The sequence below is a fragment of the Leiobunum rupestre genome, chromosome 4 (genome assembly GCF_980474605.1).
Source record: "Leiobunum rupestre chromosome 4, qqLeiRupe1.1.hap1, whole genome shotgun sequence".
Taxonomy (NCBI): domain Eukaryota; kingdom Metazoa; phylum Arthropoda; class Arachnida; order Opiliones; family Sclerosomatidae; genus Leiobunum; species Leiobunum rupestre.
Genome location: NC_143387.1, coordinates 42,033,125 through 42,105,213, shown reverse-complemented (window position 1 = coordinate 42,105,213; position 72,089 = coordinate 42,033,125). Strand labels below are relative to the sequence as shown.

The window sequence follows — 72,089 nt, the reverse complement described above, 5'->3', positions numbered from 1 at the left end:
AGTCTTATAGTTTCAGGAAAGGCGCTATTTCAATAATAACATGGTCCGATTGCCGAAAAGTAAACCGACTTTTAGAATACTTCTTTTTATTTTTCTCGAGGATGATTGAGGTTCCTCGTGCCAAAGATAATTTAAGCTCGTACCCTAGAGAGCTTTCCCATTGACGGTTTTGTTACGAAGCGTTTACCCTTTTCCGGCACGTGACCTCAGAAAAATCGGGCTCCATCGGTTGCGGTAAGGCGCAAACCATCGAGCGAATTTTTTCTGAGTTCCGGCGGGAAGTGGGTAAACGCTATCGGCAACGCGCGAGAGAGTGATTTCGAATCTAGGGTACGAGTTTAAATTATCTTTGCTCGTGTCATCGCGGCAAAAAAAAAAAAAAAAAAAAAAAACACACACACACACACACAACGATCCCTCTTCATTTAGGGTTGAGTTCTTAAATTTTCAACCAAAAGCTTTTTAAATTAGGCTATTTCGTTGAATTAGAATTTTTATTGACTTTTTTAAGAAAATAAATAAATCGTCATTTTGAAAGAGAGGGAACTATAATTTCGTCTTTGACAAATGTATCAGTTAAAAAACCCGAATAGCGCAGTCTACAATTTTGTTTGTCCAAATTGAACGATGTGGATCGCTCACGATAGAGCCATGGTTCCGAGGAACTTATACAGGGTGGAAGCTTCAGCCGTGGTCCAGCCTTGGTACTTCTCCTAGTACACCAGAGTGCTGCGGGTCGAACACTTCTACAGGCGCTGGTATTCCAAAAATAGATTAGAAGCGCATCTTTATCCAATCTTTGTAAGATGCGCTTCTAATTCTTCCATTGGTCTATTTTTAGACTAGGAAAAGTACTGAGGCTGGAAACGGCTGAGGCATCCAATTCTCCCATTGGTCTATTTTTGGCCTACCAGCGCCTGTAGAAGTGTTCCATCCGCAGCACTCTGGTGAACTAGGAGAAGTTTCAAGGCTGGACCACCCTGTATACATTTAGATTTATATTTGTTCGGAGATAGACAAAATAGCTAACGCTATATATTCTCTATTAGTAACCTGGTTTTATTTCTTTACAGATTTTCGCAATTAACGTTGTAGTTTCTTTAGGAAAAGCCAATTTTCTCAGAAATACGGAAATAAATATTTAAATTCCAAATACTTGAAAAATATTTACGTAAATCGGCACATCTCTGACGTCTAAAAGTCGATTCGCGATAGCGATAATTTTTCGTTATCTGGTTTTTCTCAATTAACTTTCCGCCTACAGAGAGAAGATAATAACCAGATTTAACTTCGTTAGGCTTAAGAAATACGTTTATTAAAGCCAAAAAAATGCTTAACATTTAATAATCAGCTAGGCTAATACCCAGGGCATTCGTTTCCGGATTATAAAATATTAATGCAGATACGTTAAAATTTAATGAAATTTTAAGTGAAGAAAAATTTTAATTTACGCTAGATATTATCTTACTTCGTGCCGAGTCACTAATATCCACCCAAAATAAAATGTGTTTTAAAATTTTAATTCGCCTTCAGCGAAGACTCGGAAAGTAATGAAAAAAGGGGTTATAAACATTAACGCGCGCCGGTTGGAAATCACCTTATTTTTCGCTAAAAATAATATTGTAAAATATTTTAATAAGGTCTAGATATTCAATGTCTCTGACATTTTCTATTAACGTCAAACAAATCGGGTAGACCTCCGAGAAATATCGGTGATACAGGGTGTTAGCCAAAAAAAAAAGCTATACAAGGCCAATAAGTCAAAATGTGTTTTAGCTAGGAATTTGAAATTTTCAGTACACATAGAACAAGGGAGTCACTTGACCCCGGAAATTTCCATGACCTTGAACCGTGTTTTCAAGGTCATTAAAAATGTATCTCGAGAACCATTAGAGATACAAAGTTGGTTTCAATTAGAAACGTGATCCCCGTCACACTTTAGGACTAAATAGCTTTGGACCCAACTAATTTGACCAATAACAAGTCGACGTAATTTAGACAAAAACCGGTAGGTCGAGATGAAAATAATGTTCCAGAGACCAGGTTGAAAGGCTGATAACTCGAAAAGTGCACATGCTAAAGTATCAAAATTTGCTAGACAAACTCATCTAGTAGGGGTCTTTAGAATTTTCAAGGTCATGAAAATTTTCGTTGTCAAGTGACCCCCTGCGTGTTAAAATTTCAAATTCCTAGGTGAAACAAATTTTGAGTTATTGGCCCTGTATCGTTTTTAGTTAACACCCTGTATATATATAAACTAAAGTCCAAACAGGAAAACTGGGTTTCATCAAGTCAGGGCGCGGAGAAAGGCTTGAAATCATAAAATCGCTCGCGGGGAAAGGTCCTCGTACTTATTTGTTCCTATGCCAGCAATTTCGAATTCAAATTCAATTTCCGACGCGTAGAGACAGATTCCTAGATCAGACTTTCGTCGACGAGCGGAAAGTAGAAAATACGCCGGCAGTTTGGGAAGCTATGGCGACTGGGAAGAAATCCAGAGCTCTTCTTGGAACCTTACTTTCATCGCGCGATTTTGTATAAGAAGTAAGAAGGAGAAGGGTACAACGAAGGGGCCATTTTCAACCCCTCCCCCCCCTACATTTTCGCGCGGACAATCTTGAATGTAAACCGTAATTTAAAGAGTCGGCCGACTTTGCGTATGACATTATAGCGTACTTGAATAGAGCAAACCACGTCAGAGACTCGAACGAAACAAGTCGAAGCGTTCTATCTCGTGCTGGGCTCATCTTGACAGAAAATGAGAGTAAAAAGTGGATTTTCAACATAAAAAAAGTATAAGCTTCGATAGAACGTTTTTGCAAGTATGCCAGGAAATTATTGGATGTTCAGAGGCCATATTTAGGATAATAATAATCAGCTGGGCTAATACCCAAGGCACCACCTTAGGCCTAAGTCATCAAGCGACTTTTGAAGCCATTAATTCAGCGATGATGCTATTTAGCGGGTATGTTGAAGCATTTTTTTAATTTTTCGAGGCTATTTTCCAGGTGACCTCAGGTCATTTTCAGGATATAATTCGAACCTTTTAAGGATATTTTAAACTTTTTTTGGGTATTTTGAAATTATTTTTTGGTATTTTTTTAAATAATTTACAGAATTTTTTTATTTTTTGGTTTTTTATAAATAATTTTTTTTTGGTATTTTGAAATTAGTTTTTGGGTATTTTGAAATTATTTTTAGGATATTTTTAAATTATTTTTAGGATATTTTTAAATTATTTTTAGGATATTTTTAAATTATTTTTAGGATATTTTGAAATTATTTTTAGGATATTTTGAAATTATTTTTAGGATATTTTGAAATAATTTTTAGGATATTTTGAAATTATTTTTAGGATATTTTGAAATAATTTTTAGGATATTTTGAAATTGTTTTTAGGATATTTTGAAATTATTTTTAGGATATTTTGAAATAATTTTTAGGATATTTGGAAATAATTTTTAGGATTTTTTGAAATAATTTTTAGGATATTTTGAATTAATTTTTAGGATTTTGAAATTATTTTTAGGATATTTTTAAATTATTTTTAGGATATTTTGAAATTATTTTTAGGATATTTTGAAAATATTTTTGGGATATTTTGAAATTATTTTTGGGATATTTTGAAATTATTTTTAGGATATTTTGAAATTATTTTTAGGATATTTTGAAATAATTTTTAGGATATTTTGAAATTGTTTTTAGGATATTTTGAAATTATTTTTAGGATATTTTGAAATTATTTTTAGGATATTTTGAAAATATTTTTGGGATATTTTTAAATTATTTTTGGGATATTTTGAAATTATTTTTAGGATATTTTGAAATTATTTTTAGGATATTTTGAAATAATTTTTAGGATATTTTGAAATTGTTTTTAGGATATTTTGAAATTATTTTTAGGATATTTTGAAATAATTTTTAGGATTTTTTGAAATAACTTTTAGGATATTTTGAAATAATTTTTAGGATTTTTTGAAATAACTTTTAGGATATTTTGAAATTATTTTTAGGATATTTTGAAAATATTTTTAGGATATTTTGAAATTATTTTTAGGATATTTTGAAAATATTTTTGGGATATTTTTAAATTATTTTTGGGATATTTTGAAATTATTTTTAGGATATTTTGAAATTATTTTTAGGATATTTTGAAATAATTTTTAGGATATTTTGAAATTGTTTTTAGGATATTTTGAAATTATTTTTAGGATATTTTGAAATAATTTTTAGGATTTTTTGAAATAACTTTTAGGATATTTTGAAATTATTTTTAGGATATTTTGAAATAATTTTTAGGATATTTTGAAATAATTTTTAGGATATTTTGAAATAATTTTTAGGATATTTTGAAATAATTTTTAGGATATTTTGAAATAATTTTTAGGATATTTTGAAATTATTTTTAGGATATTTTGAAATAATTTTTAGGATATTTTGAAATAATTTTTAGGATATTTTGAAATTATTTTTAGGATATTTTGAAATTATTTTTAGGATATTTTGAAATTATTTTTAGGATATTTTGAAATTATTTTTAGGATATTTTGAAATTATTTTTAGGATATTTTTTGGGTAGTTTGAAATTAATTTTGGGATATTTTGAGGATTTCTTTTTAAATATTTTGAGACTATTTTAGAGTTACTTTGAGGTCATTTTGGGGATATTTTTCAGTTATTTTTAGAATATTTTGAATTTGTTTTCAGGATATTTCGAATTTATTTTCAGGATATTTCGAATTTGTTTTCAGGATAATTTAAGGCTATTTTTAGGATATATTGACTCTATTATCCGGGTATTTTGTGGCCCATTAAAAGGGTATTTTGAGGGTCGTTTAAATATGAACTTAAGATACAGCCTATCTTAGCCAGCCTTTAGTGGCGCCACTGTTAGAGTAGTTGTAGCAAAGTATGACAAATTCAAACGCCAGATTTTTACTGTAACGCTGATATTTATTGAATGAACACTACAGAGTCGGAACTTCTGACATCGTTAACTATAATAACACGTGTTGTATCTAACTTGGAAGTATTTTTCGGAAAAAAGAAATTCTAAACTTATCAATTATTGAGTTAATAATAATTAGAATTATTTGTCAATGGTGGAAACGGGTAGTATTAAAAAAATGACCCGGATATAATAGACCAATGCCCATTTGACATGGGAGAAGATCGTTTCAGAGGTGTACGCCATTAGAGGTCGATTTTTAAACACTCTAAGTGTTACCAGATGGCGCCCGCCGTCTCAAACGAAAATTTTTACATTAAGGGGGAAGAATACAGTAAAAGCCTCTTTTTCGTTCAAGCTGAACGTTTCTGATTTAACAATTACATAATTGAATTATATTTTTTTATTAGGCTGAACCTTCCTCTAGTGCTTAAAATAATTTTGATCATTCTAATATTAATAGTTAACGAGATATAAGGTCCTAACTAAAGGGTAGTTTGGGCGCTTGCCCAACTTGTTTAGCTCCGGGGGTCCGAATTAAAACGTAATAACTTAATTACTTTTAAATTTAAAATTGTCAAAATTATTTTAGGCACTAAACCAGAGGCTGTTTTACACTGAAATATTAATTTTTTAAGTTACAATACAAAATTAAAAGAGTTCAGCTTGAAATAGCGCGAAAGTAGACAATGACCACTGTAGTCTTCCCCCTTAACCAAAAAAATACGAAAAATATTATTTGTTTTTCGTGTTTCTTTCTTACGCTTAATTTTTCTGGGTTTAACTTTTGATTTTTATTATTTACACAAAAATCTCTTACAATAGTGTTAGACTAAATAAAAGCATTAGAATCAAACGTTGGTTTCCTTCTAAGCAATTTGTGAATCGATCTATAACAATAAAAACAAGAGTTGATATTACACTTAAGGTTAATTACGTTACTTAAGCTAAGCTAATACCCTAGGCACCAAGGTAGCAAGCCATTTTTAATGCCAATAGCTGTGGTTGCAATGTGGCAAGCCCTTCATGCCACGCTTGCCAACAGCTCCCTACACTCACTAGCAGGGTTGTACATAAGGATTTTTTAGTAGTCAGCCAGACTAATTTATTTTAGTATTCACTGACTAGTGGGGGTAAAAATGGGGTATAAAAACAAGAAGGACAGCCAACATTTTGCTTTACCCGTCAGATTTAAAATAAGAGTATATTATCACTTCAGTTACATGACTTTGGCCGATCATCATTTTTTAACGACGAGTCATTGACTAGTTGAAAAGGTCTGGGTCCGATGGCCCGAAGACCAACCGATCGAATGGGGGTCCAACGGACCGAAGTCCATCCAATCGAAGGAAAGCACTAACCGACCGAAAATTAAGAAATTCCTTTTTTATGAGTTAATTTCAGAAGGTTTCAACGGACCGAAATATATATTTTTAAAAAGCTGAAAAAAACGTTACTATAATTGAAACCAGGTGGATTATGTTGGCATTATCTGTTAAAAATAAATATCAAAACAAGAACACGCAAAGCAGACCACCTTGAAAGGGCAAAAAATATACACCCCACAAGAAATTGAACGCGCGCGCGTTTTTGTTTTTCACTCTAAGGCCTTTCCTTTCGAATAGTAATTAAGAATTGTAATTTAATGCAATAATTTTGCTTTGGGCCCATTCGACCGAAATCCAATTCGTTGGAAAACGATTTAACATTGAGTTCCAATCGATCGAAAATACCCCAATTGTGCAGTTTACAGCCCAATTTTGCACCTTTATATTTTTTTAGTACATTGAATTAAGGTTTTTTTTTATAGATATATATAAGTCACGGACGTATCCAACGGTGCCTACGCGCCTTCGGCGCGCGTATATAACCTAACCTTTGCGCGCTTACCTAACCTAACCTAACTTAATCTAATCTAAAACGTTTTTCGCGTACCCTGCTATATCTCGGGGCAGAAGTAAAAAACAAAACAGTAAACTTGAACAGTAAAAAAGTTATTTTAATTTTTATTTAACGATATACAACTTTTCGGTCCGTTGAAACCTTTTCCCTTTTGTTGCTATAAAAAACGTATGTTAAATTTCGGTCGGTTGGTCCTTTTTTTTCGGACCGTGAGTTTTCGATCCGTTGGACCCCTTCGATCAGTTGGTCTTCGGCCCATCGGACTTACCCCGTTTAAAATATGCTCATTGATAATATTATCAAATGATGGACTAATTTGAGATAGAGATTCTGAATCAGTCTATCAGAACTTGGGAGATTTTTTTTAATTAAAATGGGATAGATGAATGATACGCCATATTCGTCATTAATTATGAATATTTAGATAAATTTTTCACTAGTCAAATTGACTAGTGAGCTCCCAGATTTCGATTAATTTTAGTAGTTATAGAGCATTTATTTTAGTAGTCAAATGTCGTCCAACCCTTATCACTAGTACCTTAAATCTCAACAGGTTTTTATGGAAAAGGGTAAAGGAAGAACGTGGAGGAAAACCAGGACTCGCATACTCAACGCGGAAAGAGTTGTTCCGAGTGTTCACCCAGTGCCATAAGCTAGGATTGAACCCGACTCATCTCGCTGCGAGGCGAAAGTGCTAACCACTCTGTCACCCCACCGTACGTAACAAAATCCGATAAGGGTAAATTTGGTCGTTGATGAGCCCTATACAGTGGCAGACTTTTCGGTATTGCCAAGTTTCAATGAAGATATAATGATTGAGGCCGAAAGATTGCCAACAGGGGACGCCAGCATCGTCGAATCTTCTTATACGCGGATAAAAAACAACTATAAAATAAACAGCGAGTGAGTGGCTTTGGCAATTCTTTTGAAAAGTGGGACAGACATAGTGTCCATCTCGAGGGGTTGGTCTAAAGGCTCGAAAAAGGTAAAATATGAATGGCAAGAATTTGTAACTCTCTAGAGAGAGAGGGAAAAGTACGAAAACAATACGGTTTTCGGGTAAAAGTTCAGCGACTTCGCAAGCAGGCAGTGTTCTCTTAAAAGCTCGCTACAACGAGAAATATCTACGATATAAATCATCTTAAGTTGACGGGTTTTTCGGGATAAAAGGCAACAGTCTCATCTTTCAAAGAAGAACTTTAAAAAAGGAGCGAATGGCGCATTATCCTTTCTCCGTTGCTCCTTTGAACGCTACCGCCACGAGAAGAAAGAAATCTTTAAAAAAATTGCGCTTCTCCATCGCCCCAACAGAGGGCGCCAAAACTTGATTACGGCATAACTGATGAACTATAGAGTTGTTAAATTATTTAAAGAATACAGTTGCTATCTGGGAAGACACGAAGAAGTTTGTTCTCCTAGATCGGCGCCATTGCGGGAAATAGGATCAAATCGGGAAAGAACAACCAACACCTGAACCGAAAATAGGGATCTTGGACGTTGGATTTGGTTTCAATTCGTTTTGATTAAGGACTTGTTTTTACACGAAATTCCCCGAAATAGAGGTAACCTTCACAAATTTCGCGAAATATACAGATACCGCGCGCTACCTGAGAGCAAAAGTCAAGTAAGTCGAGATACGTGACTATTAAAAGAAATTCAAAATAAGAATCCTTGAGTGTTTTTAAATTATGGTGACTCAGTACAAAATTTTCAATATATATTTTCACTCTATTTTAATCGATTTTCATTATTAGATTATAATTGCGCGTATAATTGTTATTATGCTAGATTTCGAACTTAAAACTCGTTTTTCTCAAATAGGGGTTTTCAGACTTACTTGACTCTTGCTCTAAGGTAGCGCGCAAAATAGCTCGATGTCATTTTCGGATTAGGCAAAAAAAACCACACAGAATCACTAATCACAGTACCAGGGTTGTCCAATAGCATTTTGAAAATACAAAATGCAAAATACCATACTATTTTGCATGCCACATTTTACATTTTGTAGGTTTGATATGTGGAAAAACATTTTCAAAATGTTTTTATTCTGGTACTATCATCGCAGCTCTTGTATAGAAAGTTAAAAATAGCGATACTCAGTTACTGACTTACTCAAAAGCAGACGAACATTCGTACAGTGCCCCAACGCTTTATTTCCTACGCTGGCAGCGAGAATGGTTTTGAAATCTCTACGTAATTATTATTAATTACTAATTACTAATATTATTAATTAAAATTATTAATTATTAATTGTTAATTATTAATTGTTAATTATTAGTTAAAATTATTTATTATTAATTAAAATTATTAATTATTAATGGTTAATTAATAACTAAAATAATTTATTATTAATTGTTAATTATTAATTAAAATAATTTATTATTAATTGTTAATTATTAATTAAAATAATTTATTATTAATTGTTAATTATTAATTAAAATAATTTATTATTAATTGTTAATTATTAATTAAAATAATTTATTATTAATTGTTAATTATCAATTAAAATAATTTATTATTAATTGTTAATTATCAATTAAAATAATTTATTATTAATTAAAATTATTTATTATTAATTGTTAATTATTAATTAAAATTATTTTTTATTAATTGTTAATTATTAATTAAAATTATTTATTATTAATTGTTAATTATTAATTAATTAATTATTATTAATTGTTAATTATTAATTAAAATTATTTATTATTAATTAAAACTATTAATTATTAATTATTAAAATTATTTATTATTAATTATTAAAATTATTTATTATTAATTATTAATTAAAATTATTAATTAAAATTATTAATTATTAATTAAAATTATTAATTATTAATTATTAAAATTATTTATTATTAATTATTAATTAAAATTATTTATTATTAATTATTAATTGTTAATTGTTAATTAAATCTATAGAAAGCGGATCATTATCACGTGTTAATAATACTCTTGGCACGTTTACTATTTTTTAACTGTTTCTCTAAGAGCTCCAAGAACCATCTACTGACAAAATTTTAATCTGGGAGCCTACTCTAGCATTTAATACAAGCGTCGGGTCCGGTTTCAATTTTCTCGGGCCGGGCCTGGTCGGGTTTTAACTTTGGCGAGCCGCGAGCCGTGTCTCTAACTACCTCGGATACGACCATTGGGAATAATACTGCTAGAATTACAATTACGATTTCGGTTGCCATGGTTACGCGGGACCTGTTCATCTTTATAATTAGGCGGTAGCGCCATCTATATTTTGTGAAGTTATATGATTTGCGCAAAAATTCAATTGAAATATAGTTGGCACCACTAGAGACAGATGCCGCCACGGTTGAAAAAGTCTCCATATTGAACGAAATTGGTCCCGCGCCAGCCAGATTTAGTTGTACCTCTATTTATTCCCAACTCAAGGGATACGACGAAATAAATTCTGAGCGAAGTGTCTTCCCCTTATTGAAGTGGCGTAGCGACATATCTCCCCCCCCCCCCCCCCACCCCGCGCCAAGAAAGGGTAAAGGGCTCCTAGGCAGGAGCGTAGCGAATGGTCTCCCATTGAAGGGAAGGAAATGAACGTTTGCCAACTCAAGAGGGGGGGATTGATGAAACATCAATGAGGGGGCTTGCGAAGGGGTTCGCTGAATCAACTGAGTATTTTCCAACTATCCTAATAGTTGGTGGGAATAGCTTCCCCCCAAACCCCCCTTAGCTACGTCCCTAGGAATGTCTTCAAGATTATCTCCCCTCGCAGTAAATAGAATTCGCATTTTTAAATTAAACTTTTCAGATTTTTTGCTTTTCAAAACAACTCTAGAAAGAATACTTTACAAATATTACTATATAATAATATATAATAAACATATATAACACTCTATAGTTAATAGCTGTATTTTGTAGATGATTAAGAAAAATATTCTCTAATTAGAGCCTAAAGCTGTGTTTTTTTATCGCTTTAAGCGCTGCGGATTCATCAATGAGAATGAATACCTCCATTAATTGGGCGTCTTCCGCTTCAATATTCAACAGAGCTAATGATGATAATCGACCAATTTCATTGGTTTCCCCTTTCCCTAAATACGTGTAGAAGTTACAGGTAATAGTTAGTGTAGAGAGCTGTTGGCTCACGTGGCATGAAGGGCTGGCCACCACCCTCCAAAGCATTGTAATCCAGCCACCTTTCTTAAAGGCATTAAAAGTAAATCGATGGCTTTGGCCTAAGGTGGTGGCTCGGGTTATTATAAAAAGAGAACCAAGGTGAAAAGATTACACAAAGAAACTACGTGGAAGGATGTGGTTTTTCTTCCGGGAAATACGAGACAAACAACGTGTTGACCACATATTATCCGTTCACCCGAATTCTTGGTAAAGTAAATCATTTTCAGACAAAGTACTTTAAAATGGCGTGTAAATATTTTTCAGCATCGAAAAACCTTCAAATGGCTTTTTTTCTAAGGAGTCTTCGCCTTTTTGGTATTTGAAGCAAATTTGAAAAGCTAGTTTTATTCGCAAAACTCGTCCAGACCCAAGTAGGCACCCGTCACTTTATTAAAAGCATAGCGACAAAAGTCCTTTTCACGCGTCATAGTGATGAAAAACTTTTTCGCAAAATGAGGTACGTTCTTGGAAAAACAAACCTGAATTGTACAAAGTCGAATAAATTGGGATACCCACTTTGTGTTAAATTTTATTCGAGCTGTAATGTTTCCATGTAGTATCAAACTACATACAGATATATCAGTTCACATTTCCATGTAACGCGCCTTGCGTTCAAAGAACTTTATCAGCTTGAAATTTATTTAAAGTTGTCAGTTTCAAATTTTTTTAAAGTTATCAGCCTGAAATTTTTAAGTTATCAGCTTGAATTGTTTTTAAAGTTATCAGCCTGAAATTTTTTTAAGTTATCAGCTTGAAAAATTTGTAATAAAGCCCTTGAAAAATTCAACTGACCAGAATATTCACATCGACGATATTAAGTTAGACAGAACAGGTTAACCTTTTAAATTCCGCTGATCGAGTAATCTGATCTCAAATTGAATCCGATAAGTTAATCTTGTAAAAAGCAAAGCAAAATAAATTGTAATAAAATTGCTTACAGGAATGTTATAGGTAAGTAAGTATGTCAAATTGATAAATGTGAGGCATCTGAAATCTGCTCGGTTTACAATGAATTCAGATTACTTTCCGGTTTGCTATTCACCCGTACTAACTCATCTGATAAAATCTCATCGCAATTGTGTATAATCTGACATCTGATAAATTGGAATTACGTGCTCAGGTGAGAATTGGTTGTAAAACATTCAGAGAGAAGAATAAAAAAAATGATTGGAAGAGTTTTTAAGAAACTTTCTCAAATTTAGAAACATTTCTTTCCATTTAATAACGTCGGGTGTTTAACCTCTCATATTCGACTGCTCCTTCGGTAAAATATTATGTACTGCGAGACTGAATTCTTACAAAAGTACAAGAGGTTGTTGTAGAAAATAAAGTGCCATCTACATTTATAAAACCGAATTATGACGTTAGGAATTCACTCGCTTAACTTGGTATTATTGTCCGATTTTTTAGTTAATGGATACTTTTACGCTTGTTCTGGAACGAAAGGTGTACTACTTTTACGCTTGTTCTGAAGATAATTACACCGTGAACTATTCGTCAAGGTCAGAGTATTGAGCTACACTTTCTACTCCTCCTAAGTGGGAGTCGTGAGAGATTAACTGAAAAAAATTATCCACTTATCCAGAATAAATCTCGAAAAATGACCACAGGCAGCCATTTTGAGAAAAGGTTTTTTCCCCGACTCCACCACAGAATTGGAGTAAATGACGTCATTCGGTTACTCTTCTTAGCCCTACTCTGAAATCCGGGATCAAGCGAAGAGTATCCACCTAATGATTAATTTCCAAAGATTCTAATAATGAGGTGAGCGAAAACCAAAGCGACTTGTTCCACGTCACCAATATCACCAAATATCTGTACCACGCTCCAAGCGTCTATTCAAAGTCTATAGTCTTAAATTAAAAATATTCAAATCGATTCGGAATTTAATGAACTTCAAAATCGCCCATTTTCCACCATTAAATTGTCCGGCGATATCTGGGACAAAACTCCGGGCGAGCAAACAAATTCTGTACAATAGAATCTGAAGAAAAGCAGCCTTCTATTCCGCATCCGTCATCGAAGACAATGCGGATTTACCGGAAGAGTCGACGCTTTATTACGACTCCACCAGCTACGACCAGTATCGTAGCCCTTCGTCTAATCTGCCTCTATAAATGGAATTTCCCCCCCGACCGTGTCTGCGATCCAAATGAAATTCCTATGGAAAGGGCCCTCGCCTTAATTGCCTATGAATGAAAAGTATACGAGGCTAATCTATATGGTTGGGTCCGAATGGAGAGAGCCCCAGCGCGATTTATAGATAACCAAATTGAGACTCTTCATTTAAAGGTAATTAAGAGTGAATGGAAACACTGCGCCAATCCTAATCTGCAGCCCCAGTATATATATATTATATATATTACATTATTACAATTATAATGAGAGATAATTTTTGTGGTGGAAGTACGAAGCGAAGGCAAATGATATTTACGCAACTGACGCTAAAAGGAAAAGGTAATTTGAAGAAGTGAAAATATTTCTGTAGATTTGCTTTACTGATTAATTAATTTTAAGAACGTAATCTTTGCGTATTAAATTAAAGTAAGATTTAAACAAGGTAATGTTTACTAGAAATTCGAAACTGGTGTTCGTAAAGTTGCATTAAGAGGAGTGAATGCTCGGTAATTAACTTCGGGACATTCTGCCAAATAACCTTCGTTAGGTTACGAGGCGAGTTAATCCAGGTAAAATTTATTCTGTAAAGAAATTTATCTTCGACATTCATTATATTATTATCCCTTCAAAAAGCATTTTGCAAAGCGTAAGTCGCCGAAAGTAAAAGGCCAGTTAATATAGCGTTTTTCCGATTCAGTTCATAATTTATCTAACAATATTCGCTTCTTAGAATTTGCATATTTTAAATATTTTTAGTTTACTATTAGAAGAAAAAAAACTAATAAGAAACCAAGTGTCCGCAGTTAGAGTGAAGGAACACATCAACACGATCGTTTCGTATCAACTTCCATAATATTAAACCAACGATATCCCTCTAATCCCATTTGCTGGTCCCTCGTCTCCGAAGGCGAGCCAGTATTGATTTGCTAAAATCCGGTTCATTTGATTTTCTTTGTCGGATGTTCCCATGACAACCCGAGAAGTTCCTCTTAACATTTAATCTTGATACTTTTTGTTTAAACCGCCTAAAGTTGATTACGTCCATCTTAGCAGAGCCTTGATTTCTTGGGGTAAAAAGGTTGTTTAACTGTATTGAAGAATTACGCGGGTATTATCATTCCGCATTTATCCCCGAAGACCATTTTGAAAACGCATTTCTCGGGGATTTGACTCCACTGAGAGCGGATTTAGCGCTCCCGACTTTGAGTTAAGCCGAGCTTACTATATAAGTCACTAAACCTACTTAAAATTGATAAATCTCCAGGCACAGATGATCAACGTTCATCCACGTTTACAGGAAGCTGCCATTCCCCGAACTCCACTGAAGCAAAATCTATCAGCAGTCCTTCTCACTTGGCTCAATCCCAGGTAATAATACCGTTTTGACGTTCGGCTGACGAGCATAGATATGGTAGTCAGAATCTCCCTACCGAATTTCTAACAACGCTACTGTTTTTAAGGCGACGCTTTTGTTTCACTAACCACTTACGGCCGTTCGAAACTGTCACGAATTCATTGTATGATGACGTATGAAGACAATAAAAAAGTGTAAAGTTAAAAGGAACCACCTATGGACTGCATTGTAAAGGATTATATAATTAGCGAATAAGAAGATTAGACCATTATGAAAAGGGATAATAAAGCTAAACCCTAAACAAATTTGAAGAAATTTAAAAACTTACTAATAGCTCGTACCGATAGGTCTTCGAGCGAACAAAAAGACGCGAAACTCGGACCAAATAGATCTTCGAGTGAAAAATTAAATTAAATTAAATTAAATAGCCAGAAATTCCAACGGTAGACCGGTTTCGTCCTATTTGGTACCGTGCGGGAAATCTGGCTCGCGACTATTACACCGAATAGAGAAACTAAGCCTAATTATTAAAAATTTCAAAACGAGTTGCGTAGCAACGGAAAGCCGAAAGTACCTCACTCATACTTAATCCCTAAATCAACATCGTCATCTGGATAAACCAGATTGTCTTACAAATGGGATTTGTCAAATCGGAGAAAAATAATATAAGCGAAAATCAAAATTTCTGCGCTTCGTCAGTGCTGTGTGGGAATTCTGGAAAATTAATATACAACCGGTTTGCTCCCCTTGTGGGGGGTTCAATGCATTTTTTGGTGAAATTCTTCAACACTATTTCAAAGTGGTTTTGATTTTGATAGAAAAACGTTTTGCTCGGTACTTAGTCCTGATGAGCCCCAACGGCTGAAACCGGTCTACTGTTGTTATCTCTGTCTGAAATGTTGACAATTTCGACGAACGCCCGAGCAAAAAATGAGTTTGATGAAAACTTTCAATAAAAATTTGCGTTGTAAAAACGCAGTTGTATATTAAAGAGTATATGTTTCAAGTTCACATTCCTAAAAGTGAACTGCCACAATGGACTGTTCTAGTACTTACTCTCATCTACATAATGGCTTACCGAAAGTTGCTAGGTAGCGCATTTTCCAACACTTCGCGGATTATAAAAAATTAGTTGTGATATATTCTCCAAAAGCGATGAAGATTCCCTTCAGGAAGGGAGATTGAAAGGTGAGCTAATACCAGTTGTATGGCCTCCTAGCCCTTCTAGGTGTCAGTGGGGAGAAAAGCCAATTCAACACGTCTTCATAGGTCAGTCTATAAAATCGTTTAATGAGATTCGTAGTTGAAATTGTAAATCCTAGTGCTCGGCATTCGATTAATTTTTATCCATGAATAAAATAAGCTAGGCGATATTTAAATAATATTTATTTAAATAACCAATAGTTGAATAAAACTTGTAAAATGTTTAAATAATCACTGAATAAGCCTATTATTTAAATAAAACAAGCAATTATTTAAATAACTACCACTTTTATTCAAATAAATGCTTGGTTGCGTAAAAAAACCTAATTAAATAAGATAAAATGATATTCTTTTTACCGACGTTTTTTTAAATAAATCGGAAAATTTGTGTATAATGATTAAACAATTCCGAGCACTAGTAAATCCGAGTAAAACCGGTCAAACATTTCACAAAGACTATCTGACTAAGTTTGTGGGACTGGCAACTATTCTTTGGTTTATATTTATATTTTATTTCGTAAATTAGGCCTAGTTTTAACGCGGTTGGGAGTTATTTTTGTTAGTCTGAGAAAATGTCTAAAAAATTTACAACTTCGAAACTGATGTTTTTTACTAGTACTTTGCTTTTTAATAATTAGAATTATTTAACATTAATTAAGGAGATTGCATAAAACAAAGAGAATGATTGATCTAGCTGTCTTGCTAATGTTATTAGATGGAAAAATGTACATACGCAGGCTCCCGTTGAAATTTCAAAAAACTATTCGGAAAAAAAAGTAGTTCGGAGTAAACACCGTCATACATTGGATTGTTAATACTATCTCATCGGTAAAATATGGTTTATTAATATTATTATCCCTTCTTTAATCGAAATAATATGGACTCGGTAAAGATTATGCCGTGATGCGTTTGGCGGGAAATTCTAAATTGTATTCCATTGTTTCCGAAATACTTGAACGACAAGGATTTTATCATCCGCAATTTTCGCGTCCTTTTACGAACAGCGAGTGCAGGGGTGGAAGGGGGGGGGGTGCTAATCCAGGTTTTTCAGAAGAGGCGGAGGAGGAGGAATACCATTTAGAAGCAATGAATACATCAAAAACCCGTGACGAGCTTATCCAATCAGATTCCTCATAGAGGGAGCAACAGGCGGGTCTGCCAGTGAAAGCCCCTTCACGGCGCCGGAGAGAGAGCGGCAACTGTACACGCGGAGGAGAGAGAACGGACTCGTAAATTGTCTCTAGTCGAGGTTCAACTCGCTCCAGTAGAAGATGCTCCAGAAACTCGCTTAAGATTAAGTGTATCGCGAGTCCAACTGTTTCGTTTACCGAGCGCCGATAAACATAGTGCTTATGATCCTACTTAATCGTAAAGAAAACACGACTTACAAGGTAAGTCTCGCAATTTATTTTCGTTAACGCCCGTTTACCGCCTATTAATTACTTTTGATTAAATTGCTTACAAATTTCCGATTTGTTCGAACGCGCGTTGTCATTTGTAAAATTTAATATCGAGATTCTATTGTCGTTAATTTACCATTTTTAAAAGAATTTAAGGATATTTAATATAAGCATTTGATTATTATTCAGTAACATATTGGTCGCTGCCACTTTCGTAAGCTTTTAAATAGCAAAACGGTTCATCTGAGTAATTCGGTAAATATTATAAAATTTGCATTGCCATCAATTGAAAGAAATGTGTAACCCAATCTTAACATCGAATTTTGTGACTTACTTAAAGAAATTATATTTGCTGGTTTAATTTATTTAAAAAATATTTTAGGGTAAAAATTTAAGATGTTTAGCCAGGGCCCGAAAACGTGGACGGCGAACGTGTAGCTGAGTGGCTTCATTATGGACAGCCTGAACATCTTACAAATTCCCCCGTTCACGGTTTCGTACGCTGGCTTAATCCATCTATTACCCGTGTTCTTGGTTACTCTAAAAGTTCTGAAAACCATAGTATCCTTAACGAGCGTTAATTAAAGCCTATCATTATTAAGAGTAGACCGTCTAATTAAATTATATATTATTATTATTATTATGTATATAATTTTTGTTGTTGTAAACATTGCGTTTTCTCTATTATTATTGCATACGTGTAATAATTATAGAGAAAACGTAACGTTCGGTACCGAATTCGCGCAACAACAAAAATGATCATTAAAATAACCAATTTCGACGAGAAACCAAATCATTACTGGAATTCTAGATGGATCAATATGAAAATTATTGTAAAATTTTGACTAGAGGGATCAAATACTTCATTTGAATAATAAGGAAACATTCTTGGTTTCAAATGACAACATTAAAATGAGGACCCCCCACCCCACCCCGATAAACCTAGATACAAAGGATTATGTTGTGAAAAAATCAGTCCGCGATTTGTTTGTCGATGCCGGTGGCCTTTTTCCCCTCTTTCGGGTGGCTGCTTCTTCGTACAAATGGTAAGAAATGAATCAATGAAAAAAGAGCGGCCGAGTCCCGTCCAATCGCCGTTCAATGGTCTGGCTTTGGCGTTCAGTTCGATGAATAATCAGCAAAGCAGCCGCGAACAACGGATCCAGGGATTCCAGGCCGCCGCGCCGTATTGACCGATTTCGCTTCTCTCCAAAATAAATGAGGATGAAATTTTCGTACGTTAATGATTGTAATCAATTACCATTTTTGACGTTTTTAAAGTTCGTCGAACTTTGTCGGTCGAAATTAATACTGGTTTATTGAGCGCGAAACGCGTTTGTTTATCTTGACACGCCATTTTAAAGGCATTTCTTTAATTAACTGAGACACACCGTGTGTCTCTCAGAATTTAAAGGGCTCTAGAAATTGTTGATGTATATAAAATGATTAATTTCATATTAAATGGACTTTTTTGATTCGTTTAATTACACTCCGTGAAATGATTATTATAAATTTAACTTCGAACTTTGTTTCGCCTAATTAATTTCTCAAAAACAGGGAGTCGAGTTTATTAGTAGACTAAGAAAGGTGTAAGCACATTAGACAGAGCGCTCCTCTGGACACTTATAAAGACAGAAAAACTAACCGAAAATATCGGAATTTGTAGAATAAACTATGGATACAGATACTTCGTGGTTTAGATACACTATTTACTACTTTCTTTATATAAAACGTCTCTAAACCATGAACTGTTTGTCTCTAAAGTTTTTTCTACTTACAGTATATATGCATGTTAAAAGATTTTCCATATATAATTATCAGAATTTATTTAGCACAGTTTTAAGCCGAGATACCTGTATAGTACAGCGACGAATCCATTCGGACTACTAGGCATAGTCTGATACTGGAGGAACGTTATAAGTGGTAGCGTCGTTGAAGGCGTACTATGAAGAAATTTCATATCCTCAGTCAGTGAATAATTAAAAGTCGATTTTTCCGAAGCTTACCCAAAATCTTATTCGCCTGGGGTGGAAGTTGAGGATTATTTATTTCATTCTTAACTATTCAATACAGCGTGATGCTGATGAAGTTCTTACCCCATCTAGTGGTAGAAACCGTTACTTATCATTCTTATAAAATCAAGTAAAATAAAGCATTATCCTCAAACTATGATAACTCGTCGGATTAAACTCCAAACCAACAAGAGATTTAAGGCAGTGACTACGAAGGGCAGAGATAGAAATAAGGTTGGAGTAAAACTAAAATACCCGGGTTTTATGGTTTAAACCAGTTTTTTTAAAACAGTGGTTTATTTTACTATTTTTTGCTTGCGTTAATTCATTTTAACTGTACATATTGTTCTTATTTAACTAAAATTTATTTTGGGTTAAAAAAATTTAAGTAACAAAATTATATGCCCAGATTAAAAAAAACTTTTTTAATTTACTTAAACATCTTTTAAACAAACACACAATTTTAGATACTTTATCAGTGCCCAGTCGATTATTATTAGCCTATAATCAACTATAGAACAGCAGTAAAATGTGTTGTTGTAGGTTTTCAATATTTCAAAAGTTTCGCCAGAAACGAAGTACAAATATTTTGGCCAAGAAGACGTTTTTGTGTTAGCTTCGTAGTGATTAGGTCAGAAAATGTACAAATAATTGGAAACAATTTAGAGTGAATAGTAGCAAAGTTAAAAAACCGAAGGATTAAAAAACCACTTGCATTAAACCTAACCCGTGTGGTTTAGACCAGCTAACTCTGGATAGAACACGCCGAAACTGCCTGGAACTAGAGGTCGGCGGAACGAATAAATTAACCGGCAAAATTTCGATTAACCATAAAAAGTTTGGTTAATTGTTGTTTATGAAAATTTTTTACTAATAAACAACGATTTAACATGCAAAAGTAATCGGTTTTTTCGCATATTTTTCGGATAATTTGCGGTTATGAATAAAAATAAATAATTGTAGACTTTCTTATTCAAACGCCGATCTCTACCTAGAACTAGAATTAAATTTAATTAAATTGTTACTTTACAATTTAATTTCGAATTCTGTATAAATTATTGGGCATCAACCATTACGTATCCGAGTTTAAATACAGAGCGGTAGTGGCACTAAGAATAGCGGCAAAGCCATCATTAAGGGCGCGTGGGAAACGAAAGTATGAGCGCATTAGCCGCGTTCCGCTCAACCGGCGCTATTGGCAACGCGGCAGAAAAGGACCGCTTTCAAACAATGGCGGCAATGAGGGAACACGAACTCGCGCGCCTCGAAAAGCCAATCTATATTCGGGCATTTTCCGGAGGAAGGTTGGCTTTTCCTTACAATCATGTTGAACAACAGAGAAGAGCAAATGCGAGGCGCTCAAGCCGTGATTTGCGATGGCGGCCTTGGTTGGGAAAGCGGCGAGGGCTTATAAGGCGCCGAAGCTAAAACAAATCGAACTTTTGGTAGCGCCGTATCCGGGAAACGGTTTCTACCTATTATATTTTTATTGGGGATGCACCGATCGAGAGGCCTTTCAGAAAGCCTGTTATTTTTTCTTAAGAAAAATAAAATAGGGCCTTTTAGTTCGAAAGTTGGCCAAACACATTTCTCGCGTAAAGTATCGTAAATAATCTATAAAAAGAACGATTTGTTTAGCGAATATTTGTTATTATTCTGTCAGAAAGTCGGTAGAGCAAAAATTCTGGCTTTTTTGCCCACTCTAGCCTTTAAAAAAACGTTTGGACATCTCGCGTAACCTGCCCAACAGAATTTCACACGGGTCGTTGCCGACTCGCGTACAGCGGCCGCGAATCGTGACAAGGCACCTGAAAAATGTACGGAAATTTTGGGGTTAAACTTATTTCTCTGGCGAGTCATTTCTTTATGGTCAACTGGCAGTGGCGTAGACAAGGGGGGGTTTCCTGGTCCAGACCCCCCTTGGTCCCACCTTTGACTGTACTAAATTAATTAATTAATCTATTAATTTACGGTACGGGGTATATAAATTACTAGTGCTTGTACTAAATTTCCACCCCTTCTCGACGCCCCTCATAACATTCACATACTTCGATCCCCCCCTTGACGAATTACTGTCTACGCCACTGTCAACTGGAAGGTCAACTGGAAACCTGTTTACAAAGTAGTTTACATATTACTGAAATTAAAATTATTGTAGTTAAGGCGATAATCACAGTTGTAAAGAATGTTTTCGGGTGATGAGAGTAAACGTGGGCAGAACCGCCGTTCGCCTCGTGAACAAGAACCACGCCCCCCTTCGTGTTTGCTCGTGCATTCTTTCCCCTTTCTCAAGATATAAATATCTTCCAGGGAATTCAGAGTTGCCAGATGGTCGGTTTTCCCGCCCGATTGGGCTCTTTTTCAAAGTGCTTTGCGGGGGGAAAAGGCTTAGGTGGGAGGCTGATTTTTCGGCTCGTTTTTGCGGTTTCTACCAAATAGCGGGTGCCCAGCGGTCTAGGGAATAATTATACCGTAAAATGTGTAAACTCAGGAAAATTTGAATTAAAACGAGGCGATAGCGTTATAGCCGAAGTCCAGGGGTAAAGGTTACGGATGACTTCACTAATATTAGACCGCAATTTTGCTTATAACAAAAATTATATTGGTTTTGTTATTGTTTCTATAAAGTAAGTATTTGACCGAAAATTCACGCTTTAAAAAAAATTCTACTCTATTATGTAAACATTTTGCTACAAAATGGGTCAGAATTTGGGCTATTTTTCGAAAAACATTTTTAACGGTGGGCGCTTTTTTGGGCTAGTTTAATTTCCGATTGGGCTGAGAAACTTCACTGATACCTGACCAATTTGCTGTGGATCCCGAAAACAGGGGCTATATAGTTGCGCATACGTAATTTTCCGTTCAACTGAGTACACTATTGCCGTTTTTAGAATTTGGCGCAAAGTCGAGATATTTTCTGCCGGTACAATAAGGTATCCGAATTGCCATTAGCAAACGTGAAGACGGATCATAATAATCAGCCCGATGAAAACCATTATCAAGCGCATCGAATAGTACGAATCCATCGCCTATTTCACGAGTCAATGGCCCATACATTTCCGCATTATTGGTTGCCGGAATATTTATGGACTAATTTCAACGCGGTGTTTGCCTCGATTCGCAACGGGTACATAATATATTACACAATGATACAATCTCAATGCAAAATCTCCATTCGGAAATTCCGGAGGCATATCGTTACGTCTGTTAACGCTAAAACGATATACGTTCTACGAATGCCCCGAAAGCAAATTTAAAGAAAATCAAACGACGACCATAGATAGAGTTGGTTCAGCAACGATGAAACAGATGGCGCTACCCCGTTCATTTTGAAAAGCTCTAAGGATTTTAAAGACTTAACTACTCGGATGGCGATGCTAGAATTACGAAACTAATTGCGTTTTTCTTTGGATTGCTCCGAAAAATCTCTAGGTAAATTTTCTGTTCGAAAGCAGGGTTGAACGATTTATTGAAGAGAATCGAAAGGTTTTTGGAAACAGTATTTTAGAGGCAATTTTAGTTAAAATAAAGGCTTAGCCTAATGACCAAACGTACTATTTTAGCAGAAAATGTATTAAATATATTTTCAATTTTAAAATTAATACCGTACAAATATTCTGTCAGAACGATGAAGAAAATTTAATATAATGAAAATTATCTCCCTACTAGTAAGTCGGGTTTTCTCCAGAAATTTTCAGTTTCCTCTTCCAGTGGCGCAGACAAGGGGGGGGGTTCCGGGTTCAGACCCCTCCCTTGGGCCTACCTTTGACTGTATTAAATTTCCACCTTCTCGACCCCCTCTTAACATTCACGTACTTCGACCCCCCCCCTTGACGAATTTCTGGCTACGCCACTGCCTCTTTCCATAAATACTTGTCGAGGTTAACGGTATTAGTGAATGTAAGGAGCTGTTAGCTCGCGCGCCATGAAGGGCTAGCTAACCAACGCAATAGAACCCGACCACCCGAATTAAGGGCATTATAAAAGTCGCTAGATGGCTTGGGCCTAAGGTGGTGTTTTTGCTATTAGCCTAGCTGATTATTATTATTATTATAAATTCCCGGAGCAACATCCTTATGTAAAACGCGTTTCTCTCTGAAATCTACACTCGATAACCAAATGGATAACCTTCGAAGTACTCCGAGAGCAGTACGAGCAGTGCAACGGTAAGTGCCATTATAGCTGAGCCATCTATTTTTCAGAAATAAAAACCGAGTACCTCGGGACTGGCCAAAAATGTCCCCCGGTTAAATTAAATTATCCGTCGTTTTTCTTCGAGTTCGAAGTATGAGGCTTCAAAAGATTGTCGATTGGTCAAATTTCGTCCGAGATAGAATTTCATACCTCTGCGCGGACAAATATTCGAGATTGGATTACGGGTTTTCTTCGGTGAGACAGCTCGGAAGACTTTTATAGAAGATATAATTTTGATGAGCAAGATATTCTTAAATTGGCCGTATAGTTAAATTAAAGGGCACTGCGTAGTAAAAAAACGGCTCCTATTTTCTTACGTCTGACTCATCAAAATCTAAAAATGTGAGACTAGCTTTTAACACTTAAGGAAAAAAGGTCTTTGAGTACTACGATGATATACAGTTATTACTTTTTGCTTAAGATACAAAGTGCATCCCCGACCTTCGACGGGAGAAACTTTCTCCGCTAGTGGCGTGACCGAGCTCTAAGCAGACGGCGCTTGATTATTCTTCTTATCTAGGCTGCATTCAGTAACGCTCAACGTTCAGATATTTCGATGAGCGTTACTGAACGCAGCCTAGATAACAACGATTTATTCCATTGGTGTTTAAAAATTAAAAACACGTGCCGTCTGCTTAAGGGACGTGACTAGTGGCGAAAGCTTTTTCTTGGATACCCATTTTGGTTTAAGTTCACGTCGTTTCTCCGAATGCAGACGCTCTGATTTGGGAATAATATTTCACTATTTTTCCGGTGGCCCTAAATGGGCTAGAGTGTGCAATAACTGGTGGCTTTACCGGGGAGTCGGGGTCTGGCTCATGTAACCCATAAGGGCGGTGGCGCACTGGGAGATGTTACCTCTGATCAAATGGTCCTATCTCCACCTCCAACTTCGGGTTTGGGCTGGAATCTGGCTCAGGCTAACGGAGAGGGTCCGTGCAAACTGGCCAAGTCGGCGGATTGGGTAGGTGCTGTGCGGTGGCGGGCGTCCGTATGAGGGCACGGTAGTCCTGTTTCCCAGCCTTTTGGGGCACACCGGGGTCTCCGGTGCCAGCTGTGCCGGGTTATGTCGACCGCTGTGTGCCCGTCGTTCCCCTTTAGGAGCTCTCTCCAAAGGGTTTGACTCTTTACCTACGTAGGTAGGGTGTTGGCTGGAGTTGCTACAGCATCCATTCTAAATTCCACTGCTGTGTGCGGAGTGGGAAATGGTCCACCCATTGCTGCACCATCTGCTGGGTTGAGTGGCTTGCGTCTAAGGTGTGACAATCAGTAGTAGGGTACTACTACCCATGCTGGATTTGTCACCTGTCTGGGCTTGGGGACACTGGCGTATTGTACTATGATGATAGGCCTCCGGTGGTACGGCCCCTGTTGCTAGGTACACCGGGCTATAAATTCTGACACACTATTTTTCCTGCTTATGGGTAGGTACACTAGCAGACAGTTTGCATACGTTACTAAGCAAAAAAACGGACGAACTTCGTCTTTTAATTGTTTAGCAAAAGTGGTTATCGAAATTGGCCTGAAACTCCTTGCTCGTAGCGTCGTAGGCATATGTCGTAGGTACATGTAATCTGCGCCTTTAATTTCAGCTCACAGATCACGAGACAAAACGTCACACGATCCTGAGAAATAATAATACGCGTTACCATGGCCACGAACACTAACTACATCTACAAGCTAGCTACGAATTAGCCCCATTAAGAATTTATACGCTCTCCGTGAACTTTAATGTTTCTGGTGGATCAACAAATTTCACCTTTCTGTATCCAGGATTAACACAAGCTATGGGCGAATGGTGCTATTTGCTTTAATAACCAGTCGTAACGCGTACTATTTATTTCATAGTCCCTTTAAGAATATTCTACAGCAAATGCCTTCTTTGTGTAAAACCCAATTTAGAACTAAACAAAATAGGACACGTTCTCATTTAGGTGGCGTAGATCTAACTTTTAGAGCCGCACGCTAAAACAGGCCTTGTGAATTCGACATAAGAAAGCTCTCCACTTTTAGACTTATCCCAACTAATGAACCGAAAAAAACCTTTATTTCTCGTATAAACACGAGGTACAAACTTAATAGGTGAAATGCTCAAAAACAGGGCAAACTCGTTAGCGAAATGAACGAGTGAAAGCCACGCGCTGAAGCCGAAATGACCTTGTACGCGTTTCCTAAGAACGGCAAATGTGCTGATAATTAAGAGGCGACTTGACAATTCTAGCAACGGGATAGCCGTTACAAGGCATCGAGTATCAGTCTACCTTTTCGGGCCGCGTGTTTTTGAAAAATGGGCTAATGACACGGAAACCGTGCAAAAAACAAGCAGTTGCCAAGGAAACGAACGTACAACAGGTAGCCGTAAAAATAGACACTTAACCGTTACAAAGCTGTCGAAGCCTTACAAAACGCCGTTGTCTCGTTACTTTCAATATAAAATAGTTAAGCTACACTCGGGCTTTGGCCAGTTTAATGAAAACATGATTTTGGTTACCGCGTGTTTTAAATATATTCGGATTATTTACAGTGTTAGAGTCAATAAAACCGGACGGGTAAATATTGCGCAAACAGTACGCGCAAAATATTCAATACACGTGGAAGTCTCTAATGATATGATCCTATTATTTTTCTACATGCTAAAAGGGTCAATAGTATTTTGATAGTATATAATAATTGATCTGTTTACATCATTAACCTTTCAATGAACTTACCTTTACTTTTCCGTGTACCACTGTGGTTCCATATTATTTACGCTAATTCTAATTGTACGAATAATCCTATTTCATCGATTCTACGGAGTATTCTCGTGCAGTCAGTATCGATATAATTGATGGGCTATGTTTCATTCCTACATGAGAGTCATGGCCGCCATATAGTCTATTTGCGCGCGGGAGAGCTCAGAGCTTGGAATAAGTTTTCATTCCCATTTTTTTGTATTATGTAAGACTAAGATCCCGCCATCTATTGGGCAAAATCAAAAGTATTAATAAATTTTTCACAATGCCATATTTTTTAAATATACTTTAATATATATTATAACGATAAAGTTAAATCTAAAATGAGTACGTTTATTATAATATTTTATTATTAATGAGTAAAATTATATTATACATAAAAAGCAAGCAAATATGAATTAAATGTAATTTATGTGAAATTAAAATATAATACAATATAAAACATCAAATATGATATTTAAAAATAACGTATTTATAAAAATAATATATTTATAAAAATAATATATTTATAATATTAAATTATTACACTAATATCTATGAATAATGTTAATATTCCGTTCTAAAATAAAAAAGTAGCTAAAATGGGGCTGAGCGTCGGTATAAGATCATAGCACCGGAGCTATACACTCTTTTATATCCTTATTTGTGAGAGCTGCCATTTTATTACAGGTCTGATTTCAAAAAGGGCATGCAAGGCCGCTTCACGCGGTCAAGTGCACGCGACGTCTCGAGCTGATGAGCACGTGCAGGCGCCCTAGCCTGTACTATTTTAAATTAAGCCTGTAATGAAATGGCCGACTTCGTAAAAGAGTGTATAAGCTGCTGTCACAGGCAGGCCCTGACTGGCCCGGGCGGCTAACCGGCGATCGCCGGTCACATCGGGGCCAACTCAAATTGGGGGCCAAAGAGGAAATATTTTGCATTAATGGGAAATGGGGCCCATACGATTGCGTAGCCGGTGGGGCCAGCTACTAGCCAGTCCGGCCCTGGTCACAGCTGCTAGGTTCTTCCTCTTGACTAAACTCGTAATACCGAAGCTTACAAAATCAGGCTACCTCAAAATTTATTGATTTCAACTAAAAGATAAATACAGAAAACAAACTGTAAAGATCGCGTGCGGACACCATCTAAGAGTCATTACTTCCATTTCCGAATTTTCATTCGCAGTCAACGCAAAATAGTGCTTTAAACGCGTACATTTTACGTGAAACCTAATGAGTGTTATCGATCGAATCCATTCCGGGAATCCACTTTTTAAAACAATGTTTTTGCCTAGGAGCAACAAACACAGCGCCCCACACAAGGAGAACGCAACCCGTCAGAAGTCGTCGATTTTCACGCGTACATTTTTCATTGGTTAGACGCTTTAGCGCCTGCTGCCGTCGGAAGGGGAAAATTCGGAAATTGTCTTCCCCCCCGCCCGTAAAACGTTCAGCGTAAAGGTTCGTCCAATGAAATTTGTACGCCACACCGCGTTAGCGTGTTTAAAGGCTAGCCTCGTTCTCCTTGTGTTTGTTGCTCCTATGGTTTTGCATACGCCATCGTTCGCAATCACGCGTAAAAGTAAAAGCGTAACTCGAGAAACACATTTTGGCGGAACTTCCAATAAGAATTCATTTCGCGTATACAATCCCGGCCAACCCCGCATCGGACGCTAGCCTAGTTATGCTAATTGAGAATCTGGCCATGGGGGGAGGAAAATTATTCGTCTCAAATATCGGATTTCAAAGGGAAACCGCCATTCTTTCTCTTTCAAAGCGAATTAATTTTTCTTGTTTAGAGTTTTCCCGGAAGGTGGTGTCCACATTGGCGCTATACGCGTTTCATATTCCCCTTTTTAAACAGTGGCGTAACTAGGCGTATAGGGACCCTCAAGCTTAGCCATCCACCACGACGGGTGAACTGTCAATAAGTGGTTTCTTTTCGCTTGTTCCAGGATTTCAGAGTAGGGTAAAAAGAGTACAGCTATGACGTCAGTTTACTCCGATTCTGTGGTGGCGAATAGTTCGAATCGTAGTAAAACCGTTATTCCAAAATGGCTGCCTGTGACATTTTTAGCATATAAATTCTGGCTAGCAGACAAAAAAAATCCGATTTACTGTACACCTCCTTTTCAGAAGGAGTAAAAAGAGTAGCCCTAATACTCCGGAACAAGCGAATAGTTTATGGGGTGGAGTAATTCGAATAAAAAGAGTACACTTTTAGTCCAAGAGCTGGCTAAAAGAAACCACTTACTATTTTAATATGTATTTTTTGAAGCGTTTAAATTTTGATGACGCGTAAACGCACAAACCCCAACCATTAGTTTACAAATAAGTTTATAGAATACCTAATCTCGAAAGTCCATTACCTTGTTTTCCAAAGTTCGGCTAACATCGTACGAGATTGAAAATCCGCTTTATATTCAACTTAGTTTTAATATTTAACGACGAAGCTGTTTTAGTATGCGAGCAAAAACTGGCTCTTCACCACTTGAATATTTCATCAAATAAGGGACGGCACACTCAATTTTAAACCCGAAATCGCCAAATAGCAACGCGTGATTAGCTCTAAATTCTTGAAGATTTATCACGTACAGCTCTTACTTTCGAAATAAAATTTCACGGTTTCAAATCCTAGCCGACCGTATGAGTTTTTTAATATCATATCCGAATACCAAAACGTAGAAATGTAAGTCTATATAACAACGATAAAATAATATCGATAATTCTCTAAACGAAAAAAGACTAGCGGTCTTGACCTGGCGTGACGTGAAGGGGTCGAGAAAGGAAGCGTAATATATTGTTCAATCTAAACTCGGCACGAGCTTTTTCTCGAAATGCGGCTAGCCAGCTTTTAAAGTAAAGATCTCCACTGCAGTAAATGAAATTTAGGGCCAAGTAATAAACTCCCCTCGCTTCTGCTTCGAGACAGATTCGCCAGCCAGATACACACACACACACGCACACACACACACACACACACACACACACACACACGGCCTAAACAAAATAAATACCAGGAAATACGACTTGAAGGGGATTCCACGATATGGGAAAAACGAAACAAGAGGGCCCTATTGAATACGATACAGTCCAACATACTACACGTTTCTGTAATAAAGATTTCGCTTGTGAGCAATAGGATAATAATGAAACTTAATGCTATAGTCATATGGGAGCAATTTTCAAAGCTCTTTTTCATTAGACAGAGTTGTAATTAAATCTTTGGTGGGGTGGTGGAGTAGTGAGCACTTTCATCTCGCAGCGAGAGGAACCGGGTTCGATCTCAACTTGTGGCACTGAATGAAAACTTCTAACTGGTTAGAGTTATCCTTCCATGAAACAGGGTCTAAAATAGTGGGCAGTTTTTGGGCAGTGCTATATATCGGGAATTTATCGCAAAAAATAGAATAATTGTACCTACTACCTTCTGTGTGCAACTATTGTTGTGTTATTTAACAAGTTGTTAATAAATAAAATAATTCCAAGGTTCCAACTGCTTTTATAGCTCATTGAAATGATGTATTGGTGGTTTAGTTTGTATATAGTGGCTCGCGCGCCGATTTGTTTTTGGCCAGTTCTAAAAAATCCTTATTTTAGCCCCCTACGATGAAAACTTGTTAATGGTAATAGTGAGTGTAGGTAACTGCCATTAAAAGTCGCAAGATCCTATGGTGGTGCCTTGTTTTAGTTTTCTGCGCTTATTGTTAGTTAGTATATCTACGCCACGTTAAACTTGATGCGTTTTTATTCGCGAACCAGTTGTCTCGCTTTTCAGTAAGAGCACTGTCGCGATACCTATGATAGCCAATATGGTAGTCATCGAAGTCTACAGTAAATTCAATTCTTCTATCTAAACAAAGTCAAATTTGTAAGTACGTGGATTCTGCGGCGAGAAGTTCGCGAAAAAGTAACGACCACTGTCACTCGGGGTGAAAATGCGAAGTGTATAAGTTAGAAGCGCCGAAAGTTATAAACGTTGAAAAACCGTCGAAACAGGCAGTTTTAGAGTAACTTCGCTGGAGAGAGCGCAAGGGGGAACCAACGTCTAGTTTCCTCGGGGGAACATTTGCAGGATTTTAATGTCCCTTACTAAATTGTCCCAGGAGAAAGAAAGATGCCCCACAGGCTGGGCTCGATAGCCTTTCCGAGTAATTTGACCGACGGAGAAAAAATGACCTGAAATGGACATTGGGTAAAACGGGCACCCACCTTCCCGGGGGCGGTTGAATGGCCGCAGCCGGTTCGCTTAACCACTTACTTAATTGGTAGGCATCGTTAATGGATCTAGATAAGGTGCAAAACCGCGTGACTTATAACGCGTTTATCAGTGGAAATCGCTCTCCCGATATAGTTCCGCTTTCCTAATCGTAGTTTACTGTGTTTATATCTTGGAAAATAAATTAAGGCGTTGTTTGATTAATGTAATGAGCGGGAAAAGTAAATTTATATACGCTCTATACGAGATAAACCAAGTCCCGGGCGGTCCGGCCACGTCACACCTAGGATGCAAAGTGTAAAAAAGAAATATGGTTCTACCTTCTGTAATTACTCTGCTCGCATTCGCATCAGTATGATTACTATTAGTATTCATACTAACAGGTGGGCAAATAACTTTAACCGTGTGTTAGAAATCTAAACGTTCGTGTTAACTACATCAGATAAGACCTAACCACCAAGAAAAAACCTATTGTTTTCGTTTAAAATCCAACGCCATCTCGGAAAATTACCATACCACACCCAAAAGCTGCAGTAATTGTTAGCCGGTTTAGTTTAAATTCACAGATATCTGAATATAATCCGCTAGTCAGATCACGCTAATATTTTATATTACCCTCAACCTGAAATCTGATCTGAACTCATCGAATCAGATTTGGTTAGCTGAGCAATTATCTGATTCACGCGTATAATACGAAATCTTGTAGAAAGTAAATTAAAATAAACTTAAATTACTATTTCTAAACGAATTTATTCGGGAAGATATATATCAAATCGATAACTGCGAAGCGTCTAAAATCTGCGCACATTCTGGCGGTCGGTTTACGATGAATTTAGATTAGTTTCTGGTTTAAACTATATCTGGTTTGATATTTGATACATATCAACTGATCTGAAAATATCTTCACGTAAATGGGGATAATCTGATATTTAATCTATCGTAAATAATTGATCGTGTCAGATTTAATCTCTAGCCTGTAGCCTGAGCTCAATAAGGCAATAAATTCTTATATCTGCTACATCTATAGTTCATTTAATATATTGTCAAATATAAGTTCGAAAAGTAATCTCTAACGGGAACAAATTTTGCTCATATGACGTTAAAAAGTTACAGTCTGAAACTAAATCATTTATTTATAATTGGGAATTGGATTCTTTTCACAATTTGGTTTCGGGTTTTTGAAAGGTAATGTTTTCACGAATTGGAAGTTTTATCCAACTCATGCATAACCATTTCGCCATTCTTCGCCTTTATGTCGGCGCGTTCTTGCCGATTCTAAGAAATGTGAAAGATTCATTTGGTTTAGGTTTCAGCTTTCGAAGACATTTCGGAACCTTTTTTACTCCCAAATCGACGATTTATTTCAAGAAATTAAATTTTCATTTGAATAGAAAACCTTTTGAAATGAGAAAAAATAAGCGTTTTGATACCTTTATTTCGCGTAGCAAACCCATCTGACAACCTCCATGGAGACGACATTTTTATTTCCGGTTGTTCTCATCGACGGAAAACTAGGCGTAGAAATTGACCTACGTGATTCAGTCATATTAACAATGTATTCGAGTGTACGGAGAATATGAGGGCAGCACCATCGTGATACTCGAAAGAAAAACCACGTCCATCGGCCTTTCCTCCTGTAATTTTTCGCCTTTTCTTCTGCTAAGGAGGAACAAACTCCAGCACGATGGCGGATCTGTCAGTGTTGGTGCAGCGTGCTTTGAATACAATTAAATGTGACTTGATCAGCAGTAAGATGGTAATTTCTACGTCCAGATGTTCAAGTTCCATAGAGTCCATCTTCGGCTCGCGTGGCATGAAGTGCTTGCCACCACCCTCCTACGCATTGTAACCCGACCACCTGTTTAAGGCATTACAAGTCGCTAGATGACTTGGGAATTAGCCTAGCTGAATATAAAAAATAATAAATTTAGCAAAAATTAATGATTTTAGATGATACACGTCATTTTTGGTTTTAAGTTGACTACGATATTTATTCGCGAGCTTTAAAAAAGGATTTTGCGAGCTTCGTCGTGTAAACCTAAGAATTACAGTCGGTGTGAGAACTCAAAAATATCTACCGCAGAACCGTTTCTTGAGAAATAAGTAGAACTAAGCCTCCCAATTTAAAAGCTGCCCATTTTGAAGGTCGGGATCATCATTTTCAAGGTCGTGATCGTCATTTTCAAGGTCAAGTTTTCAGTAGTTAATTTGTATTATAAGAATTTAGTATATTTTCCGAGATAAACTTTTTGAAGGTCACGAATTGAACTTCTGTGCTAGGTCTTGGCGTAGTTGGACTCCCACCAGAGTTAGAGATGTGAGCCGGTAATGGTAAGATTACGGTAAATTTACCGAGTGGTTTTACCGGTAACTTTTCCAATTATTTTCATAAAGCGAAAAACACCCCAAAATATTTTGTTAAACTTCAAATAAAAGAAGAAACAATTACATTTTACATTGGACCGGAAAACCAAATCATTTTCCTGTTAAAGACTCCGAATTCCCGGCACTGTGATTCTACGTTCCATACATTTAAATGTATTTCTAAGAAGTTATCTACGAGGTTTATCTAACAAGGAGACAACCAGAGGTGTAACACACCGATTTTGTTCAAACTCGGGGGTTTGGTAGACCTTCGTGTAACTTGAAACACCCTAAAGGGAAATGTCTCCATAGGCAACCGTTTTGCCATGGCAACCAAAAATGTTTTTGACAACACAAAATGGAAATTTTCCCATAGAAAATAACATGGGAATCTGACTAATATTAAGGGTACCCCCTGTAAAAAAAAAATTAATTTTTGAAAATGCTAAAAATAGAAAATATAAATAAAAAAATAATGGAAAAGTTCGAAGTTGATTAAAATCTTTACAGGGGTACCCTTACATTTGGTCAGATTCCCATGTTATATTCAATAGGAAAATTTCAATTTTGTATTGTCAAAAACATTTTTGGTTGCCATGGCAAAACGGTTGCCTATGGAGACATTTCCCTTTAGGGTGTTTCAAGTTACATGAAGGTCTACCAAACCCCCGAGTTTGAACTAAATCGGTGCGTTACACCTCGGGTCGTCTCCTTGTAAGTTTAATGTAACCTAAGGCTATGGTAAAAGTAAAATACTATTTTAATAATTATTGTGACATCAAACCATTATTTTGATTAAATAAAAAAACTCATGGTAAATTTACCGTTTTTATTTTTACCGGTAAATTCACGTCACTAACCAGAGTGCGTACGTCTCTCCCGTTCTTCAACTTTTCCGCCAGAATAAACTTTTTAGATCAAGTACGAATCTCCGAGGAACACTCGTCGCTCATTTACATAGAGCAGTCTGAAAATAGTCCGTATATTTTGAAAAAAAAATGATAATTTTCGGCACTTTACTTCAAAAATATATGGAAACCCGCATTTCGATGAATGTACAGACGCAGCCTTTTGAAAATTTTATGAACAATATTCGTTTTTTTAACGGTACACGGGGTGAAAAACGTTGAATTTCTATAGCACGCTCAAACGCATTTTCCATTATGTACGGTAGATTTTTTCTTCTTAAAAGATTCAACTGCCGTAAATGTCAACAAGAAACTTTGGTAGCTTTCGGTAAACACGTCTCCTTCTCACATTTTTTAAAACCTTATTATTAGATTTTCGGTATATTGGAGAGTAACGTTTCGAATAAAGTACCCCGTAAGTTCGTCCAGAAATATATAGAAAAAACTCCCGAGTTTGAGCGTATACGAAATAGGTGGGCGAGCTATTTAGTCGTCCACCGTCTTAATACTGTCTTAAGACGGAGGGCTGAGTAGCCTTGACAACTTGGTTTAAAACGAACATGTCCTCTCTCCGCTTTTCGCGTGATGGACAGACCTCAACGGCGATATAGCAAAACGGCCTTACATAATAATAATAATAACGGTAATAAAAAAAGAAGCCTGGAAGGTCGGCTTCCCTGCCATTTTTTTCGCCCCCCCCCCTCCCCTCGACTGGCTTATACGAGTATTCGCTTATAACATATCTTTCTGGAAGTAAGCACATCTGGCGCTGTAAACATAGCAAGTTCTTAAGGGTGGTGAAATAGGCCTAGCGCAAAGTAAATGCTTCGGCATTCCTCCCGACGTTAGCGAAAAGCTCTCAGCCGAAAATAATCCTTCAAATACGGTAGCGGTTTATTTCAAACGAAGCTCAAAACGCCTGTAAGGAAGGCTAGCTGGCAAAAAGAATAATATTACCATAAGAAACTCGAACCCAGGTCGGTGGGTACCACGCCACACCGACCCTTCGAGGCAATACTCGATGTTTTCGCTCCCAGTCTTCCAAGAAATGCGAAATGAAAAATGCGCCGAGAGAAAGAGGCGGCAATACATTGCCTTTAATTTATGTAAATTGGTTTCCGGTTTATTTTTGGAAATACTTTTGCGGGTTTGGCCATCATAAATCATATTATCGTCGCTCGGTGTTGGAGCTCGTATTTCTTACAAAATCCGCTTTATCTTAGAATTGTTGTTTCTACAGTTGTAAACTTTTATTAAATAAAGAAAAAGATTACCTGGATTTTAGATATACAGGGTGTTACGCAAAGATTTGAAAGAAATGTATGGGGTGAGTTGAGAAGTATTCCTGTTTTTGTCCCATTTTCCTACGATGAGTTAAAAGAGAGTCAGAGAGCTTCAAGGTGTGGCCTACTAGCCCCTGGAAGTAGGCTGCAACCAGCGCAAAACCAAGCAGCAGGGAAATGCGAACATTAAGGTTTGGGTTCGTGTCATAGGTGAAAAAGAACTTTGTAAACCAATCGAGGTAACCAGCGTACAAAAGTAAATTTAATCAGTATTTAAAGTCCCTGTTGCTTGGTTTTACGCTGGTTGCAGCCTACTTCCAGGGGCTAGTAGCCCACATTTTGAAGCTCTCTGGCGCTCGTTTAACTCATCGTAGGAAAATAAGAAAAAACAGGTATACTTCTCAACTCACCCCCTACAACTCCTTCAAATTTTTTGCATACACTTTTGAAACACCCTGTATGTTTTCAATCTTCAATACCTGATGGTATAAAGTATTTTGAAGAAAATAGTTAAAAGAAAATGAACATCTGGAGACGGGCAGCCTCCCACCCTGACAAAAGCTATCGCGATATAACTTTAAATATCATTTAAGTGTTGTATTCAGCTTTGAATAGACTTTGTTTCACGACATTTCCCCTCGCTATAACCGCCATTGTCGTTCACCTAGCCACGGCCGTCTCGAGATCTGCTTCGCGCTCATAGCGGCCCTGGGCACGGCCCCCTGCACGCGCTTACGCTGCTCGCGACGATAGCGGCCCCGGCAAAGAATTTCCTCCCCATGTATTTTAACGACAGCGATTTTCCGTCGCTTGGAACGCTGGTGTAACAACCGGAATCTATCAAAGAGGCGGGAAGTTTAACATACGTTTCAAAGGCGATGAATTTGCATTAGTGAAGTTTTTTTCCAACTGTTTTATTGAATTTGGAGAAGTTTGTAACAAACAATTAGTAATTACACTTTTTAAGTATGTAAGTTTTCATTTCAAAAATTTTTTTTTTATAAATATCTCAATATTTTGAGTGGTAACATTTTATTGCTAAGCCTAACCATAAATGGTTTAAGTTTTGTATTGGCAATGAGTTTTCAAGTTATTAAAAACTGTATTTTGTAGTTATTTAAGACTATAATTATGATAACTGCTCATAATTTTTGTCATATTCACCAAACTTTGTTCTTTATAATTTGCATAAGATAAAACATTAATACTTTGCTCAAATGCTATTACCCTGGCTGCGTTACATCCTGTTTTTTTAATAAGTGAAAATTACCGGGAGGGGCAGGTCACTTCCATTTTGGGTGCGTCTTAATCATAGTAAAATTATTAAATCAAGGTAATCGTGATTAAATCAGGGTAATTAAAATTAAACAAATTGTTGGAAGTTTTCAACAGCAACACGGAGCAGAGCGCAGATACCGAAATAAATCCAGTGACATCAGCTACAAGTAATGAACGGTTTATTTTCGACTTGGTTAAGATATATATATATACATTACAATTAATGAAACGATGGTAGTACAACAGAAAACTGACTAGTAAGAACAGACTAGTACTGTTGAATGACTTTAACAAAAATTAATCAAGATTAGAAAATCTAACCACGCTTTAAACGAGATTTAATCATTCTAATCAGGATCTAATTTTTTTAATCAGGATTTAATCATTTTAATCAGATTTAAACATTTTAATTAGATTTAATCATTTTAATCACGATTTAAACTTAATCATGATTTAAACATTTTAATCAATATAATCGGGCGAATCGAGATTTTATCGATCGCGGTAAATACGAAATAATAATTCTAATCATTTAGTAAATTATTCTAATAAGCTCGATAAAATCACGCACAATTATAATCATTCCAATCGGCAATATAATCATTCTGATTCTCGTTCTAATTTCTAATCGCGATTTAATCATACTAATCACGATTTAATCATTTCAATCAGATTTAATCATTTAGTCATGATTAAATCAGATTTAAAGATTATATTAATTAATTAAACATGATTTAATCAACATAATCGTGATTAAATTGAATTTAATCAAAATAATCACGATTTAATCTTTTAAGAGATGCGTCGTTAATCAAGGAAGTGACCTGCCCCTCCAAATTACCCAATTAAGAAATACCAGCATTTTTCTGTTCCATTGTGTTCATCTACTTTTAAGAAGGCCAAAGTGTCATTTCATCAGTTACCCGCTGATGAAAATTTATACAAACTGTGGATTAAGAGCATCTCTAGGAATGATTTTGTAGTCAACGAAGCATACACTTCACATGGAAGATTTGTTTGTGGTTTGCATTTTAAGGAACTTCAGTTAATGATAGTCTGTTGTGAGGCTTATGCGTAATCCTAGTATTTGGAACCAGATGTACGTCACTACCTATTACTTAATTGGTGGCATTACATATGAGCCAATATACGATAAGGTCTCAAATTCGAATATAACTACCATCAGAAACGAAAAGAATGTTTATCCACATCATCCAGCATATTTCAACATTATCCAGCATGTTCCTACATCATCCAGCATGTTCCTACATCCTTCAGCATGTTCCTACATCATCCAGTAATTTTAATTGAATCTTGATGAATTTTACTTAAAAAAAGCTGATTACTTTAATGTGAGCGTGGGACTACTAAGTTATCGAGATTCTTAGTCAGGAATGGATTAAAAGCAATTAACCAAAACCAATTTTAACTTAAATTATGGTAAAAAAAAATGGGAATCTCTACATTTAGGCCTAACCCATATTGTGATTTGTGAACTGTGAGTGAGACTAGTGAGTCTGTGATTTAGAATGCTTACATGTCTCATACATAGATTTTCAGCAATCTTCAACATTGTCTCACTTTGTTAACTGTAAAAATAATATTCTAGTTTTATAATCTGCATTACATTTACTACTTATTTACTTAAATTGAAGTTAACTTTGTAAATATTAAAACAACTTACTATCAAAGAACTCTAAGAATAAAATCGAAAAACAACAGCTGATAAGAGGACACATGACTAGTTCTTTTGTTTACATTATTAACGTCGACAGCGTCTTCTTTGTCTGGTTTTCTCGGCGCGTATTTTGATTTAAAAAATATCCAAATGTATTTTACTTATTTATTAATAAGTAATTTAAAGATTACGGAAATAAATTATAACGCTAAAATTACACAATTAGTAATAATTAATGAAACTCTAAAAATTGGAACGTTTTCGCCATATACTCCAGCCATTTCTTAGTTGTTACGTCAGCGCCAAAGGTCGATGTAGGAAAAAAGTTAACTAATTTCACTTTCGCAATTTTCAGTCGATCGCTGGGGCCGCTATCGTCGCGAGCAGCGTGAGCGCGTGCAGGGGGCCGTGCCCAGGCAAAGATTTCCTCTCCTATGTATTTCCGCGAATACCTTCTTTTAACACTAGGAGCGCTGTCCGAGCCCCCCCTTAAATGTCAAAAATTAGCGGGATATTTAATAGTTTTCTATGGCGGTAAATTCAACTAGTTAATCCTTTTTGCATTGTTGTTCAAAAACTTCTGGAAAGTTTGGGATATACATCTTATGATTTGATCTTTATCTAATAAGTTTTCATTTAAAACATTTATTTAATTAAAGTAATATGCTTATATTGAGTTTTATTAGTTAATTGCTAAGCCTAACCAAAGTTTCTTTTGTTTTTCACAATTTTCAAACCAGTATTCGCATTTTTTATCAGAATTTTAAATAAATAACCACAATATTATTCATATTATTTAATAAATACCTTTATTATTCTTTAAATTAAGTTCACATTTCTCAAACTTAAGTTTTAAAATATTGCCTATTTTTAATTTGCAAAAATGCCCACCACAAAAATTTGTTGTGTTTCATTCTGTGAATCTAAGAAGAATATCAATGTATAATTTCATCAGTTTCCAGTTGATGAAAGTTTATGCAAATTATGGACTAAGAACATATCTAAAAAAGATTTTGGGGTCAATGAAGCTTACGCATCACGCAAGATTTGTTTGTAGTGGGACATTTTAAGGAAAGTGATTACTATCAAGGTCTAAAGATCCGCAAATTAAAGAAAATATTGACAAAGGAAACATATGAATCTATAATATCTATTAGAATAACTTCATTGTCTACAATATCTTGCGTGTCATACCTCCTTAAATCTGGTTTCCAGTTTGTCTTGACAAGAAATTTAACGAGCAATGCTATTGAAATGTTTTTCAGCATTCTCAGGAAAATGGCTGGAGGGAATGACATGCTTGATTCAAGATAAACTATATTCAGTTTGGAATACTACCTTAAGAGAGGCACTATATCATTAACAAAACCTAAAACATCTAACGTTCCCAAAGACAGCTTCACAGATCTATCAGCCATGATTGATACTAGACTCGATGGATTTTCAACTATTTTTAACGGCAATGAAGTTACGTTACCATCTGAAGTTATGAGTACCCAGATACACAGAGATGCACCTTACGGCTAGCAAGTATCGCATACTTGGCTGGTTATGTAGTACAAATCCTAGAGGAAAAACATTTTTGCGAATTGTGCCTTGAAAATGTATCACAGCCTAATTCTGACTCACCATTAGTTGGATTGATAAAATTGTCCGACAGAGGAAACCTTAGGTATCCGCAGCAAAGCTTTATCATGTTAATGGCTATAGTAACAACATTCATAGAGAGAGCTGTACCCTATCTCCGGGATTCACCTGCCATTTTAAAAAAACATTGAAATCCACTTGTGGCCAAAAATTGCTCTATGCCCTTACATCCAATGTGATTTGAATAATAATCACCGAATGAAATTGCTGATTTAATTTGTTGAAAGGTCGTACTTCCAATTATCACAAATATTACCAAAACTCTGTCCGCAAAATTTGAGAAAGTGAAAGAACTTGTGCATAAGCCTCTTTCTTGAAAAGTACTCAAGTTGTAAATTTTAGTTTTCTAAATTTTTAGTTGTGTATCATTCAGTGGGAAATTCACATTGGTTTATTATATTTATCAGATTTAAATACCTTCCAAGTTTCCATCACTATTTTCATTCATAGTGATCTTCCAAGTGTCTGTTAGTTAATTAAAATTCATTTATTTCACTACTTTAATTAAAATAAATTTTTAAACATTAATACAAAACAAAGGCCTCTGGAAGTTACTACATAGCAAAAATACAGCTGTAAGGAGAACCACGTGTTTATGTTTACATTTATATACAGAAAACGTCGACGGCGACTTCTGGCTCCAGAATGACCAAATTTTAATAACGTTTTTCAAAACTTTACTTTGCGTTAAAAAATCTCAAGAGGTGTTTAACTTTTTTATTATTAATTAACTTAAATATTACTAAAAAATATTTTACAAAAAATTACACATTACGCGATAATAATTGAAATTCCAAAGTTCCGCGCAGTTGCTCCCATTCGATAACATGGCTGCGAATTTTCTCAAGGGGGGGGGGGGGCTAGACTAGCGCCATAAAACGATGTGAGACGTTTTTGAACTAATTTCCCATACGCGATTTTCGTACGATCGCCTGGGCCGCTATGAGCGCGAAGCAGATCTCGAGACGGCCGTGACCTAGCAGTGATGGTAGAGGCTGATTTTGGAAAATTCCTCCCATGTTCTTACATTCATCCTTACTCATAAATCAGTAAATTTTTTAAACAAACCTTTTGTAGTACAGTGAAATAACAATATCACAATGTTGTAGTATTATTCCATTAATAAATTTCTTATATTTTGAAAAATATTTTAATAACGTAGGTCACCTTAGCTATATACAAAAGTATCAAACCTTTGTCTGATGAGTTAACACATTAAAATTTGAATATTATTCTTATCGTACCGTTTACACTGCTTACATTAAACAACTATGATAGCAGTGTTGGCGGTCAAACATAGTAAAAAATGGCAGCGAATGAAAGTCTGTTTTCTTAGGAAGAAATTTATGACCTCATTTGTTAATCATATTAAAAATCGATCGGCGAAACGAAACGTTAGAAAAAATTTCAAAGGTTCGAAAAAATTTATCCAAGCCATACCAATACGCATATAAGAAGGGAGAAGACCCTTTTACAGGGGTACCCCCATTGTGTGTAAATGTTTAATAATCTACTTGTTACTAGATGGCGCCATCAGTTCACAATCAGAAATGTCAAAAATGATAAAACCCGCGAAAGTCTAATTTAAATTGTGGTTATTTAAAAGCTAAAATTTTGAATAACTATATTTTCTAAAATATTTTATGTAAACCTTCAGCTTGAAATAGCACTTAAATTATAATAATTATATAATAAATATAATAATTTAATTTTGTTTTAAAATTTTGCGCCAAAAAATCCACGCTGGCGTCATCTAGTGTAGAAATACGAAATTAAAATTTTATACTCCATGGTGGTTTCTAAATGTTTGTTTCCCATAATATGTAATATGCGAATTGGTCCCACCGTACCGGAAATACAATCAAAATAGTACAATCTATTTCTGAGAAATACAGAATGTTTTTATAATATCTTATCAACTGGAAGAAGATAGAAATTGCGAGAAAAATACAGGTGCACGTTGTAATTTTCTTTTAAAATTAGAAGTGACGCGAAGTTGGGCTCGTAGCCGCTCTCAATTTGTAGCGAGGCTAAAAAGATCAAGTCCGATTTTTGGAAAAGTCGCTTGATAAATGAAGAAAAGTAAACGGAACAGTGGCGGAATTGTTGCGCTCCGGATGAGAGCGAAAAAATCCCATTAAATTTGTAAACACGATTCGGTAAAAGAAGGTTTCGAAATGACTTGGGTCACAAGATGACGCTAGGCTCCTGGTAGGGCGATTCTTAATTGAAAAGAAAGTCTAGAAACGTGAAAGAAGACGGACGCTTTTGTCCCGAGCCGATTTAAATCCGAAAGTGGAATGAAAAAACCGCGCGAAGAACCTTAACAAGAGTGCCGGGACTTTTTCATCTTCTTTGTGCCCAGTCTTTATCCGGAAATGAAGTTTGCCTCCAATTCATCGGATTGCAAACTGGGTAAACTAATACCTGGGTGCGGGTGGTACACGAAATGCTCTAGAGCGAACGTCGCGATGAACCGGCAAATATTGATTAGAAGCAATTTAATGTTCCTACAACTGGAGTGTTATGTTAATTTTAAATTGAATATTACGGAGGTTCGTTTGAATCGCGACTTCGTAAACAGAGGGAGTTTTCTCGACTCCGAAATTAGATTCGCGGAGAGCAATTTATTAAATCGGACAAAATATTTCCAAAACCATTCTAGAGAAATAGTATTTATTTGTTATAAGCAGTCGAAGCGTTAGTTCCTAAAATGGCGCGTTATGGTAATATTTTCTTCTTGCAGTATTTATTATTCATCTATTTTATTAAATAGATTCGTGTATTTATTAAATATTATTATTAGAATGGTTATTATTATAATGAAATTATAACAGATCATTTATTATTTAATAATAATATGGCGTACAATGGTTGCGTTCAGTAACTTCCAACGAAGTATCTGAAAAATTATTTTCGTTGAGACCGTTACTAACGTGAATCTTTTTACGCTTGTTGTAAATTTTGTAAAATATCGTCTGTCGCGGCGTCTGCAGCTAGCCTTACTCCGTGCTGCGACGTCACGTGATCTTTGAGCAACGAGAAAACCTGGTCTTACAGCCGATGACTTCGTTGCTCAATGGACGGGCAACGTGATGTCAAAACCGGAAGTCAAAAACCAGTTCAGTAAAAAACCGCTGACCGTTTAGCTCAGCGCTGACTTTTTTAGAGATACTGAACGCAGCCTCTGACTCAGGTTTTCTTCCAAAGTATCACCCAAGCCTTAGCTTTTCAGAGATAGTTTGTATGTTTAAATCGTTAAAAACCTCATATGCAGGCACCGAGGGACTGATCACTCCGCGTAGTCGGTGTACAGACTGTACTAATGGGATTACGCGTAGTCTTTGAAGTCCCTGCCTTTGGTAGTGCTAATCTAAGCGTAATCCGGTGTACAGACTTTCTAAGAGTGGTTAGCCCCTCGGCAGGCACTCGATAGAATCACTTTCGAAAGATCAGTTACATTCCTTCTTTGTGTATTTTATTTTATTTTAGAAATATTCATAACTATAAACCTTATTTGTAAATAACGCGAACCGTCCGTGACATGGCATTTCGTGGTTATTCCGCTCTCGTGAACTATCTTGCGCTAAAATCAGTGGCGTAGCGTGTATTTCTTTCACCCGGGGCAAACCCTAAATTTGCCCCCCCCCCCCTTTATTTTCGCAACTAAGCAAAAAATCGGTGAAAAATCTGTTGCTCTGTTGATTGCAAAAGGATTCAAGTCATTTAAAAATTAAAATTTTATTTTGCGTGTTTTTAGCAATGCGAACTCTTTAATGAAATGGTCAATATTAATTGGTACCTCTTGTTCGATTGCCAAGAAACCCAGATTTGTTAATCTCAACATGCACATTGTAGACATTTAATAATTTTTATAATTTTTCTGATACACGATCTCGGCCGGCCGCGTTCGTTTCAATTTTCCAGGCCACTGGCCGCCCCCTACATCTAAGCCGCCCGAGGCCATGGCCCCCTTGGCCCCTCCCACGCTACGCCACTGGCTAAAATGACATCATTTCCGAATTCGTTCTTATTGGCTTAAAAGTATATTAAAAGTTGAATATTCATGGGTTAAATAGATTCATGATCGAACATGTCGGAATGTACGGAAAAACTAGCAGACGTCAGCTTCTCTAGATAAACTACGGTATCGCCATCCCACGGAGTTTCTTAGCGGTAGCTCCAAATGTGATTATGGCCTGTTATGTGCCCCTTGTAGTGTACTCGCAAGTTAAAAAATAGTAAATCGACTATAAAGCGAATTTATCATCATAGCTGAAAATTTACCACTTGTAAATAAAGGTTTGTACAAATTATACTACTTTGGGGATATTTACAATATTTCAGTGAAGTCACTATGTAATGAATCAGGGACGGCGATCACGTGGGGGCTTCGGGGCCAGTGTCCCCAAAGAGAAAAAAGTAGGCGCAGAGCCCCCCCTGAAAAATATTTGTGCGGAAAGCCCCAAGCCCAATTTTAAATTATTGTTTTTAATTTATTAAAATGTATTAATTTGTTATAACTAAAGAAGGGTACATAAAAAGAAATAAGCATAAGTTTTAGTCCTATAAAATGTTTAACCCAAAATGTATCCGTCGCGTACACAGCTTTATCAAAATATTTTAATTATCCAAAGATAACGACTTTGAATTAACTATAAATGACGTTTCAGATATCAGAAAAACACTTTTTTAAACATTAATATTATTTTAGTTTGATGTAAATAAATTTTATATGAAAAAATCAGCAGAGCCCCCACCATAATTTTTGCGATCGCCGCCGCTGTAATGAATTATCAACGCTCTATTTTTTAGGTATTCTAATTGAGCCTACGAAAAACATTGGCGGTATTGCGAGATTGATATACTTCTGATATTACCTAATGCAACGGCGGCGATCGGAAAATATTTCTGTGGGGGCACGGACCATTATTTTTCCATCCAAAATACTTAAAACTTAAGCAAGAAAATGTACAGCTCTACATTTTAATTACTATATATATTTTCATAAATGTGTTCTTTCTAATATCTCATCCGTCAATGAATACATTGATAGTAAAAGTTAAGTCGATATCTTTAGAAAAATATCTGCGTACATGGCTAGATAATTAAGCATTTCTTGGCCACATACTTTACGAAGGTATTTTAGGTAAAACAGGGTACACGACGACGCGATTTTCTGTTTGGACGAATCTATCGAAATAAATTTTACAGTTATATCATCTTAATGCTACTCGCATCTGCAATCTCAAAATAACTTCTGTGAAAAGACTGCATTCGGACCCAATAAAGGCAGTGAGATAATAAATTTTCTCCTGATTGCTATTTTTCCTCATTTTTATTTCTGTGGGGGATCTTCCCGAATCTGTTCCATTGCGCCGAATCCCATTCGACCGAACACAATCCCATTCGACAGCACTTCTCCGGGTTTAAAATTCGGTATTATCCGTTTCAGCACCTGTCAGAACAGCATTCAGTGTTACCTAACCTAACCTAACCTAACCTAACCTAACAGACTTAAAAATATATTAAAACGCTTCCATAAAAAATCAAAAGGAGTAGAAAGAAAAACTTTTTTTGCGGTCGCTCAATTGTGAATATTGCGTCGGTCGATTAGAACAATACAAAACCCGCCTTTGGGCTAATTTCTTCAAAAACATTGGCGGAATTCGGTCTAATGGGAATTCGGTCGAATGGGATTCGGCGCAATGGGAACATACCCTCTTCCCTCGTTTGTTCACTGGATCGCCGTCACTGACCTAATGTATCGTAATTTGCCCAATTTCCGAGGCGGACAACTCGAGTTCGTAATGTCAAATTATATATTTTTTTAGAAATGAATCCTTGAGTTTTTAACTTATTACTTTCAGCGCAAAAAGCAAAACAATATTGCGGATATGACTCTCGAGAATTCCCAATAGTCGGACGCATTCCAGAAATATTTTTAAAATCTAAAATAAAACTGAACGTAAGTTCATACTTTTCTCTCTGTCTTTGGCGGAAGAGAATCTGTGAACTTGAAAATCGTATTTTTTATTTCTGAAGAGGAGGGGACCCTTTTCGAGTTCGTAATAAAACTCTGAAACTAAAAAAAGCTGTAAAAAATGACCTCCTTAAGAAATCTTCTTTCTCAGCTCTATAAAAGACGACGTAAGGCGCCAAGAAAATAAATACACACTATCTGATAAAACCTCTTCACGTAAGAGAAGAGAGTACATCAGAACAATGAAAATTGCCGTGAATCATACAGTATTCGAGAAGTTTTTGGAACCGGTGGCGACGTCACCCTGCGCTGGAAAAATACGTGATATAACTGACGATCCGTGAACCAGGACACCATTTTGGAATGTCTTCGATAAGAGCTGATTGCGTTATTTATCTCCGCTTCGTGCCCAAAACTACCGAAACTCGTTTAAATTCAACCGATCAGAACCTTTGAAGATACATAAGTCCATAACTACAAATTTTACTTCACTCGCTCCCAATTTTACGAAACCCGAGAAAATTTTTAAACACCTATCGGTATTCTCGTGGTCTCCCGCGGGTTAGGTGTAACGTTAGACCTTACCACAAATTATTCGGGGAATTTATAGAAGTATAAGTATTTATAATGCCCCCCCCCCCCCCCGGGAGTACGTCCGAACGACCAGAATTTCTACCGGCAAAAAGGAAATCTTAGAATAAGAATAATTCACTATAATGTCAAGTCCGTAAGTATAAAAAAATTCTTTACGTGTCCTAAAGATTTTTTTAAACGACTTCATTTCGTAAAAGCAAAGTCATCCGGAATTGTGTTGTAAACTACCTAGAGAGGGTCCTTCCATATCTCGCCGGAACAGCGTGAAAAATGGGACTTTTGGTTGGGTTTCCTATTCAAAAAAACGTCAAATTGGGGCGAACGAAAGAAACCTACTGAGAATTCTTAGTAACTCGATGCACTTCCTCGGTGATTCTCAAAACGGGTAAAGGAGCAACTTGGGCCATAAGTCGGAACCTTTTCGCGCGAAAGACGAGTGCGGTGGCCATTCGCTAGTTTTTTAACTCTCGGTGGCCTTTTCGAGTAACTGCAGTAAAGCGAAGAACATCCAAAAAGTGTGGCGCATTTCGTTCAATGTCTTCCGAAATAGGCAACAGAGGTGTTTCGAAGTCGGAATAAAGGGAAGAGCCGCGGCTCCGACCAAATATTTTAAAGCAGAGAGGGAAGGAAGAAAGCGTACTAAAATTGGATTCTTTGGCCTTCTGGAAAATATTAAAGAACCTTGAGCAGAAGATAGCTTTCTGCTTCCCTTTCTTTTTTGCACCTCGAGGAAGTCTCCAACGTGAAAATAGAAAATTACGCTTTTTTTTCACTTTTCTGGCGCAGCTTGGCTGTTTCAACGCGCACTCTCGATATAGAGTCTTTAATCTAAGAGCCTATATATATATATATATATATATATATATATATATAGTTTTCTTTTTCAACCAGAGATTGTACTTGATTCGGAGAATTCGCCCGGTGTAAGATTTCTTTAAAAGGGGTCCCCGATTGTTCCTTGCCATCTTGGCTATTACCTAAGACTGCCCTGCCCCGGTAAGCCGGCTTTTACGGCAATTCTTTTCTCTCTGTTATATAGAGTCACGGATTGAATGTGGGAAGGTTATACGCGTCTTAACGAGATATTCCACTATAAAGTGAGTTATAATACCGAAGTCCGGCGTGGCGACTTGTCAAAAAGTTTGTTTTTTCCTCGTGGTAAGAGTTACGTTAATAAAATTTTGCGATGGGTAACAACGCTTTGCAGCGTTGGGTTACTCGCTTAAGTAATCAGACGTACAAACGTTCAACTAATTGATTATTTGAATTCCGTAATCATTTGATTTAATGTGGACATCAAAAATTAATATTATTCACCAATAATCACCATTGGTATTCAAACAGGATCAAACTATTATTAACGGTATTCAATTGCCAATTATTTAGAAAATGAACGGAAAAACATTCGATAATAAATAAGTCTAAAATCAAGGTCTTTAATGGTGTTCACCAGTATTCAATCATATGGTATTGCATCAAAGATAATAATCGATATTCACCAGTATTCAAGGGAAACCACAGGAAATCAAAGGTAATTATCGGTATTTACCGATATTCAATGGAAATATCAGGAAATCAAAGGTAATTATCGATATTCACCGATATTCAAAAGATAAAATCACTGAAATCAAAGGTATTCACAGATATACCAGAGAAATAACATTAAATCGAAGGTAATCATGGGTATTCACCGCTATTCAAGATATCACTGGAAATGAAATGTAGTCATCGGTAATAGATTAGAAATAATGGGAATAACAGTAATAATACTTTATCATTTTGGAATCAGTAGAAATTGTAGGGAATCAATTGAAATATTTAGTAATCAGTAATCAGGTGTTCAAATATTTCTTCAATGAGTAACCCCTTATATTGTCGCTTTGAAACGCGATGGAAAAAGTTAAGAAAAGAATGGATTTTGATGTTTGAACTATTGTGAAGAAATTGGAAGCCAATCTAATCCAGTTTAGATACATCACATTTAAAGAGTCATAATAAATATCCAACTTATTGGTCACTCGCGCGTTCTATCTCCAAAAACGATGATAAAGTCCTCGAAAATACGCTTTATATATAGATCATATATATTCACTTCCGGTAGTATCAGTACAGGCCTACAGGGTAAACCCGGCAGCAGTCGGTATCTATACAAGCACCATTTCCCAGTTTGACAGCAGCCCTCCAGCCGCGGACTCGCGATTCCGGCGAGCTCAACGCGATAAAGGCTCCGCAGATAACCCAGAGCGCGCCCCCTCTCCTAAGCCTGACTAGAGCCTTAAGACCGGTTATTTTCCTTTTTGGAAGATTCCGTAAGAGGATCGAGTAGCCCCGCAGCGTGCGTAGGAGCATTTTTTCCGGGCCAAACTCAAATCAAGCAGACCCCCCGTCAGTTTCCGTCCAAAAGTTGGCGAGACCTCATCGGTCGCGACGACGAATCTGTTTGCGCGTGGCTTTCAATGTTTATAGTAGTCTCATTCAAGACGACCCGCATTGCTTTCACGCCAAGAACTGTATACAAACTAATCAAAGACGCTCAAACTACGCCGTATAAAGAATGTTTTGAATTTTTAACGTATGAAAGGAAATATAGAGAACAAACGAAGGCTTTCGAGGTTATTTTCGCTGACGTCTTCGAATGGTTGAACTACCAAGAATCATTCCCGAGTCAAGTTCTCGTCTTATGGATTCTCGGAATGAGCTCCAAGCTCGAAAACATTTTTCTCCCGATAAAAAGATTAGATGACATTTATTGGAACTGACGCTACGGATGTGTTTTCTTTGAACAAAAAATTGTTTCTCGAGGTCAGATATTTACCCAAATAGAAATTTATGAAAAAATATGAAAAACACAAGAGAATGAAAAGATCGTAATTTTTCCGATAATGTATTTCAAAAAATAAACGCGACAGTACAGTTTAGGCGCGAGGGAGCATGCTCAATCTTATTCGATGACTTTTCGATCAAAATTTCAATCAGCCAAAAGTAAATAGCTTTTTTCAAATAAAAGCGCCACTTTTGCGAGTGTTGAATTTGGAAGGCGAAGAAAATCGTTGAAATTGGAAAATGTCGGACCCAAAGTCCCAGTCCGGGATTTAAGTATTCAACGTCTAGGAGAAGCTGAGATTGAATTGACACTTTCCTGGAAACTGCGCAAAGACAAAACTCTGGCTCATCCCGAGAAAACGACTCGAACGAAGCGAGAAATTCGCAATTTTGCAAATTTACGCGATTTATCAAATCTTTGCCGGAAAGTTCCCACGTCGTTCATTCGTAATATCATCACTCATAAGTATGCCATAAAAGCATTTTCGTTAATGAAACCTTGTTCACGGGATATGACGTAAATTACGTCACTTACAACTCCGTGACGAAATACGCGTCATCAACTTTACTGATGGGAAACGGAAGTTAGTGAGAATTCCTCGCGCGTTTCTGGCTTTGCCCATGTCCAGTTTAGCTCGTGCCTCGCGATCACATGATTTCATTTCCATGGTAACCTTTTCAATAGCGCAAGGATTATAAGCATTTTTGCACTTTTGGGTCCGCTCATTGTATGTTCCGCGTGAAACAAGGTCTCATTGAATTTTTTTCAATGGAAATATTATACAGAGGCATACTTATGAGTAATTATGTTACATATGGTAATATCCCAGGAAATCACCGTCAAAAAGAGCGCTTCATTCATTTTACAAAAACTATTTTTTTTAAGGTTAACGCTATAACATATGGCGCCTTAATTCACTATGGGGATGTAATAATGACTTTTGACTTTTGGTCACTTTTTAAATTCTCTATTTAGTTATTTGCGCTCGAAGAGCTGATTTTCTCGTTTAAATTACGCAGCTTGACGAAGGAAGGGGAATTAGCAGAACTCAGGGCCTGGATTATGAATGTATTGGTAACACACACGTACACACTTTTTTTTTGGTATCGGTTCCCCATGGCTGCGTTCATTAATGTAAAGGTTTTCGAGATCCTGGAAGAGCTGGTTTTTTCGATATAGTGAGGTCAAGACGCGAACATGAAAATAAAACTTTAAAGATAATCGATTGGTTGATGATTATATTGCTTTACATTCAAAAATGCAAAGAATAAAATAATTAGGAAAATTACTTGTTTACGTGATATGAAGTCTGCCACTTACAAGTTAGTTTTCCCAACGCCACTTCTGTTGTCTTTTAATGACTAAAGTGATTGATATTGGTTTTAAAGTGGTTAGACAATTTTATAACGTGATAAACCTCCCTCTACAGTCTAAAAAGGGTTGACACCTTAACGACTCGTGCTCCGAAAATTTAAACGAACACATTACACGGCTTAAAACAGTTTTGATGATTTCAAAGTCAAAAGTTAATTAGCAGGAATCCATACCTCTACTTGGAATGCTTATCCTGCCGCATCGCGAATGGTAAGATCACTCTGACGGCTTTAGTCCCGCCTACGAGAAAAAAAAAATCCCCTCTCACGTAGTTGTTTGTTAAGTTAACATAGTGACGTCAAAAAAACCGTCAGCCACATCGAAACGAAAATCTACCGCGATACGCATTCCAAGTAGAAGTATGGATTCCTGTGAATTAGTTATAACAAAATAAGGAGAAACCTCCCCGAGCTAGAAATGGGAGAGCTAAATTAAAAATTACCAAAACTATTTAAAAGTCCACTACTTTCACGGACGAACTGCTGAAATAGAGCTGGAAAAATCCCACATCATCATTGGCCACATCCGCTATCACGAGGTACGGAAGGGGAGGAGCTACGGGGTTTTCACCCAGATTTTTTTTTATAAAACACTGGTGTGACTCTTTAAGCGCCAGAAAAAAAAATTAAAATCAAAGGTGCGGTAAAAATATTTAAGAGAGGCATACTGACATCTTTAAAACCACTGTGGACAATTTAATTCCCGCGGCTAATTCCGTTCTTCATTAAATAGTGTGTGGAAAATAAAAACAGTGTCACTATAAAGTAAAAGAAAACCGCAGCAAATCACGTGAATGGGGTGGACGGGGGGGGGTCGAGGTTCTTACTAATGTAAGACGGGGCTTAACGTAAGACCTCTCAACCGCGTAAACTATAATTCCTCGAGTCTTCGTTAGGTCGTCTCAAAGCCCCGAGCCTATTACTTATTGTTCTTACTGGAACCCGACGGAAACCGCGCGAGGGACCAAAAAAGATTCTAGAATGACGCTGATGGCGAGTTCAGTCGGGGGAGTTTTCTCAGGACGCGTAATACAGTCAGCTTTAGCGGATTAAATAAAGGGAAAAAAATGGGGAGAAAACGGTCGACGGGGAAGCCGCCATTCGAGGGGGAAAGGGGAAATTGCGTTTGACGCGAGAGCGCGACGAGGATGAAGTCCGGAAAAACGGGAAAATCCCGACTCTATCCCGAGTGACGCCCGGACCTGGCTGCCGATGTAATCTATGCAGAGCCCATCAGACAGACAGATCCCAGCGCCGGAGCGCCCCCTGCTTTTTTCGTCTTTTCATTAAAATGCGCTTTCAGCGAGGGCTGCTCCCAGCCATCCCCAAAAAAGGTACGCGCATTGGGAATGGCTTACTGCATGGTATCGCGCCATTGTGTCACGTCTTCTAATGGCGTTTTCTTCTAAAATACTCGCCAGTAACTCCGTTTCCCCGTAGTTTTATTACGCCGTTGAGCGCATCCGTAAAAAACATTAGGGAAAGAAGTCTGTTTGGGAAAATATATATATATACTGGTTTATGCAAATGAACAGCGCATCAGTCTGGAGGATTTCAATATTTGGGAAGATATTCGAATGTGATATTCGAATACGGATTCGGTTTTGGAGATAAAATGTTACCTCGACGGGTTCGGTACGAAGAACGTCATAAAATCCAATAGGGGAATTTAATCCGTTGCCTGGAACCATGACGCGAAAACCCGGAGGCCGTTTTATTTCATCCCGTGACGCGTCGAGGTAATGGGTTAGTTCGTCCCGTCGCCGCTAGAGACACCCATCTCTATAAATAAATAAGATATTTGAAATGGTCCAAATATAATATACCTATTTAGGTTAAGGCTATACGACGGATTTACGTCATTATGGATCGGAATTTAGTAAACGTGATAAGTATAATTTGGCCCCACCCACTAACGTCCTTGTTTGGATAACGCGTTGACGCGATTATTAACGTTGAAGGACACGGACGTACCCGAGTACGTCAAACCTAGTCTTATCTACGTCCCGTTCGAGTGGAGAATGTATAAGTCTAATAAGTTTCCTTTCGTCAAAAGCGGCCCCGTATATTGATCTCGGAAAATGAAACACGCGAAGATGGACGTATTACCGTTAGGTTTCCATTAGTGGGATTCCAGAATACATCCGGAATAAAAGCCCTCTTTCTCGTCCCGTTCCCGAAATTCCTTTTTATAATAGAATCATATTGGAATCACTATAGTCTGACATCAAAGCTAATGATGCCCCGCGCCAGACTTTCGGTTCACGAATGATTTCTGTTCGAAAATATTGATGACCCGGCGAGCCGATCGTGGCTTTTGCGAGCGTACTCCGAGAGTGCCTTCGTCAGAAAGTTCGCTTCTTTCGGAATACGTATACGAGCCAAAAGCGATGGATGTCCAATTTATCGAAAGCCATAGTGATTTAGAGCGACTGAATAGTAATATATACATCTCTCTATCTCCATTTTTCGGGTACCACGTCCTTCGAGCGAGGAATTCCAATAACCAGAATTACTTACAAAAGGCGGAATGGATCTACGTACGCGTGGACTCTCAGTGATACTTACGGTAAAACTTACCTGAAAGGAAATAGAGAGATGTGCCTTTTCTTAAAATTACTGGCGCGTACAATATATTCTGAAAAGAATTTCGTCTTGAAATTTACAACGAATGCCCATTTCAATCAATTTGACCTTTGATATAATGAACTGGTTAAGTTACATTAATGACAAGCCTCTCAGCACCCGGGTTTCAGCCTATTTTTACTTTGTCTAAAATTTAATTTGAATTAACGTGTTCGCATTTAGCTACCTTATTTCCGAAATCAGGTAACTCGAAAAATTGATTTTCGATAAAATCCCTCTTGGGTTTATTAAGTTAATGTACAGGATAATTGACAATTTATTCAAATTTAAATTGAATATTTAAAATATATTAAATACATCATGGGGGTTGTGTGTACTTAAATGTTCGAGACATAAGTAACGTCTTTCGTAACATATTGCGGGATGATGGATCAGTAGCGGCGCTAAGGTTTTTTCACAGGTGGGCTAATTATTTTGTGGCCCCTAAGAATTTTGTGGGCTTTACAACTTTAGTGACCCCTTGTAAATTTTCCAGGAAGCGAGAAGAGCAAGGTCGTTTTCTTGGTGCGGATCTCGTCGCGTTTACTGGACCCCTTATGACCTTGTATCCGACCTGGAGGGGACACTTGCATGCCCGGGGTATTTCCGTAAATTCCCTTTCTTTTCTTTCTATTGTCTATTCAACTTTCTCTCAATTTCCGCTCCCTTCCTCCCGAATCTATCTGTTTATGGTCTACTATCTTATTGACTAAACAAATTGATTTTGAAAGTTTTTCTCCAGAAAAACCTTTGTTGGCAATAAAACAAATTTCTAGAGATAATGAAAATTCATAAATTTAAATATGTGGCCTCTTAAATTTTCAATTATAAATATGTGGCCCCTTTCAGAAATGCAGGGGGGCTAAAGCCCACTTCAGCCCACCCTTAGCGCCGCTACTGTGATGGATGGGTACTCGATCATATACGTAGTTTCAGTTGAGAGGTTGAGAGGATAAATGGTTTATTTTAAAATAATTTTGTATTTCGTTAGTTTTTGATACTCCACTTACTTTCCAGCGCGATTGAAGCAGATGAATTTCTTTCAGTCTTATGTAAAAATAAATCAGGACGTTATGAAAACAAATTAGAGACAATAGCAGAGTTTTATAACAAAGTACTTTAGGGGAAAGTATTTAATTTCACTACTTAATGAGCGGCTACTCGATAACTTGGACGTTTCAATAAATCAAAAACAATATTTTCCTTTTCACAGCGCATGCGCGATAAACATTTTGAGTAATTAAAAAGATTCCCAAATTCAGAGAAGACCAAAGACTTAGCAGACGACAGGAGGCTCTACGGTTTCGACAATCAGCTCTCGAGATACCTCAACTTAATCTTGAGCAAATTGTTTGATATCTTGTTCACTATTTTCCGCATCTTGCGTCTTTCAGGGTACACACGACACAGAAGACAGCAATAAGTAATTAGAAGAGTTTAAGTCACGTTTTAAAACTAAGTAAATCCCTTGAATGCTTTTCCGTATTACTTCCAAATATGCCGTAAAGTGTCGCCCCCTATCGTAGCTGCAACGCGAAATATTTTGAATTTTATCACCCGACTAGAAGCTCCGGTGATTTCTCAGTTTAAAGGGCCACATAATCGTTTGAATTTTGGAAGTAGGGTTTGATAAATGCCAAATTTAAATTAGTGGGATCTGCTACCTAAAATTCGGGCAGTATTTTTCAAAAGATTCTGTGGCCCTTTAACTAGGGAAGAAATATTATCGTAACTCTTACTATAATATCTGTTCATAAAAATAATTTATATGTATTATTCAGTTCCCCTTCGTAAGCTTTGGAAATCGCAACCAATCCGACCTAAATACATAAGGTTGGACCAGCTGCCTTAAACGACATCTATCGTACCATCCAAGTAATACCAAGAATTTATTGAAATTACTAAGAATATTTCAGCATAGCATTAACCCCTGGTGCCATCCTCACAGCTTTTGTGGAGAAAGTTCTTCTGCATTTAAGGCGTATTCAAGGTCATACCATATAGCAAACTTGAATGGGAAAGCAGACGAATTTAAGCTACGAGGCTGCGAGGATGGGAATCAAAATCCTGTATTCCAATATTCTTAGTAACTTCAATACATTCTTGGTAATACACTAAAGCCACCGCTTGCTTTAAATAAGAAATTCGGTTTTTTGGTTTTTTAGTTTGATTTAAAACCAGTTTAAGACGATAAAGTGTGTTTGAAACAATAAAAACAGTTTTGTCTTTTTTATAATAATTAGGTAGGCACCGAGCGACTTTTAATGTCATTAATTCAGGTGGCCGGGTTACAATGCGTTGGAGGGTGGTGGCATGCCCTTTATGCTAAGCGACCCAACAGCTCCCTAATACTAACTATTACCGTTAACCTCGCGTGTAATTTCCAGTCATAAGTATGATATTTGGCCACCTCTTTTACATCATCCATTCTTCATAGTGACTTCCCAAAACATTGATATAGCGCCTAAAGGTAGCGACTTCGTGGAATGGTGGAATGTAATCGCCTTCGTTCTCTTGTTTACCAATTATGACCAAGGCTTATATTGTCGGCTGGGAGCCTGGGACACATTTCGAATTTTGTGATTTCGGGTACATCATATGACAAATATATCCAGAATTCTAAAACATATATGTATGGCACGTAAAACAAGTATTTAATTATGAAAATTAATTTTAAAACATTTCTATGTTAATCATTTCGCAGCAATCATCCCTATAGAGTACTTTCGTCTGATCCGATTTTGAAAACTTGTAAACGTCACCGCTGTAGTGTTAATAGTGGCCGCCATGACAGTTACCGTTTTTTATCAATAGAGTGTTTTCAATTCGAAACTCACGACGTCACCAATGTAATTAGCCTATTGATAAAAAAGCTGTAACTGTCATGGCGGCCACTATTAACAATACAGCTGTGACGTTACAAGTTTTCAAAATCGTATCAGACGAAAACACTCTATATGCAAATTACATTGGTGACGTCGTGAGTTTCGAATTGAAAGTACTCTATTGTTGACGTAAAAAATTGTTGCGGAGATAAATAAATTTAGAAGATTTCCCACCTAATTTTGGTAAGGATTAAATACGTCCATAAAATTGTAAACTTATTGATTTTTTGGTCGCGCGCTCCTAATATTTTAAAAGAGTGTGGTTCGCTGGATTTTGTACCGTACATTCAAAAATAAAAACGCTCGCTCAATAACTTTAACCTTGGATTAATAATAGTGTTACTTGAATATACCACTTCAACATTTTTCTGACCACAAATTTTTCTTACGACGCACGTAGCGGAAATTTCTGGAAACACCCGAAACAAACAGGAAACCTCGTGCTTTTAATACTAGGCCTAAAAACGCTATGAATCTTGGATTATATATCCAGGTAACACTATTATTAATCCAAGCACCATGATCCAAGCTCTAACCGTGCATCAAATAGCGAAAATCACCAATATTTTTCGAAAGCTTATTTCATTATCGTTTGTTTTGGAAATAAGGTATTGATTACTGTTTATTGACAACTAAATTCCTTATACGTAAAACAATTTTATGATTTTATTAAAGGTAGAATTTCGATTCTGATGTTGTATATAGTGTTCTCCATATGGGCTAAAATGATTTTTGAAAATCCGAAACTTAGGCTTTAGATATTAGGCTAGAGAAAGGTTTTACCTACTATTTTATATCCGGTTTCGCACTTAACATTATCTCTCGGCTCGCTCTAGTAGCAACCAATATAAACAATGACGTCAACAGTAGGTACCCAAGAAATTCAGGAAAGTCTACGCTACCATTCAAAAACTTCAATTTTCTAGTGAATATTTATTTTTTAAGCAAAATCGGTATTACCATTGTTATTATAAATATATATTTATATATATCATGCACCAAGAAAATGCTAACACTATCCCTTTAAATTTAACGCCGACTTATATGTTAAAACACTCTCGCGTAATCAGTCCGAGTATTATCGGAATGCCTTAGTATGAAAAAAAAAAATACAAAGACTATAAAATTTTGCTATTTCGAATTTTCTAATCCTTTAAAGTAGTAAGATTGAAACGCGTGGACAAGGCTGACGTGGCAATTTCCGGTAAAGGAAATGAAAAGAACCGGAAATAAGAGCGTCAATACGACCCTGCCTTCGATGTCTAGAGGCCAACAATTTACACGATAGAAAGATCTACAGTTTTCATTCCTAGAGGTGTAAATTCTTTGGGAAATCGAATTAAAACTTTTCGATTTTGAATCGTGCCGAAACTGGTTAGAAGGTCAATATTCTATTCCGAAGCCAAAGTGCCGTTACGACTCAATCGTGTCCGGAGTCCCAGTAATGGCGCGCTTGCTAATCAAGATCTTTTACTGTCGCAATTGGCCAAATAAAACGTCGGAACTGGCCACGTCAGCGCCAAAAAAGAGGCGAAATGGCCCTATACTTAAAGAACGATATAATGCCGCGGGGACCAATATTGGCTTTCGTTTTAAGTAAATTCTCAATTCCCCTTCTTGATTTGAAACAAGAGCGAAAAATCGGTTTTCTTTAAACGTCCTTTTCTCGTAATTCGCTGAGCTATAAAAATAAACGAGTGCAGTTGGCTGGCGCGTCTTTGCGGAATCAAGCACCCATAAGTCGCTCCTACTTCGCTCTCTTTGAATAGCGAGAAGAGACCATTCTAGATTATTCTCGACGTCTTCCACGTATCTTCGTAGAAGATATATTTCGCGAATACATTAAATTAAGTTTCGAGTACTTCTATCGGAAAATTTGCTATCGCGCCACGGACTTACGAAAAAAGCCACTCTCATTCTATTCCGCTCCGACTCGCTGATAGAAAAAAGAACCTCGGTTGGCTTATAAAAAAGGCCGCTCTGACTGCGCTCGGCGGGCCAGAAAAGCAGCCCTGGGCCACTTCGAAGCCGAAGATATCGTTTCTTTCTGTCTCGATAAATTTTGAAAAAAAGTGCCTTTGTCTAATTAAATTTCACCGCGGTTTTTATCGCCGAATCTCTATATATCTTGTTTCCCAATATTAATTAGGTTAACAATTTATAAATTTGTTTTTTTCCTCGCCAGAAGCGATTGACCGAGTATAGGCTTTATTTCTCGCCAAACCGTGGACCTAGCAGCCATTGCGGGTGCTGATTTTGGAAAATTCTTCACCCGTTCATAACTCTTTTAGGTTATTTCCATTATTTTAATTATTATTATTGTTACGCTAGATTGAAAACCAAAAATTGGGCTTTTTAGACTCGCTTGACTTTTACCTCGACTTTTGCTTTTAGGAAGCTACGGACGAGCAAAGGTTTGACAAGTGTTTTAAATATGATTGAGAAACCTTATTAATTTATCGGTGAAATTTTTAAACAACCCGTCGTACGTAACGAAATAGCAATATCTCATTGATTGAGTAAATATTACATTTATACTATCGCTATATTTTGAAAAATACTCTAGTCATCTAGGTAACCTTAGCTATATATCCAAAAACTACTTTTTGATTGGTAATCTAGAAAACAGTGTTGCCAGATTGTGGGAAATTTCCCATATTATGGGATTTTTTGCGGCCCATTTTGGCTCTGTGGGGAAAAGGTAATTTTGGTTTCAAAAACGTTGATTTTGTGGAAATTTTCAATTCTGCGGGTATTTATCCTAGTTTTTTAAATTTGACTATCAATAAAAAGCTCAAAATTATCTAGAGCTGTGTATTTTCGTGTATCTTGGGATTTTAGAAATAGTATGAAGGAGGCGCTTGCTAATACTTCAATCAAACAATGTATAGGACTAACAACCAAAATGTTTAAAAATTGTAATTTCAATCAAATTTAATTTTAAAAAGTTCATTTACCAAATTTTTTAAAATTATGGCATGGTTTTCGATAGTTTTCGTTGGGGGCGGGGCTAAATAAAGGTGTGGAAATTCGAGGGAAATTTACTATTCAACAATCGGAATTTAGATTTTCGAACATTGGCAACAGTGCTTGAAAATACCAGACTATTTACAAAAACGCGACGAAAATGCCAAATAAAAAGCTGTTAGGCAGAAAGTAACAAACACGTCTTAGAATATAAATAAATAATCTTTATAGCGAGCTATTTCTAATCCAGATTGCCCTTAAGCCAGAGACATCTGAAAACCGTAAAAGAAATTCGAAAAAACGGGAATTCAAGGAGACAGCGACGAAATAGTCGGAACCACCTGGAAAGTGAAACACGTTAAAAGAATATTTGAGCTTCAGACGGTGGCGCGCGGAAAACAAAGGCCAAGTTTCTGTTCCGAACATAAACTGCAGGGTGTACATTGAGCAGTAGCCACTAAGGAATAAATATCAATCAAGGGGCTTCCTCTCTCTTTATAGTCACGAAAGAAAACGAGAAAACAGATAAGGTCCCCTCGTAATAGAGCTATTTATTAAGAGCAGTGTTAGTACTGCAGGCGAGCCCGCTTATTGACGACAGTCGCGTCGTACTCCCCCTTCCTTCCGCTACTTACCGAGAACGAATAAAAGTAATTGGGACCCCGCGGATAAATCACGGGAGAACCAGCAGTTACAAGAACCATCGAACAAAAAGAAATTCGCGGACATGGGAAGTTTCTGAAATCGATTTGACACTTTTTTCCCCGAGCACTGGGTTTGTTGAAATAGTTTGAGAATGGCCCTATCAAAATCACGACCAAAATCCGAGAGAAGAAATTGATTTGGTTTTGTTTAACGATCGCTCGCCTACTCTTTTCGTATTTGCTGTTGGTAAAATAAATAAGAATTCTTCCTGGAACCTTTCAAAAAGCAGTGACGTAGGCAAGTTGATACCTTCTCCGAACGTTTTACATTTTGCTTTTAAAACCCCAATTTCCATTCCTCCGAATTCAAATGTTCCAGCAGCGATGTATAATAGCGTTTTCCATTTGACTGCTCTCGAGCACTCTAGATCGCTCTGATCAACATTTTATGTTCCATTAGCGTGCTCGGATCTGCTCTGATCAAGTTTCGCGTGTTCCATTTCGCGCTCTCGGGTGCTCCGAGATCGCCCAAAACCGATCTGCCGATTTCGACAGATCAACGGATCGAGATCGGAGCAAATTTTCGCGTGTTCCTTTTAGATTTTTTGGCAAAATGGCAGACCAAGACGCGAAAATTCAAATTACGAGCAGACGAAAAACAACAAAGCGCGGGAATATGTTTATGGAATCTTCCATTTGCGGTTTTACTCTAGTCGATTGGGGCTAGATCTATGACGTCAGAGACAGATTCAGAGCGAATCTTGAGCAATCAAATGGAAAATGCTTTAAGTTTCCATGATTAGGTGATATCCCTTCGGAGCTTCTCGAATCGTGACAACATCGTACTGACTTAAGTCGACAATCAACCATTGATTTTATAACCCAAAAAGTAAAACCTCCAGAATTTCCCACCCGAAACTAGAAGAAATAAAATTTAATAACGTAAAAAGTGTTTCAATTGACGTTAACGTTTTTAGAAATTAAATGAAACGCGAAACAATTGTGACCAATTTGACTCGACTAAAATTTTTTCTAATACCCAATTCGCGGGGAAACGTTCCGTAAATAACCGAGTGACATACACGTGTCTACATCTAAATGCCTTGGCCCAAAAATAACACTCAGTCGATATAGAAAAGGCGAAACGAGCGAGTGATAGAAGCGAAACCAATAAGAAGAAACACACGATCAGCAATAGGACGCGCGCTGAAATTGATTGCGGCACCACACTTTCTACTAGGTATTCCAGAATAGGCTTAGAGCTAGCTACAGCTACGAACCCTTTCCCTATATATACAGCGTATATCGTAGTGTTCAATTGGTAATGGATGTGCAGTTGACATTTGGGTCAATTTACGAGCATTACGAACGGTGTCAAACTTCAATGAAGCGGTTCTTCGATCGAATGTCCGTGATATGTAGTTGGACATCTCCTTTTCCCGGAAAATGTTCAATTGGAACGAGGAAAAAAGCTCATCGAATGACCCCAAAATCTCCCGCTGCTTTTAGGACCAAAGGTGGGTAATAGTTAGGTAGCGAGTTGCGTGTGCTTGCAATTGTGTAAGAATCCAAATTTCTCCGTATTCTTAAGAATAAAGTGGCAAGGTCCCTGCTAAAACGTTCATTGTTTCCTAGATCCTTAAGGACTTTTAAAAAAGCAAAGCTTGAGTATTATTATTATTATTATTATTATTATTATTATTATTATTATTTGTTTTTTTTTTCAGGTTATTTACAATTGGGGTGTTACAGATATTTGAAGTTTCAGGAGTGCATATTTACAATTTTACATTTTCTTTTCAGTTAGGCTATTTGTCACATTGTTACGTTAAAATTTTATTATTATTATTATTATTATTATTATTATTATTATTATTATTATTATTATTATTATTATTATTATTATTATTAATAGATCTAGGACCTCTAAGTATTACGAAGTGTACAAGAATAATTGAACGACAATTATGAAGTTAGCTTTCAAATAGCCCCTTAAGAAATATGGTGTAAAGCTGGTTTCACACTTGACGGAAAATTAGCAGCGTAAAGTTGAACGTTAGCGGTATATCGAATGGGAATCAATTTTCAGCTTCGCGTTTATTATCGTCTTTCCGGCATATTTTCCGTCCAGTGTGAAACCAGCTTAAAAGTAGCGAGAATCCGAGAAATAAATAATTATTTATCCAAATTTATAAATCTACAATAAATATACGAAAATTTAGAATTCTACGATATTGGACACCTCGATGAATATGAAGAAACATTGTAAATATGGGAAATATCGGAAATGTTTGAGAAATATCGGAAATATGGGAAATATCGGAAATATTTTATAAATATCGGAAATATGGGAAATATCGGAAATATTTGAGAAATATCGGAAATATGGGAAATGTCGGAAATATTTGAGAAATATCGGAAATATTTGAGAAATATGGGAAATATCGGAAATATTTGAGAAATATCGGAAATATGGGAAATATCGGAAATATTTGAGAAATATCGGAAATATGGGAAATATCGGAAATATTTGAGAAATATCGGAAATATGGGAAATATCGGAAATATTTGAGAAATATCGGAAATATGGGAAATATCGGAAATATTTGAGAAATATCGGAAATATTTTAGAAATATCGGAAATATTTGAGAAATATCGTAAATAATTTAGAAATATCGAAAATATTTTAGATATATCGTAAATATTTTAGAAATATCGTAAATATTTTAGAAATATCGTAAATAATTTCGAAATATCGAAAATATTTTAGATATATCGTAAATATTTGAGAAATATCGTAAATATTTTAGAAATATCGTAAATAATTTCGAAATATCGTAAATTTTTTAGAAATATGGTAAATAATTTAGAAATATCGGAAATAATTTAGAAATATCGGAAATATTTCAGAAATATCAGAAATATTTGAGAAATATCGGAAACATTTGAGAAATTTCGGAAACATTTGAGAAATATCGGAAATATTTTAGAAATATCGAAAATATTTTAGATATATCGTAAATATTTTAGAAATATCGTAAATATTTTAGAAATATCGTAAATAATTTCGAAATATCGTAAATTTTTTAGAAATATGGTAAATAATTTAGAAATATCGGAAATAATTTAGAAATATCGGAAATATTTCAGAAATATCAGAAATATTTGAGAAATATCGGAAACATTTGAGAAATTTCGGAAACATTTGAGAAATATCGGAAATATTTTAGAAATATCGAAAATATTTTAGATATATCGTAAATATTTTAGAAATATCGGAAACATTTGAGAAATATCGGAAACATTTGAGAAAAATCGTAATTTTTTAAAACTATCGGAAACATTTGAGAAAAATCGTAATTTTTTTGAACTATCGGAAACATTTGAGAAACATCTGAAATATCGACCAATCCAAAAATACAGTAATGCAGAAATCTGTGGTAAATATTTTTTCGAAGTGGTTTGTCCATCGCAATGAAATATCGGTAAGCCCGAAGTTAGGTTTCGCAACGAGAAGAAAAGTATAGAGTGTTTCTCGAAATGTTTGATATTTTCTAGGTGATCGCGATTAAATTTCAAGATCCCAATAGCGCGTTATTTCGGTATATACATTTGGGCCAGACTCTCATCCACTTCACGGCAATAATAACGCGTCGAAGCGAGAGAAATCCCCTAAAGTGACGCTCTCATCTTTTTCGCCGCTTCCCACGTCACGCGTAAAATGAAATAGAATAAAAAGCTCAGTTGAGTGAAACTGAAAATCTCGACGAGAAGTCTCGAAATGCTCAACTGTCGGATAAACAATCATAAAGTGACCAATATTTTCGCTACAAAATGGCGAAAATAGAATTGAAGAATTTCAAAATAAGGTTTTTGCGCGAGACACTACCGCTACATTATGAGTCTTACTTATTTGATCAATCAATTTAAAAAACAAAATGTATTCTGAAATAGGTCAATTGACACTATTTAAGAGTCCAGTTTACGGATATCTCTTAATTGTTTTAGTTCAAATTTAGTTTGAAAAAATATCATTTAAAACCCCTCCGGAGAAACTTGATTAATTATTGATAAATTTGGAATTTCTTTAATACTTCAAAATGAAAGATTAAAAAGCGTAAGTTAAAATATATACATAACAAATTGCTAAACAGACACATCGCGGTGATTTTGAAATATTCTCTTTCGCGATAAATACATTATTCTTTTCTTATTATTATTAATTATTAATTTAGTACCAAAAATGAAGATAAATGGTTTTTTGTTGACATCGCGAACCGAGCTCAAAATCTTTTCAAACTTGGACGACTAAGTTTGAAAGATTTATGAAGGATGCTAGCGTGTGATTTTCCCCCAAAGAAGGAAAAAAGGTAGATGCTATACCTACCGGATTCGAGCTACGTTATTTATTGAGAGTTCCCCGAATAAAATATGATGTGTATCACACTTTGGCAAAACCAAAGTACCGCCCAAGAAAGAAAATTAAATTATAAATGCCATAAGTTGGAAAACTTCGACGATTTGGAATTCTCTAAACTACTACGCGTGCACTCGTTTCGAGTCGTTCGCCTAAAATCTATTCGCGTTTCTTTCGCCCAAAAATTGAAAATTAATAACGCTCGGAAACCTCCGTATAAACGTAGACGTATAAAACATTAGCGCAATAAATAGTTTCCCGCGAGTGACAGAGCCGGATTAAGGGACAGACAATATTAGAATTCAAGATTGGGAGAAAATCAGCTTAATTCGGCCTTGGCAAACGGGGTGATATTCTTTAAGTATCACAGAATCATTAGTATCCCTTGTTACAGACTTACGAAAGAAGATATTCTTGGTTAATGCTTATTCGTATAACCGAAAACTATCTTTACGCCCCCTTTGGTTCGCCTTTGAAACCTGGATAGGTAGCGGCTAAAGCAGACGCTATTATAGTTTTTCCTCATCGATATTCGTAAATTTTACTTTATAAATAAGGATACTTGCATTTTAATATAATTTTTGCATCGTTTGCTTATATTTTGATAAGTTTATTTAAGAAAAAACGTTCTCATGATTTTTTAATTTGTCTGTAGCAGGCGCTTGATCTTAGGTGCAACCTCGTAGAAGCTAGCACGAGTGAGCTAGCACCGTTACGCCATCTAGACTCGTTTGAGGAATAAGCGAATTTCGATAACCGCACCGCCATCTATCGGCTTTAAACATAATTATTAGGATGGTACTTGTCATAACTGTAGTGTACTAGTGTTAATTTAACTTAGATTAATGATTCGATTGATAAAATAGTAAATGGCAACTTTATTAAATAAGATCTGCATCATTCTAAAATGCTGTTTATCTCTAACCTTTTTGTATTGCGTCATCTATTATAACGTTATTCGCAGTATATAAAAATAGGGTCAGATATAAGGACTATTTTGTCTACCTGCGCATGTGTCAGATATTAGTGAAACTCACTTATTAAATACTAGCCAAAGACAGGATAGAGGATGAATTATTTGCGTCCGTGGTCCGGAATCTGCTCCGAAACGATCTCAATTCTCAGGAGTGTCATACGCCTTTCGAGAAAATATCACGTAAATGTAATCTAGGATCACGAAATTAATTCCACCCTAAAGAATCTTAAGTACAGGGGCGTACCGAAGGGGGTCTGATACGGAGCCTTGATTGTGCCAACTCTATCCCTCTGGTGAAATAATCTTTCTTCCAAAATTTCCATCTTGCCAACTGACTAAAATGTACAGGAAGGGGCTCCCCTAGGCCCCCAAAAAAGGCGTTTCTGCTGAAATACAGCTCCCTCGTCTAAAAATTAAGTCTTTGTGCGGTTCTATATCTGTATTATAGCTTATAGCATTTACCTTCGCATTTACGTTCATATATCAAACCAAGAATGTATTTATTTATACTCAGGGAGAATGAATATGTGGAAACTATCGACGGACACGTTGAGGCCCTAACCCCGTCACGCAAAGGGGGGGGGGGGAAGGAGCGGTCTATTTTTTTGCGTCCTCGCAGCAGCGTTAATCGCGTCGAAAAACGTAATATTTAAGAACCAATGAGATTTGCAGTATTATTTGATTTTATTAAAGCGGAGGAGCATACCGGGGGCCCCAACGGGTGGAATTGGAGAAACGCTAAAAATAATCTCGACATATTCATTCTCCCTGAGTATAAATAAATACATTCTTGATCAAAAAAAATGAATACGAATATGAACGATATTGGTAACCAAGGCTTAGACATCTTACGTACTTAAATGATCGGTTTGGGTTTAATATTTAAAAAATTGCGTAAAATTATATAGCCCTAATTAGCATTTTGGAATATAACATAGAAGTGCAGTTTTTGAGGAGGCTATCCAACCCGGCCGGAGTTCGATTGTTCCTGGTGGATCTGTTAAATAATCTTCGGTAATATTATTCGCGCAAGCCCATTGACTGACCCGCCATCTGCAATGGACGCTTAAACGGTTAGAATGGCTAGCCAAAAAGTCATATTTAAGCCAATGGAGACGCGTTTTTGCCCTCATGAGAATTTTGCGTCAGATAAGAAATGCGTCGGCTCACGTGTATAAGGAACATACTAATGTTAATTTTCGATAATATATTTCAAGGTAAAATATATAATGTTACTAAAACTAAGTATAAGAAGATAATATTATTATTATTATCATCCTCTTATGGTATAAATAATTAAAATTATATGTAATATTTTTATAATACCGGGCAATTTTAAAGCTTCTCGTGGAGGCAGAGTTAAATCATTTCGTATAAAATTATCTTTTGGAAAAAGATGAAAACTCATTCCTTTAGAAGTAAACATATTACTTTTGCAGTACGGTATGCAACAAGTGTTTCCTTTTAACCAGGTAACTTTTTTGTTAAGGCTTAGCAAAAAACCGATGTTACGTTCGAGAAAGTTTCCAGCTTTCTAATATTTCAACAAGCACTATATAAATAATAACTTATGAGTCCTGGCTGTCGGAAATATTACTTCTTGGCAATTTCTGGGAAGATGTTTTATTTAAGCGCCTATTGGAAATGCGTTTAATTTTACCCGTTTTAGCTGCCGTAGAAATACCGAACAGACGCTTTGAGTAAGTTTGCGTTGCAGCTTCGTGACCACGAATGAACTTACTTTTCATTGTACGTTTGATGCTCGAAAAATATCGGAATTATAGGATTGTTGGGACTCTTGGCAGTGTACGATCTCGTTGTTCCGGTGAACTAGTAACGCGCACTGTCCCAGATGGATTTTGATATAAAGCAAATTGAAAACCTCATTCGGCCATGACCGGCGGCATTGGCTTCACGCGATGAAATATGGGCATTTAGGTTAGCGACTGCGAAGAGGAAGGCGTAAGTCGCGTGTCGTCTGCCCTTCGTTTGATCGCGTTCCCTGGGAAGCGGACACGCGACAGAGATCGCGTCCGAAAGACAACGGGGATCGGCTCTTCAATTTTCTTTCCCTCTCATTCTTTTTTAGCTCGTGTCTCATTTCTTTCCCTCAAAGTTTCGATAATCAATATCGGGCTTCTTATTTTTTCCCTTTCGTTTCAGAACTCTCGGAGGAACTGTAGTTTCATCTCTAAACACCGAAGCTGAACACTCGGAAACTTTGATACGAGACGCGCAACGCCGCAGCCCTAAAGTCGCCGGGATAAACCCCATTTCATTTTCATTAAACCACGAGGGATTTACCCAACTTTTAAACGCCAAAAAAAGAACCTACAAGATGACACCGGCAAACGGAATCTTCGTCCGTAACGGATGGAAGATAGGCGACGCCATTTTTATTTTGGGTTAAGCGGACGCCGTACAGCGTAAGGGCCAAAGAAAATGGCTTTACGCGTAGATATTGAGAATATGGAGCAAGATTCGAATTTCGAAGCTTGGGCCAAAACCGCGGCCGCCATCCACATAAATAACTTGCCTCCCTTCGATAAGATCGCCGCGATATCGGCCTATTTAACCGCCGAGAACTTCTCGCTGAACTTCACGGCTGGCGGCGACGACAACAAACAGAACGAGGACGTGATCACGAAGCTGCCAGCCATACAGGCGTTCTTCTATTGCCTGTACACAATCGTATTCGTGGTGGGAATTTGCGGTAACATGTTGGTTTGTTACGTGGTTTTTCGGAACAAAACCATGCAAACCGTGACAAACTATTTCATCACCAACCTGGCGCTGTCGGACATTCTCTTGTGCATGTTCGCTGTGCCCTTCACGCCCCTGTACACGTTCATGAACCAATGGGTCTTCGGTACCGCGCTTTGTCATCTGGTGCCGTTCGCGCAAGGGGTCAGTGTCTACATCTCGGCCTTTACCTTGATGTCCATCGCGATCGACCGATATTTCGTCATCATCTACCCCTTCAAATCGAGGCTCAAGGTCAGTTTCTGCTTCCTGATCATCTTCATCGTGTGGGTTTCCGCCTGCCTGCTAACGCTGCCCTACGGAATCTTCATGACCTTGGTCAATTTCGAGGGAGAATCGCGCTATTACTGCGAAGAGGTAAGTTGGCCTTCGTGAGAATACTTCACGCAGTTTGTTCTCATTGTTTGTCTTTCGGGTATTTCGTTGCAGAGATGGGAGAACGAAAGCATCCGTCGAGGTTTCTCCATCGCGACGTCGGTGCTCCAATTTGTCGTACCATTTATCATCATAACATTTTGCTACATCCAGGTGTGCCTCAAACTGCGGGACAGAGCCAGATTTAAGCCGGGAGCCAAGTCTTTGAGGCGAGAGGAACAGGAGCGGGAGAGGACCCGGCGCACCAACCGGATGTTGATCTCCATGGTCGTCATTTTCGGAGTCTCTTGGATGCCGCTCAATATTTACAACCTTTTACAGGACTTCAAGGAGGACGCCGCCTCGTGGCGTTACATGAGCGTCTTCTACTTTCTGGCGCACGCCGCCGCCATGAGCTCCACATGCTACAACCCCTTTCTGTACGCTTGGCTCAACGAAAACTTCCGAAAGGAGTTTAAGCAGGTTCTACCGTGTTTCCACGAAGGCGTGGCTGGTTCGACCCCCAACTGCGTTCCCAGGCGATCGTACGCCGCCACCGCCGAGAGGACGTGCAACGGACACGACGCGGGCCACGAATCACTGCTGCCCAAGACGGGCAACGGACTGGCTACCAAAGACGGAACGAGCACCACTTTGTTGGCGTCCGCCACTCCGCCGTTGCTGCCGAACCCCAACAACAAGGAGATCCCCACTTCCGTGCGATACAGCTGCGACACGGACACGGTCAAGTTGCACATCGTCACCGACGAAAATGAAACGGTGTGATTTCGAAGCGTTCATCAACCCGGCAAGAGACAGTTTCCTCTTAAGCCGCGTCAGACGATCTTTCCCGTAATTTAACTGATCTCAGAGTCAGGGAGCCAAAAACGCGAGATAAATGGATAATATGACCCAAAAAAAACCATCCCACTTATCGGCGTTTCACGTCACCTTGTCTCTAGATCAGCTTTTGTTGACCTTAAAGAATAATTTAAACACGCAATTTCGTGTTTCGTTGCCATGACATTTCGCGTAATCGATTCAAAGAAAACGCGACAAGTTAAAAGTAAATCCGCTTCCGCTTCGGTTAAATTTAAAAACAAAATCCGCTTTTGGATGGCTCCATCCCGCCCAAAAATGAATGGGTTGACGTGCCAAAATTAAAATAAACTCCAATAATATTTCGAAAATTGAGAAGACCTTGAAAAAAATCAAATGACTTCGTAAATTTAATTCAAACCCCGCGAAAAAGGGTGGTAGTGGTATACGTCGAAAAGCCCTTTTAGAAACCTCCAAAAAAAGCAAACCTCAAACGTTTATCAAACAAAAACAGAGACGATATATTTGTGGAAACTTCAAACGGACGTATCTAGGCCAAGAGCTTTTCCAAGTTGATATCGAATACGGCTGCGGTACTTCTCATTCTCACACTTCGAACCTCCGCTACAACGGCGCTGTTTAAAACAAACATTCAAACGAGAGATCTGTTTTAAAAAAGAGATATAGATTCGAAGGTCCGCGATTTTACAGCTTATCCCACACTCTTTATATCACGGAGCGACTGCTAAAGATTTTATTTATATTGAAATTGGCGAAACACGCTTTCACGGAGAGGATAGGCAAGAAATCAAAAGATGGAAGAGAAGTCTTTAAGATTCGTCTTAGATGAACTATAAATAGTGAAGTTCCCCGCTGAAAGGATCAGAGACGATTTTCCGCTTTTCAATGAAAATCAAAAGAGATTCCAGATAATCGCGTAAATAGTTTATATTCGCCAACGTATTAGAGGAGAAAAAAATCCCCAATTCGGAGATCATAAAATTCCCACACGTGAACTTTTTAAGAAGAGATTAATAAAAAAATATATATATAAAATCGTTTTTAGTTTATATAACCCGACTTGTGAGATAAATCAACTGAAATGTATAATATAAAAGGAATTATATTTTGTACAGAAAAAAGTATTAAAAAAAAGTGTAAAATAAGGTCCTTGTAGACGACGTAGAGTTTTCAAAGCCCTTACTGGGTATATAGGGTACATCGTCGCTTAGCCGTTAGCTAAAATTCAGATATATATAATAATATATTTATATTGTGGTAAATATATCGTGCATATTACAAAAATTATATATCAAAATTATATAAAGAGAGTTGTTTGTAGATATGTTATTTACGTAAATACCAAGCCGGTTATCGAGTTGTATGGGGCTTCCTATTACCCAGTGAGGGGCCGAGATTTCTCTGGCGTCACGAGAAGGCGTGCTCGTTCGGCCTACGTAGTCGATTCTAGTGCCAATTAGATTCAGGGTTTTTTCGTTTTCAAAATCATTTATCACGATTCTTTCAGAGATAGTTAAAATATTGACGTTAAGTTTAAATCCGAGCTAAAACGGAAAACTCGTTGAGTCTATGTATTGAAATAAAAAAACATGATCAATAAAAGTGTTGTAAATTTGTTAATTTACTTTCGCTGTTTGTTTAAGAAATTAAACTTATTTCGATTATTCCCAATCAATCATAGAACAAAAAATACTCCTACCTAATTTTGCATACGGGATTTTGAATCTCAAAGTGATTTCAGAAATCAGAAACTAATTTTGAAATTTCATGTGGTAAATTTTTTGTGTAGATTTTAGGATTTTAGACTGATTTTGAGATTTTGGAACTGATTTTCACCCAGATTTTCAAATTGTTCCAGTTGATTTCAAGATTTCTAAAATCATTTTTCTCTAAAGTATACGGGATTTCTAAGAATGTTGGACATCACACGCAGGACCCTTTTTGGGGGGCCATGGCCCCTCCAAATTCAAAATGTTGCAAAGGCCCCCCCCCCCCAAAACGTATGCCGTAGCTCCCCCAACTGCAAAAGAATGTATAGACTACTGAGATAATACTTTCGTATCGATCTAATAGCACATCTTCGGTGGCGTACCTAGACCGCCCCTCCGAATTTCCAAAAGAGCAATCGTTTAATAGTTAAAAGCAGTAAAAACTATGATACTATTTTAAACTATTTACTGGCCAACTTGCCCGCAATGAAATCCCTGGCGACGCCACTGATCACACGTCAAAGTCATAAATAGAGTTTGTATAACTAATTTGCCTATGGTTTCTCTTTAGGTTGCCAATGCTGATAGTGTTTTTCTTCAAAATTCTGGCAGCATGATCACGAGGATGATTTTATTGAAGCGCCTATTATGTTAATATAATTTTTATTTTATGGAACTATATTGACTGCCGTATGTGTTATTACACGCAGACAACACCCTCGCGTGAGGTAAGTCTCCATAAAGAACACACTACTTCCTGTTGCGGACGTCCTCTCTAAAATATGTATGATCCTCAACAGCAAACAAATGGTACGGCCCTTGCTTATCAGATTTTCTTATCAAATAGTGGCGTCAACCACCTCCTCTAGTCCGAGTGTAAGATTGACATCAAGGAATAGTTAGAAAAAAGTGTGTACAGGGTTCAGAAAACGTTGGAGAAACAGGCAACGACTGTCAGACATTAAGTAATGACGATCAATAGCAAACACGAGTCGCAAAACAAGTTGCAGAACGTGTTGGCCACGCAAATTCTTTTAATGGCACAGTGGAACTAAATGATAATTTTAATCTTTTAATTATACCTGTATTGATATAAATTTTGTAGTAGAAGAGAGATTTGTATAAGAATTACGCGTAATAACTTTAAGTCGAAATTGTCTAATCTTGCGAAAAGGCCTTTAGTTTTCAATCGGAAACATTGTAAGACGTTGGAGGGGTTTGTGAAAATATCACAATTGAGTTCGGCTAAAAATTAAAACTGAAACATCACATTTCGTTGGTGGATATTGATTTTTACTTGTGGACGTAAAACATATTGCGTTTTTGTTCCAGCCAAGAAAACTACTCTACTACAATATATGTCAATTTATATTGTAGCGGTTCGCGCGCCCTCCACCAGAGGTCGCTGCATCCCGTGCAGACTCTTCTCTGTAATTTACAAACACTCAAACAGTAAATGTGAGTTAGTGCGCGTCCTGTCACGAGAAAAACAACATTGTAAAATCATTAATGATTAGATATGTCGTCAACTTACCATCTACTTGAAGTTCATGGACTAGACTATATTGTAAGTTGTTTATTTATGTTTTTGTTTCCATAATAATAAAAGTCATTATTATTTACCATCCAAACTCATTTGTTCCGTACTATAAGCCTAACTAGGAATTGAGTCCGATAACAAATAAGATGTTACCGAGGGTATCGTTTGGTTGTTGAGTTATTGTAATAAGACCAGATACCGGTTACAATATGAATAAAGGTATTAATTAT

The 72,089-nt window shown here is 36.8% G+C and overlaps 1 protein-coding gene and 1 long non-coding RNA gene across 3 annotated transcripts; one reads left to right on the top strand and one right to left on the bottom strand.

Annotated features, from left to right (window-relative positions):
- Window positions 1-16,880: 16,880 nt before the first annotated feature.
- Window positions 16,881-70,173, top strand: LOC149947862 (prolactin-releasing peptide receptor-like). Of its 2 annotated transcripts, XM_090171351.1 has the most exons (3): window positions 16,881-17,059; window positions 66,817-67,773; window positions 67,846-70,173. In XM_090171351.1, exons 2-3 carry the CDS (start codon window positions 67,096-67,098, stop codon window positions 68,554-68,556), a joined length of 1,389 nt encoding a protein of 462 aa, XP_090027477.1. In that variant the 5' UTR covers window positions 16,881-17,059; window positions 66,817-67,095; the 3' UTR covers window positions 68,557-70,173. The 2 variants fall into 2 exon arrangements, with proteins under 2 accessions (XP_090027477.1, XP_090027478.1); XM_090171352.1 differs by lacking the exon at window positions 16,881-17,059 and having other exon boundaries at window positions 66,707-67,773.
- LOC149947863 (uncharacterized) lies at window positions 39,120-39,831 on the bottom strand. The gene is made up of 3 exons (XR_016480526.1): window positions 39,782-39,831; window positions 39,347-39,472; window positions 39,120-39,282 (listed from the first exon to the last, which is right to left on the bottom strand). It is a non-coding gene; the product is annotated as an uncharacterized LOC149947863 (long non-coding RNA).
- Window positions 70,174-72,089: the final 1,916 nt, after the last annotated feature.

Bases quoted from the DNA above. Each gene is read 5' to 3' on its own strand.
- LOC149947862 (XM_090171351.1), top strand. From the start codon at position 67,096: ATGGCTTTACGCGTAGATATTGAGAATATGGAGCAAGATTCGAATTTC. The intron at 67,774-67,845 runs GTAAGTTGGCCT...ATTTCGTTGCAG, and splicing joins CGCGCTATTACTGCGAAGAG to AGATGGGAGAACGAAAGCAT.